Source organism: Carassius carassius, chromosome 44 (assembly GCF_963082965.1).
Source record: "Carassius carassius chromosome 44, fCarCar2.1, whole genome shotgun sequence".
NCBI classification, from domain to species: Eukaryota; Metazoa; Chordata; class Actinopteri; order Cypriniformes; family Cyprinidae; genus Carassius; species Carassius carassius.
Window position 1 is genome coordinate 24,089,544 of NC_081798.1, and position 72,089 is coordinate 24,161,632.

The window sequence follows — 72,089 nt, forward strand, 5'->3', positions numbered from 1 at the left end:
TATTAATGAGTGAATTACAGTACCTTGTAATGAGTTATTGATGTATACAATTGACCTATTTTTCATCTTCAATAATTTTAATGTAACTGTCATATAAGATATATATATATTAATCATATTCCTGATTAATTATAAAAATTCCCTATATATCATTTGAGTTAATTATAATGTATTGTACAACCCAGTGCGGCTACAGGGGTGTTTTGAACATACTATAAAATGGGGACAAAAAACAGGTGCTGTCCCCAGAAATGTCCTTATTTTACAGCACATTCAAAACATCTCACAAATACAATATGTGCTTCACATTTTTGGTAACTAAGTAGTAAAGGAGACATTACTTTATAAAGACACATGCTCTCAAGGCTCCATAGTGAGCTCATTTTAGATTAGAAAATACATATAAATTCAGGTTAAAATCCTTTTATATGATGCATATTTTGTATAACTGGAACTATTGATGAGCATTGGCGGACAGTATAATAGCCTTTATGCATGTGTTTTTAGGTTAATTTTTGTACGATTTTTGGAAGATGGAGAGACAAATCTGTACTTATTTCAGAAAGTATTGATGATAGTGATATGAGTGCATCAGACAATCAGGTTGTAGTGATAAAACAAGTTGTTGAGGACCAAGGAGGGTGAAGGCAGTAATGAAGAATAGTGTAACAAAGAGTCAGAGACGTTCGGATCCATATGCAGTACTTTATTTTCAAGAATGGTTAAACAGGCAGAGATCAGTGTCAGGTATGTCAGGGGATATCCAATATCAGCAACACAAACAAGCAGAGGTCGGGGCAGGCAGCAGAGAATCACAGTTGGTATACAAAATCCAAGATCAAACACAGAAGGAACAAACACAGGGAAAACACTCGGAAATGCAAGACAGAACTAAACAAGATTTTGCAATCATTGAGAGTCCCTTGATTTCGATTGATTTTTGATTGGTTCAGTTCCGAAAAGTTGCTGTGTTTGGTTCTGCACCTTTAATAAGTTAAAAAACTTGATCTGAATATTTATATGCCTAATAAACAGACTACCGGAGGTAGCACTGAGTAGCACACATTATCAGAACTCTGACAGTAGTTATGGATGAACAAAATATGAAACATATCAAGCTTAATATTCATATTTATATGCACTCAAGATAGGCTACACTACTTATCCTGCAATTATCTGTCATTAGTCCCGTTCCCCTACAGTTCTGATGGAGCTTACAGTAACCCTCCTTCCCATCACAATCAAATAAATCTCACTTCCTGATATTTTGTTATGTCATAATCTATTAAAACATTTTCATATTATTATACACAATTCCTTATGAAAATTAGCAATGATGTTACTATAGTAAAAGTGTATATATATATACATTTTTTTTTTTTTTTTTAATTTCTCACTGTTTTTATTACCAGTTGTAGCCTATAACCACAATTTTACTACAAATACCATAGTTAAATTATGGTTAGTGTAGCAAAATGTTGTTTTTACCATGGTTTAACTATAGTAACCAATAACCATGTTTCTTGGTTGTAACCACAGTTCATTTCACAGGGATATGGTCAAGACTACATGTTGTTAAAATGTTGTTCCAGGGTCAACAAAATATGTTGACTTAGGAACACATCTAACTTAGCAAAATCAGGACGTTTGGGCAGATATATATTATAAGCTGTGCCAACGAACACAGAGGTGAGAGATGTCTCCAAAAGACTCGGCTAATATTTCTCTGTGTCCCTTCCAGACAGCAGCGTGTGACCGCCAGCCCTCATCAGACATGGATTTCACGGACCCACACAGCACTGTGCACCGAGAGAGAGAGAGAAAGAGAGAGGAAGGCCAAGCACTGGAAACCCTTCACGTTTATCAATAAAAATCCACCCTTCGGGGAACTCACCTTGATCCTCGTGTCGTGTACTTCTTCACCCCGTCACTATATATCTTTGGTATCTACTCTGAAGGCAACTTGAGTGAAACAGCTCCATATTTCACAAAGAACATACACAAGACCTGAACCAGAAGTGGCACAACCTTTTCCAAAGAATATGAAAGCTTGTTGTACAAAATAACCCCATTACGCTTTCAACAATTGCACTTGAAGAGAGCACATACGTTGTCAAAATGAGCCTAAAATGCAAAAATATAAGCATAATTGGGAATGATGAATTTCCAAAAGCACAAACATAAAATAACATTTGAAAAAAATAATAATAATAAAAAAAAAATTGAAACATGAAATATATTCAGCGTTTGTTTTTGAACCAATTAGGGTAAATTTATTTATTTGACTTTTTACTTTTTTTTTTTTATAAAAATTTAAAAACAGAAAAAGTTATTGATTATGTTAACAATACTGTTATAAATTGCACTCGAAAGTTCATGTGTAGTTTCTGTCTGTATTTCATTTGAGGATGTCAGTATTCCCTTCCAGAGCTGCTGTTTAATACTGTCGTCCATCCACATATATCTTCCTTTTAAGGATGCTTCACAGGTTTTCAGTAGGTTTGAGGTCAGCGGATGATGGTGGCCACACCATGATTCTTTCTACTTTTATGCAACCAAGGGTCAATAGTGTTCTTTGCAGCATGGGAGGATGCATTGTCCTGCATAAAAATCATTAAATCATTTCATTTTGAAGGGTATGACTCTCCTTTTATATAATTTGTTAAAAAACCACAACGGACCTTCTATCTCACTTCCCAATATTCCCGCCCAAATCATAACTCCACCACCCCCTTGCTGACATCACAAACATGATGGCCATTCCATTCACCAACCATCCAGAACTTTGTCCATCTGGACAATCCAGCGTAGCACAGCATTCCTCAGTGAAAGGAACTGTTTGAAAATAAGTCTTCATGACTTTCTGTGTCCACTGCAAATCTTTATCTTTGTGAGCTTTGGTTAGAGGTGGCCAAATGATGCTTAATGCATGATTGCCATCCTCTGGAGAATCGAGGGGTTAGTTTCATTTGGACCAATCAGACACACAACTATTTGTTACATTTAACAAATAATATCTAATGCCTCATCATCTATCCAAAGGGTCTATGGACCCTTCCCCCAAAAGGAAACTATCACTACATCAAAAAGGACAGAACAGGCCTCTGGTTCCCTTGCAACCATAGGCACACTACTGTATCTGATAACACTAGGTTTACAATGCCAAGGAATGTTGCTAAGCCACTCTTAACTCAAGTCTCTCAAAAACAGACACATAATGCACATAAAAAGGAACTCTTCTCTAATTAATTCATAGAAGAACCTTGAATTAATTCACATATACTTTAGAGCATTGTGTATGCTGTTACTGTTCTTGTATATTGTGCTTTATGTATTTTATATGCTTTATACATGCTTATGATGGATCACTAGTTAATATAACCTCATCTATATGATGTTTGGTATCTATGAGTTTGTATTTTCATGATCCAAATGGAGTGTATATTATATGTTGATGCAACACATTAGTTTTATAAGAATCTTAAAGATTCTTCTCTTGACCCCCCCCCCCCCCCCCCAATCTAATTTCATATGCAAGACACCATACTAGGAACAAAGAGTTGTAAAACTTCCCTTCAAAAGGTACCATTCCTCATTGGCTCACTCAAATACTGAAATACTGAGGGTGTGACATCATGATCCTATATAGGTCACTGATCACCAGATCAGGGCGGTTCTTCTAGATTCAGGAATTCCAGGAGAAGATGCTGAACTAAGAGCTTTAAAAACCACACTAAACTTCTGCCAGGCTTTGGTCTTGACTATTCATTCATCAAGATCCTCTGATTTGAACTGGTCTCATCAATTCACTTCAGCAGAGACCAACTGGAGCCCCAAAGTGCATCAGGACTCTTTATCAAACAGGCGAGACTTTCAAGTATCAAGCTTAGTCTTGTTAATTGTTACATTAAGTATCATATGCACCTTTTATGCTAATAAACCATACAGAATGAGTTTTTTTTTTTTGAGAAAGTAAAAATTCACAAAGTTTCCTGTGAGGGTTAAGGTTAGGTGTAGGGTTGTTGTAGGGCCATAGAATATACAGTTTGTTCAGTATTAAAGCCATTACTCCTATGGGATGTCCCAACTTTTTACAAAAACAAACATGTGTTTGTGTGTGTGTGTGTGTGTGTGTTAGACTAGTTTAAGTGTTTATGTAGTTAATAAAGTCTTACTTGTATCACACTTGAGGTTGTTCATCGTTTACTCATAACTGAAGTCCCTAATCATGCAGATTTTAGCTAAATGCTCTGAGTAGTATTGTGTAGTAAGAAAGTTATTTTCCTTAACCAGGAAATTAACGTTCTTAGAACTGACATATACTTGACACTGAGAGGTCAAGTAAATACTTACAGCGGATCTAAATATTTATAATTTCTCATAACTAGTTATGATTGATTATTCATATTTCCCCTTTGAGCTGATTCGCAACAGGTTCTTGAGACACCAGAGACCCCAGCACACCCAAATAATTGTTTACTGCTCAACAGTAACTTTATATATATATATATATATATATATATATATATATATATATATATATATATATATATACCTGTCCACACATCCTGATTTTGCTAAGTTAGATGTGTTCCTAAGTCAACATATTTTGTTGACCCTGGAACAACATTTTAACAACATGTAGTCTTGACCATATCCCTGCACCTAAACTTAACCTTAACCATGATTAATCTCTAAAATCAGAGGAAATGATAGATGAATTACACTGATGTACAAGCACCAAACACTGACTGTAAGTGTAAACTTGACAAAAACTATAAACTGATTCTTCAAATTTGATTAGTTAATCACAGGGTTGTTCCAGGGTCAACAAAGATGTTGATCGGAACATGTCCCACTTGTTAAAATCAGATTCTGCACAACTGACCTTTTAATACTACTATTATGTCTAACCGAAACTTTCTTCTATAAGCCTTCTTCTGTGCTCTGATTTATTCACACACCTTTTGACAGCTTGATGATCACTAAACGGTTTTTGCGAAAAACCAGTTGTTTTCATGCCTTTAACAAGACATTTCACTATTTCATGCTTTTCTCCTCCAGAAGGACAACACTGTAACTTGCTTTATAATGTCGAACAACCTCTTTAAGCAGGTTTTCAATGAAAAGGACTGACAAACTGTTTAACAAACCTGAGATTAATACCAGTTATCTGAAAAGATAAATAACTAACTACAGTAGCACACGGAAACTACAATGATTAAATAAATAAATAAATAAATAAACTGTCCACTTTTTTAAATAATAAATAAGCTCTTGATATTTTTTACCTCTGATGTAAACTGTTGCTGGTTTACATTTAAGAAATCATCTTATATAACATGTCCATCATATTCTAGGGTAAACATGCAACTCCTTTAGAGTTCTGTTCCATATTCCCACTTTTTCTACAATATTTTTGCAGCTGTCTTGTTTATTTTATTAATATATATATATATATATATATATATATATATATTACAATTTATTATTATTATTTTTTGCTGCTGTGCTGTTACGGCTCATGAACACTAGTGACGTTGCAGCCAGTGCGCGTTCTCGTGGAGCTTTTCCGGTGGCGTTTCCTGTGTTTGTAAACTGACCTGAGCTGCAATAAAAGAGCGAAATTGAGCAGTACTAAGGTAAGATTTATGAGCATTAAACGTAGAGCTTCAATATAAATTATCTTTACAGCTCTTTTCTGTTTCGGAGTGATATGGGATTTTTTGCGCTTTAGAGGCCCCAACAGTTAGATATTTGATTATAGAAAGCTAAATGTTCACGAAACACGCATGATCGCGTTTAAAATAAAACCCAGCTCAGATTAAATTATTCCTGACTGATGCGAGACATGTGGTGACATGTTTAGAGGTTTTTAAATGAATGAAGCTCGACTGAATGAAAGCATTAGGTGTGTTAGCTGAGGATTGTTGTTTCGAGAGGGAGTTGGTGCGAAGAGCCGCGCGCTGGCATGCTTTTCTCATGCGTGATGTGTGTATGAGTTACCTTTCATCTGTCTCCATTTATTACAGCATGCATGAATGTATTCGGTGTTTGCTGTTAAACGCATAATTTAAGTCCTCTGTCCTCTGGCTTCGGATGTGTCTCATAAATGAGCAAGGTTGAGAGAAAAAGATCTAAAACCTCACATGCTTTACTATTTGAAGGGGCTGACACTGCTGATAATGATTTGTGCGCCCACAAATATTTTGAGTTCATTGGTGTATTGGTCAAACAGGCTCTGAGTTATGTCTTTAATTTGATTAGAATTAATTTAATTAATTTGTATGGGAGTTAACTTTGTATAGCTACTGCCAGAAACCAATATTAACATTTCTGAAGACTGAGGCTAAAGCAATGATCCAGGACAGCACTGAGCATGAATTTTGGAAAATCATTGTAACAGCGCTGCATGGATTGTTGCATTTATAAAATGGTGACAACAACAGTATAAGACACTATTTGTCAATAAACAGTGACAGTTTATATATATATATATATATATATATATATATATATATATATATATATATATATATATAATATATAATACACATTGAGTTATTCTGCTGCTAGTTAGTTACAGATACATAGCAGTTTCACACATTTTACAGGAGCTTCAAAAGTGCTTAATTTAAGCCAAAGTATACATTGGTAGTGATCTAAATATTTAGCGTATGTGTACGGGAAGATGCATAGCTTTTCAAAGTAGTCCATTTTATCACATGTGCAAAATCATATCGTCAAAGGACACAAACTTAAATTGTTGTCTTTGACTAGTGTCTGTGTTTCTTTGTTGTGCGTTAGAGTTGTTGAGATCTTTAAACTTCTCGCTCAAAATTTGAATTCCTGTGGTTGCTATTCAGTATTTTGTTGTTGTCAGTGTTCAGTCTCATCTTAGACCAAAAAATGGCCTTTGGTTAATTGATTAATTTATCTAAGTCTTTAATTAAGTCTTTTCCCCCAACAAGTCTAGTGATTATTTTATTTAATTAATCTTTGGGTTAAATTTACCAATGAATAATTACTGGATCCCAGGTTTTCCATAAAGTTCAGTTTGGTTATTTAGGGGACTGTATTAAGATGGGCATGTTACTGTGACCTTTAAGTATGACTTACTACAATGTCTAGTGCTGATTGAAATTGGAAATGCACTTGCATTATTTGCTCAGTTTTGCCAACACAAGCTTTGAGCATAAGGTTAGTGTAAATCTATATTGTTTAGGTCTATCAGCGTATAGGTAACAAATTGCAAATGGCAGGAAACGGCGTCGCCATACTAGCCATTAGCATCTGCTCTGGGGAGTCTTGGTTGAGTCTTTGTGTGAAACATGACCGATAAAGAGGCATTGAAGAATCCCAGGCACTGGCTACCAACCAAAAGTCTGACCAAATAGTCCAGATAAAAGTCTGTTTTGTAATTCTGAAGTCGAAGCCCAAGTGTGTTTAGTTTTGGGTACTCCTGTATTAGCAGTTTTTTGCGGGAGGCCGTTGACTTTAACCAAGCATGCAGAGCACCATTTTATTACATCTCCGTTTAAAGAACTCCCACACTTTTGATGATCAGGCTCAAGATCTTTGGGAAACAGTCTCATTTTCATCATGCCCAGGAGCAATAGCTGCTATCAAATTGGGATGAATGTAAACAGTGAGACACACTGAACACAAACTGACATTTTTATGTAATCAACATCATCTAAAATTTACGTCACACACAGTTTGAGTTTTAGGCTTAGCAAATTCTTTGCAATTTCTGGGTTTAAGTGCTGCCTCCAGTGGATGGATGCCTGTAATTGTTGTCACCCGACCTGATCAGTTTTACAACACTTGCTGTATTTGCTTTGTGAATGTTTCATGTTTCTACTCTTATTCATCTTGGTCACCACAAAGAAAAGACATTGCTGCCCCATGATAGAGTTCGGTGAGACTTGTGTGACACTTGGTCCAAACTGACGTCTCATCTACACATCTCGCCTGTCTCTCAACCGCTGTCCACCACCATGTCACACATACCCGGCAGCTCGGTCCGGGACCACATGAAATGGGTTAGTTCTCTACATGTTTCACACTTCAGGACATGTTTTTTATTTTCCTCTATTGGGTTATTAGATTTCGGGTTTTTGCTTTAATTCTAGCCCCAAATCCATTAGTGCTAACTGATTACCACAGAAAGTTTACACTTCCAGCAGCAACAGCTCATTCTTTGTCTTGATTTTTTTTTTTTTAAGGCAGGGCTGTTGGGTTGTGAAGCTGTGCTGTCCAGCATGGCTCTAATGCAGGCCAGTTCCATTGCTGCTCCTAAGAAAATGATGTCACCCTTGGGTCCAGCTTTAGGCCACGGTTCAGCCCAGAGGGATGCACAGGACCGTGGGATGCAAGGACACATGGTCTTACCAACGAGCATGACCTGCCCTCCACTGGTTAGGAGACACCTTCAAGTGATAGAGTTTAGAGATGCACTGATTGACCAGTGACTGGCCAATTTTCCGCATGACCGTCCGGTTATACTCGCATCCACATGTTAATTGGCATGGAATTTCTTCACTTTGAATAAAGAGGACACAAAGTTCGCAACATGTAATACATATAGGGCCACAGTAAACTGTGGGGGAACCAAAGGACTCGATTAACGCTAGTCTGGGACAAGTCGATTATTTAAGGGGGCAAATGAGAGAGATTTTTTTTTTTTGCCTGACCAGACAACTAGCCTGATTAAAACGTCATAAAAAAAATCAATAAATAATAACCAGGGAAGCACTGAAACTTGGCCACCAATAACTTTTAATGACTTGCATATTAGACACACTATTGACTGTTTTTGCTCAATTTCGATGACAAATTTATTTTTTCGCAACGTTTCTTATTTGTACATTCAAAAAACATTAATTTTAAAACATTTAAAGATAACACATTTAATAAAGTTAGGGGGAAAATTATATTTATATATTAGAGTTGGGGGAAAAAATCGATACCGTATAATATCACAATATTTTCCACTGCACAACTGCTGATTTTAATAATTAGTAAATGTTGAAATTAACATGAACTATGCGTTATAAATTCTTAGTTTGTTAACTAAAGTATTTAACTAATGTTAACTAATGAACCTTATTGTAAAGTGTTACCAATATTAAAAGAAATTCTGACCAGTTTAATTGTTACTTTCAGGAAAAGTGGTTATTTTACTGGCTTGTTTTTTTTTTTTTTTCAGTATCATTAAAGTTGAGTTAAATTTAAAAAGTCTTACAAAATAACTTCATATTATTTAATAAAATAATAAATAATCATTGCAAAGCATTTTTGGTTTTCAGCCAAGTGCATCCAGAACTTGCGGTTTCCGTTTCGGCCCAGAATTTTCATTTCAGCGCATCTGTACATCGAAACTACATGTTTTATTTAATTTCATTTAAATTGAACAGTGATTTACTTTCAGATGTCCCAAATGCTGAAAGGTCTGGAACCCTTTTTTTTTTGTACAAGTTATCAGAACAAGTTATCATTGTACAGAATATCTAAATCGCAATAATATTGTATCGTGACACAAGTATCATGATAATACCGTATCGACCCTATTATGTAGTGGGAAATGACATCTGTTTCGTTATATACAGCAGCTAATTTTCAGTTAATTGTTATTTCTGCCTCTTTTTGGTCACAAAGTACTTTATTTTAAGAGTTGTTTAATTGAGAGAAAATCTGTAACTTTTTTGACTGGGGGAATTGTAATGTTTAATCATTTCTTTTATTATGTAAATATTTTTTGCTTAAAAAAAAAAAAAGAATGGATTTTTGTGTATGTGTATATGCTGTCAATTCTAGTAAAGAAAATTGGTATCGGCAGGTCACACTTAAAAAACAATCTGAAAGAAAGTTGATAAGCCAAGAAAACTGCAATCGGTGTATCTCTAATAGATTTGTGATTAGAGTTGCAAATAAGTTATTTAGGTTAAATTGGTTATCTTGTGCCATCTAAAAAAAAAGAGAATATATATATATACACACACACACACACTGCTTTTGTTCACCTCTTTAATTGTTATAGTTTCTAGGTTTCTTTGGATGAAAGCTTCTGCTAAAATTAATAAATGTGAATATAGTTTAGTGATTCTGGCAGTGTATAATGCATGATTTTCTGTTTTTAAACTGTGATTTTGTTTAAAAAGTGTGTAAAATAAGTATATATTTAAATTGAGTAATGTTGGACATGTCCTACAATGTGACACTCTCCACTCACTGGCCACTTTATTAGGTACACCTTACTAGTACAGGGTTGGACCCCCTTTTGCCTTCAAAACTGCCTTAATTCTTCATGGCATAGATTCAACAAGGTGTTGGAAACATTCCTCAGTGATTTTGATCCATATTGCCATGATAGCATTACCCAGTTGCTGCAGATTTGTCAGCTGCACATCCATGATGCAAATCTCCCATTCCACCACATCCCAAAGCTGCTCTACTGGATTGAGATCTGGTGACCATCTGAGTAAAGTGAACTCATTGTCATGTACAAGAAACCAGTCTGAGATTATTTGAGCTTTATTTATATATTATTGGTGCTTTATCCTGCTGGAAGTAGCCATCAGAAGATAGGTACACTGTAGTCATAAAGGGATGGACATGGTTAGCAACAATGCTCAGGTAGGATGTTGTGTTTAAATGATGCTCAATTGGTACTAAGGGGCCCAAATTGTGAACCATTGAGACAAGGCAGGATGGATCCATACTTTCATGTTCTTTTTCCAAATTCTGACCCTACCATCTGAATGTCGCAGCAGAAATCCAGACTCCTCAGACCAGGCAACAATTTTCCATTCTTCTATTGTCCAAGTTTGGTGAGCCTGTGCGAAATTGTAGCCAATTCCTGTTCTTACCCGACGGGAGTGGCACCCGGTGAGGTCTTCTGCTTCAGGGTTCGACGTGTTGTGCGTTCAGAGATGGTGTTCTGCATACCTTGGTTGTAACGAGTGGTTATTTGATTTACTGTTGCCTTTCTGTCATCTCTAACCAGTCTGCCCATTCTCCTCTGACATCAACAAGGCATTTTCATCCACACAACTGCTGCTCACTGGATATTTTCTCTTTTTCGGACCATTCTCTGTAAACCCTAGAGATGGTTGTGCATCAAAATCCCAGTAGATCAGCAGTTTTTTTAAATACTCAGACCAGCCCGTCTGGCACCAACAACCATTCCATGTACAAAGTCACTTAAACCCCCTTTCTTCCCCATTCTGATGCTCGTTTGAACTTCAGCAAATCATCTTTACCACATCTAGATGCCTAAATGCATTGAGTTTCTGCCATGTGATTGGCTGATTAGCAATTAAAACAGGTGTACCTAATAAAGTGTCTGGTGAGTGTATATTTCATCTAAAACTAGCATTTTATTAATTATTTTATCTTTATTTTGTCAATAATTACACATGGGTCTTTAATAATCTCACATTGTTAAGAATACTACGTTGGATATTGTACTTTTTTTTTACTCTTCTCACACAGGACTATTTAAAATGAACTGGTAAAGGCAAAAATCAGGTTAGAAATGGAAAGAAATGCTGATCAGTTATAGCACCCAGATAGGATATAGGTTCAAAACCTAAAATGTTGTATCAACTACCCATTTATTGGTATTGCCTTCTGTTATAAAAAAAAATAAAATAAAAAAAAAACCTTGACATCTACGTATAAGCCTGTAATTGTTGGCACAAGATAAAAACTTAGATGCATTCATTCACTTTGTTGGTAAAATATTATTTCAAACGTGTTTATTTTAAGTTGTATTTTAAATGCAGAGGTGGTGTTGTAGGTTTACAAACATTTGTGATTTATATGTTTGTGTGTCTAGCTTCTGCGGAAGGAGATTGATTTTACAGCTCCCCGACTGCTGGATGAGAAGGAAATGAGACCCAATGAAGACATGCAGCTGAAGAAAAAGAACAGGAAGTCGGGAACACCCTCTAAAGTGAGAGAGCAGGACGGGCAAGCAGGGAAGGTCAGTGTGTGGGGGTGTAGTGTGTCACAGTCCTGTGAATGGGCTGCCAGTCGGCCACTTATCACGCAAAGTTTGTTTGAATACACTGCTCTCTGTGAGACATTTGAGATTTCCAGTTTTACCTGGTTGTATAAGAGGGTTACAGAGAGTATTTAAACAAAAAAAAATTGTTTCATCCGATATGACATTGCAAGCATTTAAACGGGCTGTTCCTGTTTGGTAATTGTGTGTTTGTGGTGTCGTGGGGGAGGAGATTACTGGTTTTGGTTGGGGGGTGGGGTGTTCTGTAAAGGGAGGGGAACGCTGTAGCACAATAACTGTTATTGTGTTTTCACAGCACCAGTATCTACTGTGATTTATAGGGCTTTGCGCTTCTTGTGTAGTTTGGTACTTGGCTAGTTAGTTTAAGTTTTGGTTCTTTTATGTGTGGTATTTATTGTTAGGTTTTTCATGTGTGTGTGTATGCATGTATTTTTATACTATGTTCATTTAACATAATAGTTCTCCCAGAAATTGTAATTGTCACTTTCATGTTATTCAGAACCTGTGCATTTATTTATTTTGTGAAACATACTATTTTAAAGCCCAGTTCACACCAAGAAAGATAACCATAAAGTTAAAGATATTAGCATCCGTACCAGTGGACGATATTGTATATTTAACTTTATTCTAAGCTCACACGTGTCTGCCGCTTAAAATTCTCAAGCTCGTTATAGTAGGATGGATTCTGATTGGGTGTCAATATTTGTATTGTTCATCAGCTGTAAAAAAAAAAGCTCTGAAAGTGATTCCAACTAAATAGATTTTCTGTGCCTTTATTATAATAGCTGTGGTGTGGACTGCGACTAAAATGTCTTTTATTCATTTTCCTGGTAGGCGGTTGTGGATGAAAATGGAAATTGTCCCCTTTCAAAAGTCCAGAAGAACTTTATCTGTGATCACTGCTACGGGGCTTTCAGGAGTGGGTACCACCTGAAGAGACACATTCTCATTCATACTGGTAAGAATATTACAGCGGTATTGTAAAGAGGTGTTCATACTCTATATGCTATACTTATGTACTATACAGTGCATTAAAGGGTAAGTTCAGCTAAGAACGAAAATGTGTCCTTCTACTATCCCTCGAAGCGTCCTAGGTGTATGTGACTCTCTTCTTTCAGAATAATCCAATCAGAGTTATATAAAAAAATTGTCCTTGCTCTTCCAAGCCTTTCAATGGGATAAGCGGGTGTTTGTTGTCAACAGTTTGGAAGATGTGAAATTAAGTGCACGCATCTGTAATAAAACGTCCCTCACACGGCTCCAGGGGTGAATAAAGGCCCCCCGTATGGGGGAGCTTACTTGAGCAAATGTAGGAGCTTACTTGAGCAAAGGAAACCAGTCTCCTCTTGGCTTATTTCAAAATCCTCCAACGCTTTTCTTTACAAATCCTTGTTTTGTGCTTGTAAGTCATGACCAGCATTTTGTTTTGTTCTCTCTCTGCGCTGGTCACTAACCAAGCAGCGCTGATAAACTATGACATCCGCCTGCATGTCTTCCGGTTCCCCTCAGTCAGCAGAAGTGAGGAAAAGTTTTTTTATTATGTTTGAAATCTGGATATTTATCTTACAAAAATGCATGGATTTGCTACAGTGGGCCTTTATTCACCCCTGGAGCCGTGTGAGGGACGTTTTATTATAGATGGGTGCACTTTATTTCACATCTTCTGAACTGTTGACAACAAACACCCGCTTTCCCCTATTGAAAGGCTTGGAAGAGCAAGGACAATTTTTAATATAACTCTGATTGGATTATTCTGAAAGAAGAAAGTCAAATACACCTAGGGTGCTTCAAGGGTGAGTAGAAGATGGACAAATTTTCCTTCTCGGGTGAACTAACCCTTTAATATGTGCTAAAATTCTATGCAGTTCAAGATACATTTAGGTACAAGAATTATCTACTTTTCATCCACACATATATTTATCATGTTAGATTGTGATTATTTGTTGGTGTGTTTCACTGGTTTTCACTCAAATGTCTGCCTTTATCACAGGAGAAAAGCCTTTTGCTTGTGCCGTGTGTGACATGAGATTTATTCAGCGCTACCACTTGGAGCGACACAGCCTCACTCACACTGGTACGACTTGTTCCTCTGCATTTTATAATCATAATCATTTAATATTAGTTCAAACTGAGCTGTTAAGTCAGGTCAAGCTTTAGAGCTGCTCTGATATTATGATCATAATAGAAAACAACTGCTCCACAAGTAACGTGTCATTTTATGTTGCAGCCATAGCAATAGAAAGGCCATAGTTCTGTAGTGCAGTTTTTACGCCAAGTCTTCTCCCTGTACATTTAATGTTTGCAGCTTAGTTAAATGACTATTTAATGCCTCCAGACTTGTTTTCCAGTGGTGATCGGACACATTTAATCAAACAAAGTTTCATGAACACTGCATGAATCCAAACTAATTGTTTGCATGTTACTCTGAAGTAGGCACTAAAGCAAAAATCATGTACTGTATCTTGAATCAGCTAATCCTTTGTGGGTGTGTGAAGCTTTTATTTGTTATGAGGACATTTGAGCAAGGTTTAGATTCTGTGTAGACGATGATTGAATTTGCCACTCTGTGCATTTAGGGGTGAAGCCGTATGCTTGTCCCATGTGTGATATGCGGTTTTTCCAACGTTACCACTTGGAGAGGCACAGCCTCACTCATACTGGTATGTGTCGTTACATTGGACATTATTTCTAAAACAATTCTTCAGTATATACTTTTTACACATAAGCACACTTTAAAAATGTAATAGCTAAATTTTATTTACATTTTAAATCTAATATCAAAGTCACAATTGTTACATTTTGGATTTTTTTTCCCACTATTTATTAGATGTTGTCTTTGATGTATGGTACAAAAAAAAAACTGTACGGTGCTCTCGTTATTCTTTTAAATTATATAAACCTAAAGATGGATACTTATAAACAGAGTTACAGATTATAGTGCGTCTACACAGAACAAAAACCTTTATTATTATTATTAATATTTTTTAAAGGTCTTTTCTCACCAAGTAGAATGACACAATAAACAAGTCTAAAATACGTGCAAATATATTTTTTGCACCAAAGCTATTCACACCGTTTTAACTCTCTCTCTCTTTCTCCCTCCCCCTCTCTCTCTCTCTCTCTCTATAAGCATTTCAGCAATTAGAAAGTTGACTCACTCAAAGTTAATTTGAAATGATGCTAAAAGTACAGTACTATTACTAGGCTTTAAGACTAAAATTGTCAGAAGAACTTTTAGATAAATATAAATCCATTTAAACAGGCTTCTGTTAGCAGTACTAGTTAGAAGTACTAGTTAGCAGAATTGCTGTACTTTTGAGTAAGCTGTCATATTATTTTGTGTAGAAATACAATTTGAAGACCGTTTTTTGATATTTTGTTCTGCGTTTAGGGGTCAAACCATATGCTTGCACCATGTGTGACATGAGATTTTTCCAAAGATACCACCTTCAGCGACACAGTCTCATTCATACGGGTACAAGTAATCTCTCACCCAGTTCGCTGCTGCAACTTTCTGCATTGCTTTTGTTCATTTGACTGACATTTTCGAACCATGCCGTGTTACGCTCACTCTGCAGTTCCTTTCTGCTTTGCAGAGCTTTCCTTCACATTGTCATGCACATGATCTTTGTTGTCTCTGTTGCCTTTTTAGCATGCTAGATATCGTCTGCATGACTTTTGCTTTCTCTGTGAGGCAATCACAAGTCCCTGTTGAAACTTCATACATTTAATCTTAAAAAAAATAGCTTTTCTCTTTCACCTCTATCTTTAAAAGGAGCCCTGCTGATCTTTGTTCTAACAGCAAATTTCCATGAACAAATGTATGTCATTGTGGTTGGCTTTTGTGCAGTACTGCAGAAGATCTTAAGTTCTGAAGGTGCATGCAAAGTATGGCACCCTTCAACTTATTATTGAATGACAACTTTCTTAGTTTTCCTCCCAAAATTTCATTGATTTTGAGAGGTTTGTGCCTTTATTTTAACCATGCATTCAAAATCTCAGTGTCCAACCTGGCAATCATAGTTAATGCAGATATCTCATAAACTCATTTAAAGATTTCATAGTTTTAGATTTGAAATGGCGCTAATGGTTTATCTACCAGTTGTCAGTAATATTTTCTGGACCCCACTTTATTGACTGTGATATGGCACAATATGTATCATTGCACCAATATAAATGTCAATTGCAACAGATTTTTATGTGTGTGTGTGTGTGTATTATAGAGCTGCATGATTAATCATTTCAAGATCATGATCACAATTCAAACACCGACACAATATTATTTCTAAATGATATCAAATCTCCTGTTTTTAAAATTCATCTTTGATAAAGTCATATCAGTGGGGCCAGTTGCATAAACTTAGCCTCAGAAAGGGTCTTAAGTATGAGTTTCATCAACTACCAGTTACCCAAATTTAATCACTTATTTTTTAATTTAACTTAGATTAATCTTTGCTTTTATGTAACTGAAAAATAAATGAACTTGTAAGACTAGACTTAACATTTTCTGTAATTGGCCACAACATTCAAAGCTGCTGACAGAGAGAGCATTTATCATGTTTAGGTATGGACTTTTTTTTTAACCACACTGTTTAATTTATGTCTTACAGTCATTAGGGCCCGAGCACCTATGGTGTGAGGACCCTCTTGTTCATATTATCACCTAAGTAATGGGATAAAAGTATATAGTAAGGGGGGAAATACTGATGTCTATGGTATCCCGATCAAAATAGAGCAAATCTCCTTTTAAAAGTAATTGGCCCTTCAAATAATGTTTGTCGATGAAATTGTTTTGCCAATAGGTGACGACAAGTGAATGTTAAATTTATTTGTCATTAAATCATTAATTCAAGAGATTTAAAACTCCCTGATTCATCCAGTAGTGAAACAAGTGAAGTAATTATGAGCGAGTCATTCAATCTTTCATTTAAAATTTTTCAAATTACTCAAATTATTCAGATTACTTCAACATTTTTAAAAAGACTACAGAAGTGAATTTTTTGTCGCAGCCTATAGTAAATTAAACATTTTGATTAGTTCAGAATTATGGGAGAATTGCAAATCTATTTGAAAGAAAAAAAAAATCCTGATTCCCAGATTATCCAGAATTCACTCAAATGTTAAAATGCCCATCTTTGCAAGTATAACTGAAAATGAGTTTTTTAAAGCAGTAGTTTGTGCCAAATTATCTCTTTAAAGCAGTTTATGTCATCCGTATCCTCAATTGATTGTATTAGACATATTGTTTGCAATATATAAAATTACTTTTTTTACTTAATGATTAGTCTCTTTCCTTTGGAAATATGTCAGATTATGGAAGTAAAATGGCTTGAGACATTCTTTCATGTTAACCTTCAAAATGTGTGTTCGTAGCCGTTATTGGCACTTGTGTTGTGAGTCAGTGCCCTATTAAGCTGTGCAACCATATTTCACTTGCTTTTTATGTGCTTACAAACATCTTTGCACTCTGTTCTTGTGAAGCATGCAATTTCAGCAATATCTGTCAACAATCAGATCCTATATTGACATAAATGTGTTGCATATACATGGTTTAAATCTTATGCATAATTTGCTCTGGTCATCTAGGGGTGAAGCCGTATGCTTGCTCCATGTGTGACAGGCGTTTTTTCCAACGTTACCATCTCCAGAGACACAGCCTCACACATACGGGTATGAGCCGTCTCTCCTTACCCTTTGCATTGTTCTTGACTTGACTACACCAATGCACAGCTTAGCACTGTTGCCAGCTTGTCAGGTGTTTGTCACTTGTTTTTTTGTTTGTTTTGGCAATGATTACATTTTTTTAAAACCTGTTTGAAACTTTGTTTCTACACTAACAAGATTATACACAGGGAACTGATTGTGAACATGGGTAAACCTTCAAATGTTTCTGGCTCAGTATTATTAACAGTTGGCAGCAATGCTTTAATACCTTGTACACATTGCTTTTTATAGTTAATGGCATAACAGTTTGCAAACATAGTTTGACTGCAACAAACTCGAGTTTGGGCATAGTTACAGACAATGCAATGGGGTGTTGGACATACTGAAAGTTTTTATTCATCAAAACGTAACATTCTGGTACTCTGTGTTTAGGAGTGAAGCCGTATGCTTGTTCCATGTGTGACATGAGGTTTTTTCAGCGTTACCATCTGCAGAGACACAACCTAACCCATACGGGTATGAGTCAAATGGGGCAATGCACATTTAAGCTTATCAAACACTTTAGTTTGCAACATTTACCACATGGCGATAACATTTTCCATGGTTCTCAATATGCATTTAGGCTTTTTTTGGGGTGGGTGTGAACTTTTTTTTTTTTTTTTTCAGTGCCCTCTTAGTTGCACTTATATTTATTTAAGTCAATGTCGTGATCTCTAGTGAGACAGTCTCAGGCACAGGGTGTGTGTAATGGCTGGCCCATTCTCAGTGAACTGTGCCATATCCCACGACAGAAATTCTCTATGGTTGTTTGCTTGTTTGAAGAGGTTACTGCTGAAAGTCACTGCATCCAAGAAATATTTTCCCAACTTAGCCCAAAAGTGCAGGGCCGTTAACACTCAACACAATATTTAGTTTACTACTAATGTTTTTTTTTTTTTAATATATAGTTTTTTTTATAGTTTTTTTTTTTAGCACACTTTGTTAGTTGTTAACTACTATGTGCTTACGTTAAGGTGATATGGTTAGGTTTAAAGGTGCAGAAAGTGATTTCTGAGAAACTCAGATATTTAAAGGGGTTATCAGATGCTAAATTCACTTTTATACGTTTGAACATAATTGTGTGTTGGCAGTGTGTGTACACATATACGCTACAATGATAAAAAGTCCACCCAGTGGTTTTTATTTAATCCCTAATAATAATATCCCGTTTTTCAAATCAGGCCATTCGCAAATTCTTGTCTGTGTGACGTCACACGGATGAAGGCCCCTCCCACATTTGTTGATTTGATTCATTGAATTGCAGAAGTTAATATAAGGGTTTTTTGTTGTTGTTTTATGAATCTTTGCAATCGCTTTTCCTAATAGCATGCTAGTTAGCAGGTTTCGCGGCTAAAGCAAACGGTCTCTCCGAGCATGGCTGGTCTAACCACAGAAGAGAGGGCCAGGTGAGCAGAGCTCATTAGCATTTATAGCAACATGCAACAGAGCGGGTTGATGTCTGCAGAGCTGATTTTGACAAGGTGAAAACTGTTTTACACTACTATTGAGATTTTAACCAAAGTGTGTTATAGACTTTTCATTAAGATCCTAAAGAATCTTATCAACTTGAAAATCATATCAACTTGAAAATGGGCATCTGATGACCACTTTAAAGTCAACACCCAAACAAACCCACTGCTAACAAAAAGAAACACTCCCTTCCCTAAACAAACAAACATAGTTTGAACACACAGTAAATATTAATCAAATATTTTTTTTAGCAGTGAAAGAAAAATCTATTGTAACTTGTAACCTTAATTTCCACCCCTGTCTAGTTGTTGATGAGTATGCATATTAATTAGTTGTTATCTATTATTGTCTCGTCTTTGATCTGTGGAGCACATTCTGTGGGATTTCTTCCAGGTGAAGCAATGCTTGCAGGATTGGGAAATCCCACATTCAGAGATTCCTGTAAACTACTTCCCTGGATGAAAATTTTGGCTAAAATGGTGCGGATAATTCCAGTCTCCAACAGAGACTGCAGCAGAACGCCCATATTTCAGACAAACATTGTGTTTTACTGTGAATATCAAACAAACAAACATTTATCTGCTTTGTGGTGTTGAACATGAAAAGTAATGCACAGTCTCTGTTAATTTGTTCTCTTCATAAATAAACAAATGCACAATAGTAAATTCATGATTCAAAATTTTAATGTGGACAAAACAAAATGTATTACATATTTTTTCAATAAAATATGATAAAATGATGAGGTAGTAATAGATTATAATGAATTTTTTTATGACCATGTCCAACAAAATGACATATGATGAGAATCTTAATTCAACCACTGGTCAGCAGTGTAAGTGAATAATAATTAAAGATACTGACTTTTAAGTGGCTAATTCTTAAACTGTAACCGCAACCCCAATATTAAAAACACTGATCAGCTACAACATTAAAACAACCTCCCTAATGTTGTGTAGGTCCCCCTTATTCTGCCAGAACCGCTCTGGAGCTTCAAGGCAAGGACTTCATAAGACCTCTGAACGTGACCTGTGGTCTCTGGCACCAAGACATTAGCAGCAGATCCTTTAAATACTTCAAGTTGCAAGGATGGATTAGATTGGATGGATTCTGCAAGTCCTCCATTAATCTGGTTTTTCATCCAGCACATCCCGTAGATGCTCAAATGGATTGAGATCTGGAAAATTGGGATGCCAAGGCCACACCTTTATCATGTTCCTCAAATCATTCCAATACATTTTTTGCAGTGTGGCAGGGTGCATTGTTCTGCTGAAAGAGTGCACTTCCATCCGCAAACAGCACTGCTATAAATGTGTGTCTGCAGTAATCTTTAGGTATGTGGTTTGTGTCAAAGTAACATCCACAATAATGGCAGGTTTCCATCAGAACATTGTCTAGAGCATGGGAAATGCAGAAAAAAAAAAGAGAACGTCGGGCTAGTGGTCGACCAATATTGTTTTTTACAGCCGATGCCAATACCTTAGGAAGCAGATGTGCCTATAGACGATATAAAGCTGATATAACTATTATTAACTATTATTATTATTTTATATATATTTGTATTAATATTTAAGAATTTTGAAATATAATATTTAAATTATTTAAGAAAAATATATTTAAAAAGAAAGTAAACACTCAGAGAAAATGACATGAATATGACAGTGGGCAAATGCATAAAGCACTGCATAATTTGACATCATGAGTATAAAGCATTTAATTCACACGTACCGATGGTCAACCAGAGAACACACGCACACTTCACAAGATCTCACAGCTAGATTCAACTAAGTTTGCATAGTTTGTGAAATTAAATGTTCATTAGTCATTAAACAATTTGTTTAATTGATATAAATGCATATTTGCTTAATGTTGACGGCAAACAAGAAAGTATAATAATGTTTGTCTTTCTATTACTAATAGTTTAAAAGCAATTGGTATAATACATTTTGTGTACATTAATTCCTTTGTTTAACCGTTCTGATTATTAGACAGACTTCTATCCGTATTGAACAAAACTGTCAAAGACGACAGTAAACAATAGGGAGAATGTGAGCACTGTGTGCTCAGGCGCTGTGTTTCTCAGCGCCATCAAAAATGTCCCGCCTCGAACACACTGGCGCAGCAAAAATATCAACCTTGGTGATATATCGGTCAACCACTACTCAGGGCCTTAAAGCTGCAGCAGAAATCAGTCTACACATTTACTATTTTCTGTAAAAGAATTGGCAGATAGGGGATTGTGAACAGTTCAGGCAGTATGATTTCAATTGGGGAGGATGAAATCTGTGATTTTTCCATCAGTGTCACACAAACTAACACTCTATGCCTCCACTTTAGAGACATAACACAAAGCAGATCATATGTGCAAGTCAGCACAGACAACAAAACACACATGACCCATTAGATATCTACACAGAATGCTACATTTTAAAGGGGTGGTTGATTGCTATTTCACGTTTTTAATGTTAGTGTGTAATGTTGCTGTTTGAAACAAACAAAGATATCGCCTTCTAAAATTCTGGGTGTTTAATGCCTTCTAATACGACTCATAGAACTACAGCAAGTTACTTCCTGGGTTTGTGACATCACATACCCAGATAAACCCCGCCCCTGGGAACATGCGACAAAAGGGGGCAAGGCTATGCTACACTGCTTTAGAGAAGAGGAAGAAATCTAGGGGTGCACTATCTATTCATATATGGATCGTGATTCTGTCTACTAATGACTCTAATGGATTCACAAGTTTCAAAATCAATCTTCTAAAACAGCGGTTCTCAATCCTGTTCCTCGTTCAGGCTCAAATGAATAAGCAATACAAACGACTCAATTATTTACAATACGACCGGAGTACATCCCGCTGAGGTGAGGGGTGGGAATGTTTAGAGGCGGTTTAGCCAATCACAAAACACTGGACTAGCTAACACGTATTTTTGAGGGAGGGGCTTCATAAAAGCAGGAAATGATCAGCGCAATTATAGAAGAAGGGACAGAGCGTTGTTGAATGGAGGTAAATTGTGAAAAATAATGTTTTTTTCTTTTTTTAATTAAGCATTAACACATTAGCCTGCACCACATAAACACAAATCAAGCCTAGAAAAAAAAAAAAAAAAACTGTCAACCACCCCTTTAAAGCGGTTTCAAATACTGTAAATGGTTAGACCGCCCCAGCATTATAAACAGAACTAAGAGGAAACAACGCTCGTGTCATGCAGCAGCCTTAAAACTACACATTTCTAAACTACTACAATCACTTAGTAGCAATTTCATATTAAATCTAAATGGGTATTCTGTTAAACCATTGTATATTAGTTTTTATAAATTTCTGTGTTTTTGAATTTTATTTTTGGGACACAAATGGCACTATTTCCTGAGAATGAGCCTACTATTGTGAACAGTATTTATATTACAGTTCATTATATATATATATATATATATATATATATATATATATATATATATTATTTTTTTTTTTTTTTTGCCGTTTACCTTGTGAATGTTCTGTTATCTTTACTCATGAAGTTGCTACATTGAATCTGATATCCCAAAGTCCCTTCTAACACTAGTACTCTGCATTTAGGTGTGAAGCCATTTGCTTGCACAATGTGTGATATGAGGTTTTTCCAACGCTACCATCTCCAGAGACACACCATCACCCATACGGGTATGTGTTGTCTCTGTACTATTCTCACACTGCTGGCAACCCTCTACGGACACATTGGCAATTGATTCGCCATTGGCTAGTAATTTTTTAGTTTACTCACCAGAGTGTATAATACATTTTTTTTAAAATAGCACAGTTTTTAAAATATCTGAAAGTACACTCTTAACGTCAGTCAGTCAGTCAGTCAGTCAGTCAAGCATTATAATATGATAATCAAGTATTATTTAATGATAAAACTTTAGTACCGTATTTTTCGGACTATAAGTCGCATCAGTCCAAAAATACGTCATGGCGAGGAAAAAAACATATATAAGTCGCACTGGACTATAAGTCGCATTTATTTAGAACCAAGAACCAAGAGAAAACATTACCATCTACAGCCGCGAGAGGGCGCTCTATGCTGCTCATTGGTAGACTACAGGAGCACTGAGCAGCATTTCTGGCAGCATAGAGCGCCCTCTCGCGGCTGTAGACAGTAATGTTTTTTTTTTGGTTCATTTTTCTCGGTTCATGTCAAATTAATTTTGATAAGTCGCACCTGACTATAAGTCGCAGGACCAGCCAAGCTATGAAAAAAGTGTGACTTATAGTCCGTAAAATACGGTAATTAGAATTAAAACTTGATAACCATGTATGAATGCATAATAGTAATTTTAACTGAACTTTGGACTGGTTGTGGTGCTTTTTTGGTCATTCAGTGTATCTGAAAAAACTAACAAAAAACTGATAAGATGATAATGATACGAATCTTAATAATTAGAATACTATAAAACGAACTAAGGGTTAATGAGCTGCTGGATTTATGAATATTAATCAGGTTTTGTGCGTTCGCTCTAACTGATTTGCTGAAATCAAAACATGGACGATAATAATTCAGTGCCAGGCAATGAGTGTTGTTTGCGCATTAGTTCCACCCACTAAAAGAGAAAGCAGAGGTTCTTAAAAGATGAAGAATTCCAAAGGAACGCTGTTATTTTGACAGAAAAATACAACAAAAAATATTGTTTACATGTAGCGTGTCAATTCTCTCTCTCTCTCTCTCTCTCTCTCTCTCTCTCTCTGCGTGTGTGTGAGACAATGCAACGACGAGTTGTGCGCCTTCACGCTAGAGTTTATGGTATGTCTAATAAGATGTGCTGCACATCTATTCAGATGAACTGAAAAATAGCACAGATCGCTTAAAGGAAAGTGAAACTCTGAAGCACTCACTCAAGAGAGTGTTCGGCAAGTGAAAATATATCTGTGTTAAACTTATACTTCCAATGTACCTCCAATTCATACACTGGCAAGCAAAATCTAAGAATTTATTAGCCATTGGCTAATATTAGACATTATTTAATCACCCAGAGTGAAGATTTAGTCTCATATACATGTGATTTACTCGCAGTGTAGAGGGTTGGCTGGTTTTCTTTAGCATGTAAAATAAATGAACATAATGTTCAAAATTATAAACTTTTACAATTAAATATTTTATCTTGTTTTATTAAAACCAAAAACAATTTTTATTAAAAAGGTTTTTGGAAGAGAAGCAGTGAAGTTTCCCTTAAGTACACATAGACCAATCAGTCGTGATTTTTCACCTGAAGATAGAATGGCAAATTTCCATTTTCACAGAATTATAAAACTTCTTTTAGTGTTCTATGAACTGACTGTAGATGTAAATTTTATTTTACAATGTTTTTGTGAGCTGTGTGATCCTAGCACGTGGGACTACGGATGGAAATTAGCCTTTGGCTATAATCCGGCATTTTTACATGCATGTACTCCATGTTATGTTCATTAAAATGCACTGTCCCAATCAAATAAAATAAATTATTCATGTTTGACTCATGGTGTGTTCGTTCACATCTAACGTGAAGCGAATATGCCCATCGCGTCCCTCGCTATAGATTACACGTGGGATGTTTTTCGAATTACTCATGCTATGTTTTTATTTGCGCGATTGAGGTGAAAAACATCCCACAAGTATAACCATGGTGAGGATAAATATGATCGCTGATTTGTTACTGTTGTGGAAGTCCCTAAAACGCTGGAGAGCCAAACACAGATGTGTCTGGGTTCACAGCATCACAACTCGGCGCACACAACTCGTGAAGTTGTATCATAGATTTCGGGGGGCCCGCAAACAGATTCAACCAGATGTGCCAATAAGCTCTTTGCTGATCTTTGCTCATATTATTAAATTCAAAAGTGCTTTCTATATTTGGATCAAAATAGGCTACATTTGTGAACGCACATTTTCTGAAATGTTGCGCGTCAGGTCATGCTCCCGTGCGCGTCTTACAGACTGCATCTTAAAGCCTGCATCTTAAAGCCTCTGTTAAACTTTCTGCGTCCGCGAGTCCGCTATGGACCGCTAGGTAGGCGTGACGTAAAAATCGTCATTGGAGAGTGTGTGCCGAGGCTCTGAGCAGACGACCGAGCGGACGGGTGCGCGTGGTCAGTAGGCTTCAAAAGCACAATTGCACATGTGCAGGCAGTGTGAAGAAGCTCATTGCTACTCGAACCTGTGCAATCCGTCAATAAAAGAATATAAAGACAGTCAGATGTGCAATAATTCTGGGCAATTGCAGAGCGGACCATCAGCGTACGCTTACGGAAGTATAAATTGAAGAAGTCTGCGTCCGCGCTGGCCGTGTACGCGTCTGGATTGCTCATGCGGAAAGTATAACACAGGCGTTACAATCGCAACTTCTTTGTGCTGTTACTCCTTTCAAGCTGAATCTCACAAAATTGGTCAGCTCCCGACAGCATCAGGTGTTTTATTTATGGGGAGTAGAATTATTTATTTCAATGAATGTAATAGATTATATATCATAATTTTTAGGCTATAATATTCTAAATCAGGTTGGTTTGTATTGGTGACGTAATATGTAAATTATATGCGTGCGGCCCGCGAGACTTGCACTTGGACCATAGTGCGGTCCGGTGGAAAAAAAGGTTGAGAACCACTGATATAAAGGTTGCTGTCCCATTTTATACAGGAACTGTTCATTTAAAAAAATTGAATTATATTGTTAGTTCTAATTATATTGTTAACACAAGTTCATTAAGAACTTTTTTTACTTATAAACTCCTTGAGAATTTAAAGTTAGTTTAATAGTATTTAAATTCAAGTTTAAAAAAAAAAAGGTTTTAATTGCTTAAATTATTTTTATTAATTAATAATAAGTTATCATGTTTATTCTTGTAGAAAATACGTGTTTATTCTTTAAGAAAATAAGGGAAAAAATAAGGGACAATCCGAATATTTGTTTTGCTTGACCTATTTATGTAGGCTACAATTATTCAAAAAAATTAAATAAAAAATAATAAAATAATGTCATTAAAAAATACCATTGGCCTGAGTAATTTTGACCATTATAGAATTGTGACTTTAAAGATTAGTCATTTAGGTGGTAAAAATACTGTGAAATTAATAATGGCATGGATTTTAGAGCATAACAACTGAAGGTTTATGAAACATTAGCCAATAAAGCATTTATTTTTAAACAAAGGAACTTAAAAGTTGTGAACTAAAATATTATTTCAACCATACAGCATGTGAATAAATAAAATGCATACTTTTCATAACATTTCATTATTCATAAAATGCATAACGTTTCTGGTGTTTGGATTTGTACGTCAATATAATGAGCTCCAAGTTTAAGAATAGCCCTAGACTAGTTTCTCTCTCTCTCTCTCTCTCTCTCTCTCTTTAACAGCATTAGCTCAATGAAATACATCTTCCTTCCGTTAGTATGAATGTTTTCCTGCTTGCTAAATGTTGGGCTCGTGATCAATAAGTTGTATTCGCCTCAATCTGATTCAGTAAAGTCAAACAGCAGATGGTGAAGCTGCTTCACAGAGCGGAGTCCCACGTGCTGTGAGGCGGGAACAGACGATTCCGCTTGGTCTTAAAGCCTTCCGCAAACACCCACAATCACAAATAACAACGATTTTCGTAAAATAATGATTAATTATTAATTGATGATTTGTTATTATCATTATGGTCTTGTGAAAATAATAATATGGGCTGCGAGAAAATAATGAATACAAAGAGTAGTGCTGCTAAATGCAGGCATGTTTCAGCCCAGTAACACACCGTTCTTCACAGCCAAAAAAACAGACCGAATTCAGTTTAGCTGGAGGGGGTTGGGTTTTTGGGGTTAGTTATGTGTGGCTTGTGGGGGTCGAGATAAAGGTGTGAATTGCTTTTTCATATGGACAGTGTCTTATGAGGCTTTCACTTGCTGAACTGGTTTATATAGGACTGTTGTTTTGGTTTTAGACTAAAAAATGGTCTGCCCCCACGTAAGATTTTTCTAGTTCTAGTCGTTCGTTTGTTATATTCAACTAATCAGAGGTTTATATTAAATTTACATAATCAAATCTTAATATATCATGCGCTCAAGCACATGCATTAAGTTTGAAACAAAGCACATGCAGAAGTAGCCTAATAATTGTGGAAAATGAGACATTTTAATTATTTATTAATAAACAAATGTTTTCTTGTCGGCTGCAGGATGAAATTCACAGTGCTGGCTCTCTCCAACGAGAGAAATGCAACATTCACAGATTACACAATTCGTTTTTATTTTAAAAAACATATTTTTTTAAATGCTAAGTTATGATCATAACATTTCAAACATACTGAAATACTTTATTCACGGAGTGAAGGCGGAGCGTGTTTCTGGTATCAGTGCGCGCGGAGGGGAAGTTGTTGCTGCTCACAGACTCTGCTGCGAGTGAGAGAGACGTTTCACCCGACGAAATGAAGACGACCGCGGGAGCACAAGCACAGCACATCCGCAAAAATCAACCTGCAGCAATGCTCGTTCATCGACTCACCAAGCTTTACTTTTGTAGGTCGCATGGCAGTAAATAATTCGATAATATGACCACACAGTCAATACAGATATTTAATAAAAACATTAAAACAAGCAGGGCTGTAAAATAAAACAATAAAAAACGCACGCCAGGTCTACACCAGACACGAATGGAGCGATCCAACAAAAGACAACAGAACACAGTGATCGATACACTGGACACGATCCCCATCAGTGAACTGATGCTCGTTCCGTTTATGACAAAATGTTCTGATTATTTCAGATGTGTTCAGATTATTTGACACAGTAGTGTGATGTCATCAAGTTTAGACACACTTTTAGCGCAGTGGGGCAAAGATGACAACTCTCACGTCCGGTGTAGACACACAGAAAGTGTCTGCTCTATTTACAAATAAGTTCTAAAAAAAAATAATAATAATACAACTAATAAACCAGCGGCATAATAAGATGGAAATATAAACTAGAAAATATATTAACAGGTCCTCCATCCATGACACTGACTCACTGCGGAGCTGCAGTTTTAATCTGAACAGCTCTTAAAGCTGAGTGGATGGTTAGATGCATGATTGGCTAGTATTAATAAATAAATAAATAAAAATAAAGGTCTTTCCAGCATTAAGGTAATAACATTACTGTTTTTTTTAATCATTTTTTAATCAGAATAAAAAGGTTTTTCATAGGCAATATAATCACTTTTTATTGCTGCAATATTTTGAAAGTACATTTTCAGTTGATTTACAGATTGAGGATTCTTCTGCACTGTCAAGTACAACTGCAGTCAGTTAATGATTTTGGAGATTTCTGTATTCTGCAATAATTGTTAAAATATGCATTTCCAACATCTACACTTTGTTAAAGAATTAAACCACAATGTAGTCATATTAACATGACAACTTTATCAGAATGTAAATCTAGTCTACTATCTTTGATTCTCAATTGGAATTAAGGTTGTATTATTGAGATGATGCGTATGGTTAATATTCTGCTCTGGTCATTTAGGGGTGAAGCCGTATGCTTGTTCCATGTGTGACATGCGTTTTTTCCACCGTTACCATCTGCAGAGACACAGCCTCACTCATACTGGTATGTGTCTTTCTGTCTTACCCCCTTAGATATCTGAGCTCTGCTGCCATTGTCTAACAGGAAGTTGGAAGTATGCAATTTTAATATTATTTAGTATAATAAATTACTTTCAGACAGAATAAATGGAGTTTTTATTTTTTATTTTTTATGTGCTCTAGGGTTAAAGTGCATACTGTAAGCTATCATTGACACTACAAATGTATACAATTCCATATTATCATTATTATTATTATTATTATTATTATTTATGTATGTATTATACATTAACATATTAGTTTATCCAAAAGGAAAATTCTGTCCACTTTTATACACCGTTTTACAGTCAATGCACAAAATCAGATCAAAAATAAGCTTGATATTTTTGAGTCTAAATTTGAGAAAAAGAATAATTATTCTGTACTTCTATAGTACTAGCGCGTTATCAAGAAAAAAAGAGAAAGCACTTCCCAAAAGGTAAAATGGCTAAAACTATAAGCTCGTAGTTACACTTTTAACCCAATTTTTTAGCTTAATTCCAGAAGCTGAGCAAAACTATTTTCATATTTCTAAGATGGCAGCACTGCAGTGCACTTCATGTCTAGTAGATGCTCAGTTTGTGAACTGCTCTTAGCATTAACTCACCCTACTTGGCTTTAAGACTGTAGACTGTATGTTGTTTTGTGAGTTTAGCAGCTCTCATGAGTGCTTGGTTTAAGTTGACAGGTGACAGTAAGGCTAATACATTGCTACTTTGTGCATTTAGGGGTGAAGCCTTATGCTTGCACCATGTGCGACATGCGTTTCTTCCAACGGTATCATCTACAGAGACACAGCCTCACCCATACGGGTAGGTGAAATCTCTATGTATATATCATTATGAATTGCCTCTCAAAGCAGGGCTCGCAAAATCGCTAGCCCGACAACCCGGGGCTATTGTGTATTCTAGTCCGGCTGCCAGATGTGTCGCAGCCCTGCCTGATGGGCTATCTTGAACAGTGATTCACGTTGTTCACTCGCTTGTAATGGTGACACGGATCATCGTTGGTCATTTGCATGCATTGCTAATTTAAACATTCGAGCATTTAAACCATTCAAGCACATGAAGAAGCAAAAGAGAGTTTGGGGTGCTGTTTTCTTTGCACACACACTCGAAGCAAACGCAGAGAGTGGTGTTTCAGACAGCAGGCAAACACAGAATTGATTCATCTTTACTTATCCTTTTGAATGAACGGACACATACACTTCAAAACTATCTCAACATACCTGGCTCAAGTATTGTTGTAAACACAGTCGGTTTTGTTTTTAAGTGAACATAAACAGCGGAGAAAGAAATCGCATGTGTATCGTCCATATTGGATACGTGCATTCAGACTGTAAATACCTGCTGCTGTCTGTAAGTAATGTTAATCAAACAACAAAACACAACTTTATCAAATATATTATAATATATTTAATTTATACAGTGAACACTATGTAGTGTTACTTTACACTTAATTATTACAATTCTGTACCTGAAAAAAAATTGTCTTTTTATTTTATTTGTCTACGCTGGTAATTTATTTTAATTTTTTTTCTATTTTATCATCGACGTTCACTTTTCTTTAAAAATCTTTTTTTTTTTTTGTTATGCTACTAGTATTTTTTTTCCTGTTATCAAAAAAGTAAAGTGTTCTTTAAATAATAATCAGTGTTGTTTGAATTATAAAGAACTTTTTTTTTTTTTTTTTTTTTATCATCCTAAAAAAGTATTCAATCTACGACTTAAAAATCTGTAATATGATCTGAACATTGAGTTTTGTGATCCATTGCACCCCTACTTATTTGAAGTAAATTACAATCATGGATGTTTTTAATCATGCTGATATTCCACAGGAAATTTCAGCCATTGTGTGTGTTTTTTTTTTGGCTAGTTCAATTGATTTTGGGCTACCAAAATCTGAAGAATGCCTGACTCAATGGCTACCGGGAGTTTGAGATTTTGCGAGCCCTGTGAAAGCTCTCAGTATGTATGGAGAGAGACACAATTTGTTTAAACTACAACAAACTCGAGTTTGTATTTTTCCTAATCATCAAGCATATAAATAAATAAATGCCACCTCCTGTATTTCTAAAGCAGGATTATTTGTTTTGAATTGAATTGGTCATTTGATTACAGAGGAGGGGATTATGAACAGGCATGTTTGACAACTAAATCTTTGTGGCACACAACATTTCATGTTAAATATAAAATGATTATAATGCACACATAATACGTCATCTAATTTCTTGAAGCTTTGTAATGTAATCCACATGCCACATGTACCTATAAGTTTTTTGTTTTTTTTTGGTTACTGCGGATGCACTTGGTATGAGCAGGATTTTTTATTTTAATTTCTTTTCCAAAATACTGTATTAATAGAAAAGCATACATGAACTGTTGGTGTTCTGTACATTCAGGGGTGAAGCCGTATGCTTGTTCGATGTGTGACATGAGGTTTTTTCAGCGTTACCATCTGCAGAGACACAGCCTCACTCATACGGGTATGTGTCATCTCAAACCCCTGCTTTTTTGTTGTTAATATTAGTTTTCTGCATGCTAAATGACTTTAAATTTTAAACAAAAACAATTTTATGCTTTCTTGACAAATAAACGCATAAAATGCACATTACTAAATGTTTCTAATTCACAGTTTAAATTCAAAGTCAACAACATTTATTAATTTAATGAAAGATCTCCATGTAGGTCTTACTTGGTACCTGATAGATACATAGTATATCTTTCATCAAAGGCATCATGTTACTGATTCCAGACCAGCCTTTCATGTTGCTCCATATCCACCTTTCCTAGAAACTGCTTATTTATTATTATTTTTATTTATTAATATTGAATTGCTGATAATTTATAGATATTTCCACTTTTAAATGAATCGTTCTCTAACCCACTCCTTAGGTACTGTTCAAATAAATACACTAAGAGACAAGATTAACATAATCTTACCCGAAGTGCCCTATTTTTGACTTTGCGTTCTGCCACATAGTTTAAAGGAATGGAGAGTGTTCAATATACAGATCTATTGTGAGCATTTGTGGCAGCATTTTATTACAACCGAAGATAATTTTGACTCATCTCTCTTCTACTAATAAATAAATAAATAAATAAACATTTTACTTTTAGCCACTTTACTTTTACTTTGTTGTTTGGAAAAATTATTTCCATCAACCAACCAAACACACAAACTAAATTAGACAAACATATTTTGGTCTTATAATATTGTAAGTGGTGTAATAAGTAAAATTTATTTAAATGTCAGCATGCAGAAAAAAAGAAAAAACAAGGATGCTCTACATTTTATTTAAACACCGTTAAAAAATTTTTTTTTTTTTTTTTGCTTTGAATGTTGTGTAAAGACATTCAATCACTAAAATTGACTCTGCATTTAGGGGTGAAGCCGTATGCTTGCTCGATGTGCGAAATGCGGTTTTTCCAACGTTACCACTTGGAAAGACACAGCCTCACTCATACTGGTATGTGTCCGCTCACTGTACCCCTGATTTGTACCCAGTTTTCTTGATTGGAACTAAATTTTTGTATATTTTTATGGTTGAGGTGTTTGAAAAAACAAAACAAACAAAAAAAAAAAATGATGAGATAGTTGACATTCAAATTAATGGCCAAAATGTATAATGATGATTTTTTTTTTTTTATGAGATCTCTTACTTTTGAAATATTTATTAGCTGTATCCTACATCATATAATATTTGCATCAGAGTCAAGACATTTAAAAATGTGTTCACCTGTTTAATTTACTGCTCTTGGGTGCGTTTGCAAGATTCACTTTACGTTTGCGTGTAGTATCAGGTTTCACAAAATCTGTGTAGGTGTTTCTTTGGATGTGCTTTTGTGTTTAAGTTTATTTACATTATTGTAAGTGTTAAAGCATAATAGATAAAAAAAGAAGTTTCTTTTTTAACAGTTTCAATGATCAGTTTATTTATTCTCCAAGTAGGTAGAACATAATCTCAAGTCTCGAACTAGGTTTCTGATTAAAACCAAAACCCCAGTGTGCCACTTTACAATCAAGCATTTTTTATTCCATATTTAACTCTACAAACTCGAGTTTGTATGGAGTCATATACTTTAAATAGTTCTAAGCATGAATATACTCTATTTAAGATTTCACATGGGAATCCATATGACAGTCAGTCTCAATCCTTTCACGTCAGAAACAGTGTTTCAGAATCTTTGTCAATGTTGTGTGTTGTGGCATGCTGTGAGAATAAAGATGTGGAGTCAAGACTCAATAAAGACTCTTTTTCTCTGTTAGGAGAGAAGCCGTTTGCTTGTGACATGTGTGACATGCGGTTCATTCAGAGGTACCATCTGGAGAGACACAAGCGTGTTCACAGTGGTGAAAAGCCTTACCAGTGTGAGCGCTGCCAGCAGGTAATAACACGCTTTATGACTCAGGAGTTTTTTAGATATAAGACAACTTCCATGATCATTCATTAGCCTCATTCACACCGCAATAAACCCGCAGCAACAAAGAGAGAGCTGCCGACTTCCAGCGACCGAAACTATCGGTGTCACAATGTGCCATTTCAGAAAGTTTTTTTAAACATTTTTTTATATTTAATTTTAATTTTAATATTTAACTTAATAATAAAGTTATGTATTTAAGTCAGTGAAGCACACATGATCTTTGTCCTGTCAGAAGCTGTAGTGAAATGTTGGAAAGATTAAGTTAATTCTATCAGATGGAGTTTGTAGTTTTTATAAGTTGACGTAACTTATAAGTTGTTATAAGATTTTACATTATATCAAGTAACTGCAAACACATTGCCAATTGTTCATCAGGAACAAAAAAAAAACATTTAGAGTTGTCTTGTATAATCGAAATAAAAAAAGAGTGCTCTCATGTCTAATGTACTGATAGAAGCGGACATATTCAAGCTGCAGACCCACTTTTTTTCTACACATAGTTAGCTGCAATGACAGATTTTATACGGTTCAGCTGGCTTACAATTTTCCCTCTAGAATGTAAATTTAGTAGCAAGAAAACTAATTTGATGTTAACAGCATGTAATGACATCTGCAAATGTGGTTCATGAATGTCATTTGCAACCATCAGTGTGAACGCCTATGAGCGACTGAGTTTGTAGAGACTGGTGACATGAAGCAAATGAATTGTTAGCGGTTTGAACATGGCTTTAGTCCTTACAGCTCTATGGAATTTGTTTTATTACCATTTGGACCAAAAGTAAAAATATGAGCAGTTAAGGAAATACTGCATTAAATTGAAATATTTAGTAGGGCTGCATGATAAAACCAAATGAAATCGAAATTGTGCTGCGATTGTCATGCGTATATTTCAGTGAAGTACGGTTCTGTAACCAGCTGTAAATCTCCATCCAAAAGCCAGAAGGAGCTCTTGCACTGAAACTCCAAATACACCTCGCAGAAGAAACCCAGGAAATCCCTATTGGGTAGCTGGATAAACAGAATATTTACCTGCTTTTATTGATTCAAAGTGACTGATAAACACGCATTATAATTTTCATTAAAATAAAGTATATTTATAATGCAATGCCTTTATCACAGCTTATAATATGAACCCGATTCCAAAAATGTTGTGTACAAACTGAGTAAAAAAGGAATGGAATAATTTACAAATTTCATAAATTTATAATTTATTCACAATAGAATATAGATAACATATCAAATGTTAAAAGTTAGACATTTTGAAATGTCATGCCAAATATTGGCTCATTTTGGAATTCATGAGGGCTACACATTCCAAAAAAGTTGGGACAGGTAGAAAGAAGAGGCTGGAAAAGTTAAATGTACATATAAGGAACAGCTGAAGGACCAATTTGCAACTTATTAGGTCAATTGGCAACATGATTGGGTATAAAAAGAGCCTCTCAGAGTGGCAGTGTCTCTCAGAAGTCAAGATGGGCAGAGGATCACCAATTCCCCCAATGCTGCAGCGAAAAATAGTGGCGCAATATCAGAAAGTAGTTTCTCATAGAAAAAATGCAAAGAGTTTGAAGTTATCATCATCTACAGTGCATAATATCATCCAAAGATTCAGATAATCTGGAACAATCTCTGTGCATAAAGGTCAAGGTCGGAAACCCACACTGGATGCCCGTGATCTTCGGGCTCTTAGACAGCACTGCATCACATACAGGAAGGCTCATTTAAAATGGACTGTGGCAAAATGGAAAACTGTTCTGTGGTCAAACGAATCAAAATTTGAAGTTCTTTTTGGAAAACTGGGACGCCATGTCATCCGGACTAAAGAGGACAAAGACAACCCAAGGTGTTATCAGCGCTCAGTTCAGAAGCCTGCATCTCTGATGGTATGGAGTTGCATGAGTGCATGTGGCATGGGCAGCTTACACATCTGGAAAGGCACCATCAATGCTGAAAGATATATCCAAGTTCTAGAACAACATTTGCTCCCATCCAGACGTCGTCTTTTTCAGGGAAGACCTTGCATTTTCCAACATGACAATGCCAGACCACATACTGCATCAATTACAACATCATGGCTGTGTAGAAGGAGGATCCGGGTACTGAAATGGCCAGCCTGCAGTCCAGATCTTTCACCCATAGAAAACATTTTGTGCATCATAAAGAGGAAGATGGGACAAAGAAGACCTAAGACAGTTGAGCCTGTATTAGACAAGAATGGGTCAACATTCCTATTCCTAAACTTGAGCAACTTGTCTCCTCAGTCCTCAGACATTTGCAGACTGTTATAAAAAGAAGAGGGAATGCCACACAGTGATAAACATGGCCTTGTCCCAGTTTTTTTAAGATGTGTTGATGCCATAAAATTTAAAATCAACTTATTTTTCCCTTAAAATGATACATTTTCTGTTTAAACATTTGATATGTCATCTGTGTTGTATTCTGAATAAAATATTGAAATTTGAAACTTCTTTTATTCACAATTTGTACTGTGTCCCAACTATTTTGGAATTCGTCTTTGTACTATGAAATATTTTGTGTGCCTTATTCTGTATAAGAAAGCCACATCATCTCACAGGAGGATTTATTTCAAACACTCGACTGACGTTATCAAATGAGTTTGGAGTAAAAACGTTATTAAATGTGGTATTTTCACATGCTTTAAGGTGGAGCAGCATTTACTACACCGAGCCGTAGTTCACTGCGAAGCTACACAAACAGCTTTCATCATCGTGAACGATTTCTTTGATTTCTTAGTCAAGTCCAGTCAAGTCACCTTTATTTATATAACGCTTTAAACAACATACATTGCGTCAAAGCAACTGAACAACATTCATTAGGAAAACAGTGTGTCAATAATGCACAATGATAGTTAAAGGCAGTTCATCATTGAATTCAGTGATGTCATCTCTGTTCAGTTAAATAGTGTCTGTGCATTTATTTGCAATCAAGTCAACAATTTAGCTGTAGAAGAAGTGACCCCAACTAAGCAAGCCAGAGGCGACAGCGGCAAGGAACCGAAACTCTATCGGTGACAGAATGGAGAGAAAAACCTTGGGAGAAACCAGGCTCAGTTGGGGGGCCAGTTCTCCTCTGACCAGACAAAACCAGTAGTTCAATTCCAGGCTGCAGCAAAGTCAGATTGTGCAGAAGAATCATCTGTTTCTTGTGGTCTTGTCCTGGTGCTCCTCTGAGACAAGGTCTTTACAGGGGATCTGTATCTGGGGCTCTAGTTGTCCTGGTCTCCGCTGTCTTTCAGGGCAGTAGAGGGCCTTTGTAGGTGCTGATGCACCATCTGGTCTGGATACGTACTGGATCCGGGTGACTGCAGTGACCCTCTGATTTGGATACAGACTGGATCTGGTGGCTACGGTGACCTCGGAATAAGAGAGAAACGGACTAATATTAGCGTAGATGCCATTCTTCTAATGATGTAGCAAGTACATAGGGTGTTATGGGAAGTGTTTCCGGGTTACCTAATTAATGCAGCCTAAAAATCCAAACGGATTTGGATATTAAAAGCATATTAGTATGTTATGTGTAAGCCAGGTTAAAGAGATGGGTCTTTAATCTAGATTTAAACTGCAAGAGTGTGTCTGCCTCCCGAACAATGTTAGGTAGGTTATTCCAGAGTTTAGGCGCCAAATAGGAAAAGGATCTGCCGCCCGCAGTTGATTTTGATATTCTAGGTATTATCAAATTGCCTGAGTTTTGAGAACGTAGCGGACGTAGAGGATTATAATGTAAAAGGAGCTCATTCAAATACTGAGGTGCTAAACCATTCAGGGCTTTATAAGTAATAAGCAATATTTTAAAATCTATACGATGTTAGTCACACAATAATATCGCTTTGCGATTTCTTTGTGTAACTTGTCAGTGGACCACGGCTCTGTGTAGTAAATGCTGCTCCATCTGAAAGCATGTGATGATTTACTGGGGATTACATAGCCAGCTTTACTAACAAAATGCGCATGACAATCGCATCCAATTGTGCAGCCCTAACATTTAGGCTCATTGTCAAATGATGAATGATGATGCCACTATTGCTAGGTAGGTGAGTGAGTAGTTCAGTTGGTTTGCCCTTATAACACTTATGAAACATACAAGCTCACCATTCTGTCACCATTTACTCACCCACATATTTTTCAAAACCCATAAGACTTTGGTTAATCATTTAAACTAAAGGATTAGAATATTTTTATTTAAACCTGAGCAGTTTCTGTCCCTCCATTTAAAGTCCAAGTAACCCAATCTTAAAACGACATGAGGGAAATGGAATGAAATGAATGCAAACTATATGAGGTGAATCCAGCAGGAAATGAAATAAGTAATAACTGTTTTGAAAATTAGACATTCAAGAAACCAATTTGTGACTTTGTAAATTTATATCTAAATAGAATGTAAAATGTTCAATGATATTAATGTAAGCGGTTTCCGCCACTAAATAAAAAATAAAACAAGGAGCCACTGTAGCCAAGTATAAATATAATACACTTAGAAATGAGATTAATTTATAATTTTAAATTTATGTAATTAAATGAACACAAGGAAGAATTATTGAGGTGAAGCAAAAGTGAGGTAAAGAAATAACTTCCACTAACTTCTCTGTTTTTTCACCTCAAGAACTTCTCACGGACTGACAGACTGTTGAGACACCGGCGATTGTGTCAGGGTCGTGGCGTAGCAAAAGTGGAGGCCCAGTCTTGTTCTTTCACCCAGGAGCCTCCCGCAGCCCCTCCGTCCACGTGGAGTCCTCTACATCCCGCCTCGGGCCGACTCGCTGTCTGACACCGTACTCTTGAGACGACAGCACACCCAGACCTCTCTCAGAGCCACTGGCACCGGTACTCCACCTGCTGACAAAGAGATGCGCTACAGACAGGGTGAGGGGAAATTCTCCTCTCTTGTTTCTTTATATAGAAACAAACAAGGTTCTCTTTTGATCATTGAGGGTTGTTTTATACTTTTTGATAATATATTATGGGGCTAGAAGGGGTTTTATGGTACTTTTAAGAGGTGAAGAACAAAAAACACCTAACATGGGAATTTCATTTTACTAACCAAAAAAACAAAAGGTACAACCCATCATCTATAGACTGACGCCTTTTGAGACACACTTCATTCAGATCAGCATCATTTGTGATGTATAGGCCTGCTGTAACGTGCTAAGGGTTAGTAATGTCCTACTACCATCGCGAGATCTGTTTGTAACACTGTACCCATCTGTAACCATATGGAAATGCACAGCGTGCTTCCATGTATTAATTCATTATGCGTTCACAGGCTTTTTCTCAATGATAAATGTTTGATCTGATATTGTAACTATGTATGACTTTGAAAGATGTGTATATTACTATGTGTAACAGCTGGTTTGTTCTCTGTCATTGCCATGAGCTGGTGGAAATGACACCACTAGTTGAGTTCTGCTCAGAAGTGTCCCTTTTCTGACTTGACTCACTTAATGACTGGCAAATCTCACCAGACCCGTCAAGGCCATGATTTGGGGATCATTGGTCCTCACAATCAGACATTTTGCATCAAGAAAATGGGGTCTGTTTTATGTTTTTCATTGTTACAGTATTTTTTATGAACATTTAGCACATTTCACTGATATTCTTAATAACATAATGAAAAATAGTGTTTTTGAATATACATTAAAATGATGTATTTAATTTTGTCCTAGTTGCTTTATTTGAGCAGTAGAGGAGCTATCATTATTGAGAATTAAAGAACAACTCAAAGTAGAATGGTTGGTTACATTACGTATTGAGAATTGAAGGTGTAAAATCTGACGAAATATCAGTGCTTAAAAATTAGGCTTCATTTTCTATATGCCCCACCTCCTTCCTGATTTTGGAGTGATATATGGCTGAGATATGTTTTTCTGAGATTCATTATAGAGTATTGACTACAACATTTAGACATATACATGGTGAATGACACAGTGAAAACGTTCAAAAGCTCCAGATTTCATGTACAGATTTATATGTGCAACGTATAATAAGATCTTGTGGCCTTAGGATGTGTTTGTGTATTATTTTTTTTATTTTTTTTTTTTTTTACACAATTATTTACATATTATTTTACTGAAATATTGACATGAGGACAGATAGTCTGCCTGTTGTTGTTTTTTTCAAAGTAATTTTTTCACATTATATTGCCTTGTGTTCAAACGTAGCTGTGTTGAAATATCTATTGATATAGATTTGTTGTTTTGTTGTAATATCTGAGATGGAAGTTTTAAAATCAAGGTTTCGAGTGTGATATAGCAGTGTTGTCCTATGCATTGGTTTACTCTAATGTGAATCTGCATATACAATGCCTTCAGTACACATGGGCCACTAACAGATGACAAGGACAGAGATCTGATGTTATTGTTGCACCAAATTATATTGTATCTGTCAGTTTATTAACTTCTCATTCTATTGTTAACATGATATCTACTGTTTGAGGAGAGTCTCGTCTGTATTTTCTAAGAGCTGTTGGACAATTAGGGATCGAATTGGGCATTTCCTTGCATCAGAATGCTTTCTGGTGATAGTATCTGGCAAATACAAAGAGAGTATATCTTTAGAGGGTTTGTCTGCTGTTTATTGACAAAAGATTGCCGCATTTCCATGTAATGACTGATTTTTTTCTTTGTAATGTTACGTTTATATACTGTAACTGAATTGGTTAAAACTTTTAGTTCTATAGTAACAAACTATGTATTTTTATGCTAATATAATTTTAAAACATTGGAGAGGAATGTGTGAAATGATCATCTATATACATATACAGTTGAATATTGCATATACACACACACATAATTAGTCTGTAGTTACTCGTCAAAACATCTCTCCAAATTGTTGGGAACAATATTACAGTTTGCATACTCCGATAAAAAGAAAGCAATGGGAGTTATAACTTTAAATTATTTTAGGCATTTATTTGGACTGAGAAAGAGATCATCAGAAGTAGTAAACAAAGCATCACCTTTTTTTTTTTTTCTCGTGTGATATTGCAGACATTTGATTTAACAACTTCACTGAATTCCTTAACTTCAGCTGAGGGTGATTTCCTAAAAAACTTGTATCAAAAGAAACTTTTTTTTTTCAGCTACTTCAGCAACTTTTAATTGTTTTTGTGAGGAGACGAGAGTTGCTTACTTTATGCATATATAAAATACTAAATAAAATGTGTGGGTTTCACATGAGTATTCAATTTTTTTTTTTTTTTTTTGCAGAAGTAGCACTGGAATTAAATTAAAATCGGAAAAAATTGATAATAAATAATTCACAGTTATTGGGTTCCAAACACCAATGGTTTAAGTGGATGATCAGGTGATTCAACTGAAGTGTATCTTTTCAAATATAATGCGTTTTTCCAACAATGTCCATCTTGGCTTTTTAATTATTGTTCAGGCTGATGAGAAAGTTGTTACAGCAACATACTCATGTCAAAAGGGGCAACTGACTTCCAAAGGGAATCACTCCCACTTACTGTTTGACTAAAAAAAATAAAAAAATAAATACATTTACATGGACTGCATGTTAGGATGTCATCTGTCAATTTCAAATGACGTCGATTTCAAAATGTAACATAATGCCTCCTCACTCCACCTCACTGCAGTAATAAAACACAGACTGACTTCATTAAACAAATACAATTTTGTTGTTCCTAAACAATGACAGTAAAAATCTAATCTTTTATTCTATGCACATTTATACTGGCGGCTAGCACTATTACCCTAAGGGGAGGGACAAATTCACAACATTTAACATTTTCCAACAAACAAAGTCTTAGAGAAACCTTTGATCCTAACATTCAAAATAAATTTCTACCCTCTTACAATAAAATAAATAATTTACAGTACATTGAACAGGAAAATATAACAGGAGCAACTCGGCCACATTGTCCCTGAAACAACCATTCTATATTAATTATTGGTACATTCCCAAACTTAGCAGAACAAAGCATTCCAACTATATCTCACCATCTGGGTTTATAGAATAAGGAACAGACAACACTGCACAAGGACCACATCAAGTCTAAGTTTTTTTTTTTTCTTTCAGCCAGCAGGCGAGAAAGAAAGTCTGCAAGGGCATTACTCTTGATTAGTACATGTTTGTATACTAAACTGATAAGGTTGCATAGTGTTTATACAGGAAGCAAAGTGGTAGGCAAAGGTCTGCGAGCTGGGACCAGTGGCGGAGCCAGGGTGTGGTGACCTAAGCTTGGCCACTCCACTCCACTTGGACACTTTCCATTGGGAAACCTTTCAAACGCATACTTCAACTTCGATAACAATATAAGGTGTACATTTTTTATTGTATTCAGTTGTGTTTTAGGCACTAAAATAGCCTGATACTTTATAGCCAATCATGTTGAAATAATGAAGATTTCTGTGCTGGACTTGAATTTGTGATGCCCAAAGCGCAACTCTACTATATGTCAAGAAGATAGTACCTGAACGTGTCCAGGGCCCAATTAATGGCCAAGCACTTGGTGTCAACTGTGGAGCGTTTCACCTCTCTGGGGCATCTGTCAGAGACCACATCCTCCGGAAGACCGTGCATCTGGAAGACATGGTCATTGACCACCTGTGCCATCTCCCTCTAGCCAAGATAAGATTTGGGAATGAAGTGGTCCACCGTAGAAAACTGAGCCACCACGGCGAGGGTTACAGCATTGCCAGTGGATGAAGGTAGACCATTAACAAAATCCAGGGCAATAAGTGACCAAAGAAGGGGATGTAACAGATCAACGGGAGGTTGATTAGACGACTTTTTGAATGCACACATTGCTCACCCCAACAAACTAACAGATGCCATGGCCTGACACCAAAAGCATCACAAGCCAGCAACCTCCTTACCCCAGGACAATACATTAGTTTGGAAGCGTGACCCCACTAAAGAATGGCAGTGTGGACCACAGCAGGTATGAATAGCAGAGCCACCAGGAATTCCCCAGGAACCTGGCTAGGGTCAGGTGACAGCCCCAATCACATGCCCTGAGGGCAAAATGGCATCTGGAGGAAGACCTAAAAGAACAAAGCCCAACAAGCCTACCTGGAATTCAGCCATTTGGTAGACTAAATATATTTCTGATTTCTGTGATTGGACACCGCTCTCCAAAAGCCACTGATGTAACTTATAATCATAAGGGTATTCTCAGGAAAGAACCACTCTGACACCCATTCGTAATGTGTCCTTTCCCGCCACAAACTGTCATTTATGGTCAAAATCAAACTGTCGGCGTAATCAAAAGAGTAGTGTTGTAAACAACAAAATTTGAGATGAGAGACTGGTGTAGGGGAATAACAGTTAAAACCCAAGGACAGATATGATGAATGAAGACCAGGAGTCAGAGATGTGTTCAGTTAATAATACTTAAAGAAAATAGTTTGAAGTTTCATCAGCAGAAGTCAGCTTCAGTACTCTAATTGTAGTTCGTAGGCCGCTCTGCGTACAATTCAAAATCAACAACAATTATACGCTGACAGAGGATACTAATTGTGTCAATGCATAATTCAACAAAATTCTGATTGGTTCCAAAACCTAGATAAACTCTCCAAAGACGTATATCTGATACGCTGACCACTGGCAGTTGAACGTCTGTCCTGGGACTGTCTGAGCTTCTCCCTGTACAGACAGATACTAACACAGATACACAGAAAACTTATCAGAACTTCAAGCCCGCCTAGCCCTAGTATGGTTCATTACACACACACAATGAAGTCGTCATCCTTGAGAGTAGAAGTATAGCATAAAGCAGGATTCTTTAATATCTCATAAGGGCACATAAGGTTAAACATTTCACTCTTGCCAGAAATAAACTCAAACAAGAAATAATGTAATAATGACATGTAACAAGAACCCACAGAGGGGGAGATTAAGGTGCATTCCCTACATTACTGACATGTGGTGGCTTTGATTGAGTATATAGAAGGGATGTGACCTTGACTGCTTCTGTAAAGTAAGAGACCCTTTGTTACTCAACTTTGCTTTTCTTCAGCTGATAAGTGCATCCTCCCCACCTGCATTGGGTTCTGGCTCATCAGGTGGATCAGGCACCTGGGAAGTGACAGGGGAAGGGTGTGAATAGCAAGCTTGATGTTGTCCAGGGGGTTTGGGGCATACATCCATGATCTCAATGAACCAAGCTGCCAGTGCCGCTGGAATCCATTCACTCGTTATCTGCAACCAATGGCATGATCTGTCCTCAACCTTCTGCCTTGATGAAGCGCTGCCAGTTGTCATGAAGTCTACTTACTGAAGACTGACTAACCAAAGACAATTATCATCTTAGGCTTGTGCTCATGTAAATCCTCACAGCATGACGCCTATGGCACTCAAGTCGCGAGACTGTCCAGCTCAGAGTGAGATGACATAAGCCACTCTTGATCGGTTGTGTGGGTGAGAACAACACCTCATACTGTATAATGAAAGAGTGACAATGATTAGGTTCAACAGCATATACAGGCTGATTATTGATGCATGGATTGAAAATATCTGGCAGATGGCTAGTAGTCTGGGCACTGGCAGAATGGCATCCTGGTCTGTTAAGTCAAACTGACACAATTGATCCAAGAGCTTAGTGACCCACACAACCACAGTGAGACAGGCATTGGAGAGTTTCTCCTTATGATGGCATACCATAGCTCCCTGAAGCTCAACAGCATTGTAAATCAATGATCCCTGTGCTGAGTCCATAGCTGGCCAGTGTGCAGGGATGGACAGTAGTGAAGTACATTTACTTGAGTATTGTACTTAAGTCACTTTTTGAGTATTATTTTTTTCTTCAAACTTATGACTAACTTCTCTACATCTGAAAGACAGTTATTGTACTTTAGACTCAACTACATTTCTGTCAAGGTCCTCAAAGAACAAAGTCATTTCTATGTAGCAATTTTGAAAGTCATTGGGTGAATTTTATTTATTTGTTTATTTTTTTTTGCAGCCATGGATAGAGAATCAGACTAGTAACCCGAAGGTCACGAGTTCGAGTCTCAGGTCCGGCAGGGATAGTAGGTGGGGGAGTGGATAACCAATGCTCTTTTCCACCTTCAATACCACGACTGAGGTGAGACCCTTGAGAAAGGCAAAGAACACCCCCACTGCTCCATGGGTGCCACAGCATTGGCTTCCCACTGCTCCGGGTGTGTGTTCACGGTGTGTGTGTGTGTGTTCACTACTGTGTGTGTGCCATTGGATGGGTTAAATTCAGAACACAAATTCTGGGTATGGGTCACAATACTGTTCCACATTTCACTTCACCTTTCACTTTCATAGACATAAAAAGTTAATATTGTAGTATCTATTCGAAAAAATATTGTCTGATTTTGCAAAATTGTGTTAATGAAAATATTGCCTATAAAGCCACAGAACAACTGTTGTGCATTTTCAAACAAAGCACAATAGGTGTTTGACTTGAAGCAGCACTGCCCAGACCATTCTGTGTATGATATCAAAGTATCGCAAGAGTGATGATGTCAAATAAATCTTGCTGTTTTGCTTTTTTGTTAAAGGGGTCATATGATGTGATTTAAATTTTTCCTTTCTCTTTGGAGTGTTACAAGCTCTTGGTGTATAAAGAAGATCAGTAAAGTTGCAAAGACTGAAGTCTCAAATCCAATGAGATATTCTTTTAAGACTCTGCCACCCCCCCCCCCCCAAATATTTGAGTTATGCCGCCCAAATGTTCACGCAAAGAAAGGAGTGGTTTCAGTAACTACAGTTAGGGTTGAAGCAGTCATGTCAGGGAGATACTGTGTGTATCTAGGCGAAAGCTATAGCACTTTATTTGGCCTTCCGAAAGTAGATGCATTTAGGAATATTTAAGATTACTTAAAACAGAACAGCAACGCATTTTATGGACGACCGTTTCGTGAACCTAGGAAAGGAGGTCATTCCAACATTGCTATAAAAAATCTGGAGCTTTTGAATTAGCTACTCTAAGTATGTTTTGTTATTAGTTTAAGTATTTGCTATTGTGTGTGTGTGTGAGAGAGAGAGAGAGAGAGAGAGAGACAGGGTCACTGTCTCAGAGAGAGACAGTCAGCTGTCTTAACCCTCCGTGGCTTGTGTACTGCAAACATGTACAATCTTCATCAATGTGTCTGTCACGTGACTCTGTTCCCCTTTTGGGTTTTAACAGATTGTAAAACTAAGGACATTATTAACTGTCTTTACATTTATTTTGAAAGATGAAGCTCACAGTTATGGAAAGGGGCGTTACATTTCCAACGAGTGCTTGTGGTGTTCGGCCAATAACAATGCACTGGGTCTGTTGGCCAATCAGAGCAGACTGAGCTTTTTGGAAGGAGGGACTTTGTAGTAAACGACCTATTTGAGAGAGGCGGGGCATAGAGGACCTACAATAATGTACAGTATTTAAAAAATAATGTGTTTTTTGAATATTAAAGCATGTCAACATGTTCTGTTACACCAAATACACAAAATAATGATCTTTAAAAAGGCAAGAAGAATGTTGCTGTGTATAAAAGCAGGTTCCCTTTTTTTCTTTTCTTTTATTTTTTTTACTGTCCACTTGGTTCAAATGTGGAGTGGGTAGGGGTGTTTTTTTTTTTTTTTTTGGTCAAAGTCAAAGTCACCTTTATTTATATAGCGCTTTAAACAAAATACATTGCGTCAAAGCAACTGAACAACATTCATTAGGAAAACAGTGTCAATAATGAAAAAATGATAGTAAAAGGCAGTTCATCATTGAATCAGTTATGTCATCTCTGTTCAATTAAATAGTGTCTGTGCATTTATTTGCAATCAAGTCAACGATATCGCTGTAGATGAAGGGTCCCCAACTAAGCAAGCCAGAGGCGACAGCGGCAAGGAACCGAAACTCCATCAGTGACAGAATGGAGAAAAAAACCTTGGGAGAAACCAGGCTCAGTTGGGGGGCCAGTTCTCCTCTGACCAGACGAAACCAGTAGTTCAATTCCAGGCTGCAGCAAAGTCAGATTGTGCAGAAGAATCATCTGTTTCCTGTGGTCTTGTCCTGGTGCTCCTTTGAGACAAGGTCTTTACAGGGGATCTGTATCTGGGGCTCTAGTTGTCCTGGTCTCCGCTGTCTTTAAGGGATGTAGAGGTCCTTTCTAGGTGCTGATCCAGCATCTGGTCTGGATACGTACTGGATCCGGGTGACTGCAGTGACCCTCTGATCTGGACACAGACTGTATCTGGTGGCCACGGTGACCTCGGAACAAGAGAGAAACAGACAAATATTAGCGTAGATGCCATTCTTCTAATGGCATCTATTTATTTTGGTCTACTCACTTCTATAAGTTTCTAACATTCTGAAAGCTTTTTATTCCAAAGATACTACAAGCTAGTCAGTTTACAATAGTGCTCTCATTATAACGTTAGCCTATATGACAGTAGTTATTAATGTTCTGCATTTCTGTTTTGAGCTGTGCACTGAAGATGACCAGTAGAGTGACGCATTTGATAGCAATTTTTTAAACATTGGGATTAAACTCATAATTTCATATAGAATACGCTTCATTAATATTAGGATTTACAGGCTATCTGCAAAAAGGGCCCAAATGCACATGAACATATCTGCACGGCTCTGAATAAACTACTTTTGTGGATGCGTTCTTCACACAACAACGTGCACAAACACAGCAGGTAAACTCTAAAAATTCACATTGTTTTATTATAATGGTGTTCTCATAATAATGGTATGTATATGACAGTCCCAGTCATAGTCATTAATATTCTGCATTGTTGTTTGTCCTGCTTGCACTGCACGCTGAAGAGATAATCACCATAGTACTACAATGAAGCGCTTGACTCTACCAAATGCATCTTATATCAGGTAAATAATATATCCACGATATATATAAACCGACTGAAATGTTTTGAAATCACTTTTACCCTACTTGATCGAATGACAAAGGCAGAGACTAGATTCTTTCGATCAGGTAGGGTAAAAGTGATTAGGAGTCAACCGGTAGTTCTATGTGAACTCAGACATTTGAGCTCCCCCATATAGTCAAAATGGCATAATCATATCACACCGTGAATATTCGACTTTGAGATTAGTATTCATATCAGGTTCCTCGAATCGAAGGATCGAATCGTCGACTAGCAGGGTCAACCCTAATTGCAAGTATTACATACAACAAAAAGAAAACAGTGCATTGACATAAAAAAGGAAATGTGCCAGTGTGTGATGTCAAGTTTTCTGGAAGGAATATCTGCTTTATATAAAGTCAAGCTCAAAAAGTTTAGGTGTTTAGGTTTAGGTGTCACACCCCTGAACTTTTTGTGTTGTGTTTTCATCCCTCATGTTTGATTGTCTCATTTGGTTCAGGCGTGTCTTAATAATTGTCCTTTTCATCCCATGTATTTAAGCCGTAGTCTGTGCAGTCTGTGTTTGTCTGGTCTTCTATGTCCCTTTGTGTGCTCCTGCCTGTTCTGTTCTGGATTTACCCTTGTGTGGATTTATTAAAGACTTTACATTTATCTTCATCTTCTTTGTGTTTTTATCTCACAGTAGCGTGGCATTTAGTAAAGTTTAGTTTATATAGCACATTCAATAACGACAGAGCCAATCAAAGTGCTCCACAGGCAGATTAAATTAAAAGACTAGCAGTGAAAAAAATAAGAATAGAATATGCACTATTACACAACAATAAATTCACACAAAACAAAACAAAGAAAGATCAAGCAAAGATTTAAAAGAGAAGTGGCGGAGCTTAAGTACAAAGGAAAGTTATTGCACAACTGGGATGTTGCAACCAAAAATGTTTTAATCATATCTTAGATACAGACATCAAAAGTGTATTTGATAACCTTAAAGGCCTATTAGTCTGATGGTAAGAAAGAAGATCAAATAAGTGGTGTGGAGCTAAACCATCCAGAGACTTTTAAACAAACAGTAATACCTTAAACTGAGTCGTATAGAACTGGATGCAAACTAGCCAGAACAGGAGTGATAATTTGACTCTTTCTAGTTCCTGCCAAAAGTCTGGCCAAAGTGGAGGGGTCGATTTCCAATCCCCTCCTCTTCTAGTATATAATAAATAAGAAACAAAATATATATATATATACAGTACAGACCAAAAGTTTGGACACACCTCATTCAAAGAGTTTTCTTTATTTTCATGACTATGAAAATTGTAGATTCACACTGAAGGCATCAAAACTATGAATTAACACATGTGGAATTATATATGGAATTATATACATAACAAAAAAGCGTGAAACAACTGAAAATATGTCATAGTCTAGGTTCTTCAAAGTAGCCACCTTTTGCTTTGATTACTGCTTTGCACACTCTTGGCATTCTCTTGATGAGCTTCAAGAGGTAGTCACCTGAAATGGTCTTCCAACAGTCTTGAAGGAGTTCCCCGAGAGATGCTTAGCACTTGTTGGCCCTTTTGCCTTCTGTCTGCGGTCCAGCTCACCCCTAAACCATCTCGATTGGGTTCAGGTCCGGTGACTGTGGAGGCCAGGTCATCTGGCGCAGCACCACATCACTCTCCTTCTTGGTCAAATAGCCCTTGATGCCTTCAGTGTGACTCTACAATTTTCATAGTCATGAAAATGAAGAAAACTTTGAATGAGAAGGTGTGTCCAAATTTTGGTCTGTACTGTATATATATATATATATACGTATATATATATTTTTTTATTTTTTTAAACGAGTGTACCTATTCTGGTATTTATGTTACAAGCAATGTCTGCATTTGATATCTGAGAGGTGAGAGAGGGTCTGACTATGGAGTGTGGTACTGTAAGTGTCAAGTCAAGTCACCTTTATTTATATAGCACTTTTAACAATACAGACTCCAAATGTACAGCATTAAAGGGTTAGTTCACCCAGATTGCAAATTTATGTAATTAATAACTTACCCTCATGTTGTTTCAAACCCGTAAGACCTCCGTTTATCTTTGGAACACAGTTTAAGATATTTTAGATTTAGTCCGAGAGCTCTCAGTCCCTCCATTGAATCTGTGTGTATGGTATACTGTCCATGTCCAGAAAGTTAAAAAAAACATCATCAAAGTAGTCCATGTGACATCAGAGGGTCGGTTAGAATTTTTTGAAGCTTCGAAAATACATTTTGATTTTTTTAATCATTTTGAATCATTTGTATTTTGAAAATACAAATGATTCAGTTCGATTTGGTGAACTGAATGATTCGTTCGCAAACCGGATATCCAGCTGCTTTGTTTTGAACTCTCTCTCACAACAGACACGGAAGAGAAGACAATGCTGAATAAAGTCATAGTTTTTGCTATTTTTGGACCAAAATGTATTTTCTATGCTTCAAAAAATTCTAACCGACCCTCTGATGTCACATGGACTACTTTGATGATGTTTTTCTTACCTTTCTGGACATGGACAGTATACCGTACACACAGCTTCAATGGAGGGACTGAGAGCTCTCGGACTAAATCTAAAATATCTTAAACTGTGTTCCAAAGATAAACGGAGGTTTTACGGGTTTGAAACCATCAGGGTAAGTTATTAATTACATAAATTTGCAATCTGGGTGAACTAACCCTTTAATTAGAAAAATGAAAGTGTGTCAATAATGCAAAATGACAAAAGTAAACACTAATTTTTCAGTTGAAGGTAGTTCATCATTAAATTCAGTGCTGTTATCAACCAGCTCAGTTCAGTTGAAATAGTATCCGTGCAATCAATTTGATGATATCGCCAGTAATTAAGTGTACCCAATTAAGCAAGCCATAGGCAACAGCAGCAAGGAACCAAAACTCCATCGGTGACAGAATGGAGAAAAAACCTTGGGAGAAACCAGGCTCAGATGGGGGGCCAGTTCTCCTCTGTCCAGATGAAATAGCAGATCAATTCCAGGCTGCAGCAAAGTCACATTGTGCAGAGGACTCAACTGGTTCCTGTGGTCTTGTCCCGGTGGTCATCTGAGAAAAGTTCTTTACTGGGGATCAGTCTCTTGGGCTCATCTAGTTGTCCTGGTCTCTGCTGACATTCAGGGCTGTAGAGGTCCTTTCTAGGTGCTGATCCACCATCTGGTCTGGTTACAGAAAGGATCTGGTGGCTACGGTGACCTCGGAGTAAGAGAGAAGTAGACTAATATTAGTGTATATAGCAAGTAAATCATGTGTTACGGGAAGTGTTCCCGGTTCCGGTTGTCCTTATTAATGCGGCCTAAAAATCCTTTAATGCATTTGAATATTATAGAAAAATGTTAGTGTGTTATGTGTAAACCAGGTTAAAGAGATGGGTCTTTAATCTAGTTTTAAACTGACAGAGTGTGTCTGCCTCCCGAACAATGTTAGGTAGGTTATTCCAGAGTTTGGGTTGTAAAAAGTAAAAGGATCTGCCGCCCGCAGTTGAGTTTTAAGAATGCAGTGGATGTGGAGGACTATAATGTAACAAGAGCTCATTCAAATACTGAGGTGCTAAACCATTCAGGGCTTTATAAGTAATAAGCAAGATTTTAAAATCTATACTATGTTTAATAAGTAGCCAGTGTAGTGTTGACAGAACCGGGTTAATATGGTCATACTTCCTGGTAAGAACTCTTGCTGCTGCATTTTGGACCAGCTGGAGTTTGTTTATTAAGCCTACAGAACAACCACCCAATAAAGCATTGCAATAATCTAACCTTGAGGTCATAAACGCATAGATTAACATTTCTGCATTTGAAATTGCGACCATAGGTCATAATTTAGATATATTTTTGAGATGGAAAAATTCAGTTTTAAAAATGCTAGAAACATGGCTTTCTAAAGAAAGATTGTTATCAAATAGCACACCTAGGTTCCTAACTGATGATGAAGAATTGACAGAGCAGCCATCAAGTCTTAGACAGTGTTCTGGGTTATTACATGCAGAGTTTATAGGTCCTATAATTAACATCTGTTTTTATATTGACTATGCATTCCATTAGTTTCGTCAATACCTCTTCATTCACTTCTACGTTTGATGGCGGTCTTATAAGTACAATTTGAACCATTCCGAAAACCAGTCAGTATCTGGTGTGGCCACCCTTTGTTTGTCCACTCCTCGTCAATGGCTGTGTGAAGTTGCTGGATATTGGAAGGAACTGGAAAACACTGTCATATATGCCGATCCAGAGCATCCCAAACATGCTCCATGGGTGACATGTCCAGTCAGTATGCTGACCATGGAAGAATTGGGATGTTTTCAGCTTCCAGGAATTGTGTTCAGATCCTTGCAACATGGGGCAGCGCATTATCATGCTGCAACATAAGGTGATGGTCGTGGATCAATGGCACAACAATGGACCTCAGGATCTCGTCATGGTATCTTTGTGCATTCAAAATGACATCAATAAAATGCACCTGTGTTTGTTGTCCATAACATACGCCTGCCCATACTGTACCATAACCCCACCTCCACCATGGGCCACTCGATCCACAACATTGACATTAGCAAACCTCTCACCCACACAATGCCATACATGCTGTCTGCCATCTGCCCTGTACAGTGGATTGTTGGAGAGAAAAAACCTTGGGAGAAACCAGGCTCAGTTGGGGGGCCAGTTCTCCTCTGACCAGACGAAACCAGCGGTTTAATTCCAGGCTGCAGCAAAGTCAGATTGTGCAGAAGAATAATCTGTTTCCTGTGGTCTTGTCCTGGTGGTCATCTGAGACAAGGCCTTTACAGGAGATCTGTATCCGGGGCTCTAGTTGTCCTGGTCTCTGCTGTCTTTCAGGTATGTAGAGGTCCTTTCTAGGTGCCGATCCACCATCTGGTCTGGATATGTACTGGATCCGGGTGACTGCAGTGACCCTCTGATCTGGATACATACTGGATCTGGTGGCTACGGTGACCTCGGAATAAGAGAGAAACAGACTAATATTAGCGTAGATGCCATTCTTCTAATGATTAAGCAAGTACATCGGGTATTATGGGAAGTGATCCCGGTTCCGGTTTACCTAATTAATGCAGCCTGTTAAATCCTTTAACAGATTTGGATATTAAAAGCATATTAGTATGTTATGTTTAAGCCAGGTTAAAGAGATGGGTCTTTAATCTAGATTTAAACTGCAAGAGTGTGTCTGCCTCCCGAACAATGTTAAGTAGGTTATTCCAGAGTTTAGGCGCCAAATAGGAAAAGGATCTTCCACCCGCAGTTGATTTTAATATTCTAGGTATTATCAAATTGCCTGAGTTTTGAGAACGTAGTGGACGTGGAGGATTATAATGTAACAGGAGCTCATTCAAATACTGAGGTGCTAAACCATTCAGGGCTTTATAAGTAATAAGCAATATTTTAAAACCTATACGATGTTTGATAGGGAGCCAGTGCAGTGTTGACAGGACCGGGCTAATATGGTCATACTTCCTGGTTCTAGAAAGAACTCTTGCTGCTGCATTTTGGACTAGCTGTAGTTTGTGCAGTTGCAAAAAAAAAATGCAGTTTTACAAATGCTAGAAATGTGGCTTTCTAAGGAAAGATTGCTATCAAATAGCACACCTACTGTAGGTTCCTAACTGATGATGAAGAATTGACAGAGCAGCCATCAAGTCTTAGACAGTGTTCTAGGTTATTATATGCTGAGTTTTTAGGTCCTATAATTAACACCTCTGTTTTTTCAGAAGTTAGCAGTAAGAAATTACTCGTCATCCAGTTTTTTATATTGACTATGCATTCCATTAGTTTTTCAAATTGGTGTGTTTCACCGGGCTGTGAAGAAATATAGAGCTGAGTATCACCAACATAACAGTGAAAGCTAACACCATGTTTACTGATGATATCTCCCAAGGGTAACATATAAAGCGTGAAAAGTAGTGGCCCTAGTACTGAGCCTTGAGGTACTCCATACTGCACTTGTGATCGATATGATACCTCTTCATTCACTGCTACGAATTGATGGCGGCCATATAAGTACGATTTAAACCATGCTAATGCACTTCCATTAATGCCAACAAAGTGTTCAAGTCTATGCAAAAGAATGTTGTGGTCAATTGTGTCAAACGCAGCACTAAGATCCAATAGAACTAATAGAGAGATACAACCACGATCAGATGATAAGAGCAGGTCATTTGTAACTCTAAGGAGAGCAGTCTCAGTACTATGATACGGTCTAAATCCTGTCTGGAAATCCTCACAATATACCAGTTTTCTCTATGAAGGAATATAATTGTGAGGATACTACCTTTTCTAGTATCTTGGACAGAAAAGGGAGATTCGAGATCGGTCTATAATTAACTATTTCTTTGGGGTCAAGTTGTGTTTTTTTGATGAGAGGCTTAATAACAGCCAGTTTGAAGGTTTTGGGGACATATCCTAATGACAATGAGGAATTAATAATAGTCAGAAGAGGATCTATGACTCTCTTTTAGGAGCTTAGATGGTATAGGGTCTAACATACATGTTGTTGGTTTAGATGATTTAACAAGTTTATACAATTCTTCCTCTCCTATAGTAGAGAATGATTGGAACTGTTCCTCAGGGGGTCTATAGTGCACTGTCTGATGTGATACTGTAGCTGACGGCTGAATGGTTACAATTTTATCTCTAATAGTATCGATTTTAGAAGTAAAGTTGTTCATAAAGTCATTACTGCTGTGTTGTTGGGAAATTTCAACACTTGTTGAGGCTTTATTTTTCATTAATTTAGCCACTGTATTGAATAAATACCTGGGTGTCAGGAGAAACCTGACAAGAGGCAGAGCAAAACAGCAAAATATACTGGAGGCTGAAGACAAGACAAGCCAAGACAAGACAAGGTGAGTACACAGACCAGCTCGAGCTATTGGTTAGCGTTACAACAGTCTGGCCACGAACAGAGAAACACAGGGAATTATAAAGGGAAAAAATTAGAAGAGCATTGAGAACAGGTGGCGAACAATTAAGGTTAACAATGGAGAAACAAGGAGTGCGGGGAAAACTCAAATCAAACAGGCAGACGCAGTGAGCTGTCAAACCATCCAAACACACATTCACAACCCCAAAAGGCAGGTGATTAGCCCCAAACCCTGACAGTACCCCCTCTCCCAGGAGCGTCACCTGACGCTCCAGGAAGGGGCCTACCTCTGTGAGTGTGACAAGACAAACAGAAACAACCTTTAAGGACAGGAAAAACAGACAAGATAGCCCCCTCAGATGGCTGACAACTAGCAGGAGCATCCTCCGAGGGACTCGTCAGAAGCAGCAGACAGCTGGTCTGGTATGATCTCGTGGTCGCAACCTCCAGCAGGAACAACCTCCGCGGGCTTGACAAGGCAAACAGGAACACATCTCCACAGCCATGACCCAACTGACAAAGATGACCTCAGGACATAACCGAACCCGACAGGTACATTTTACATGACCATAACTTGACAGGCAGGAACACCGTCTACGGCCTTGACCCAACTGGCAGGAATGACCTCTGTAGGTCTGACAGGGCAGACAGGAACACTTTACATGGCCCAGATGTGACCGGCAGGAACAACACTTGAGGACTTGACAAGACAGAAAAAAATCTCTATGGCCAAACAGACAAAGTAGGTAGGGGCAACCTCTGAAGGTGTGATCTCTGGTCACTTGACAACATCTGTGGAAATGACAGGAGTGATCTCTGGACACTTGACAACATCTTCTGGATACTTGACAACATCTGTGGACATGACAGGAGGGATCTCTGGACACTTGACAACATCTTCTGGACACTTGACTACATCTGTGGACATGACAGGAGGGATCTCTGGACACTTGACAACATCTTCTGAAAACTTGACAACATCTGTGGACATGACAGGAGTGACCTCTGAACACTTGACAACATCTGTGGACATGACAGGAGTGATCTCTGGGGGACTTGACAACGTCTATAAACTAAACAGGAATGACCACGGGGGACTTGACACACGACTGACAGGAACATTTTCTATGGGCTTGACAGGCATTAGGATCGCCATCGTAGACCGGCGGATTGTTGGCATGGGGTCCGGAATAGTAGGACATACCGGTGTGAAGAACAGACCCACGGCTCATCGCCTCTCACTGAAGGCTATCCACCCGTGTGAGAAGTTCGGAGACTCGGGCACTAAGAGCGGCCACATTCTGCGCGGTGGTGTTGAGCTGGATGGCAAGCTGACCCAACCAAACTCCCTGCTGTATGAGAGCCGAGCGAAGTGGATCAGATCCCGCTGAATCCATAATTGGCCAGACTGTTCTGTCAGGATGGAACAGGCTGGAGTCCGTTGCGGGTTACACTGAGCTTTATTGAAAGCAGATAAAACAAGGCAGATGAGTATCGTTCCACAGTTTAACTCGTTCGACAGCCGAGACCCAGAGAAATGAGAGCTGGAATCTTCTTGGAGTACTGCATTCGTGAGAACAAGAGGCAGAGCAAAACAGCAAAATATACTGGAGCCTGAAGACAAGACAAGCCAAGACAAGACAATGTGAGTAAACAGAACAGCTCGAGCTATTGGTAAGAGTTACAACAGTCTGGCCACGAACAGAGAAACACAGGGAATTATAAAGGGAAAAATTAGAAGAGCATTGAGAACAGGTGGCGAACAATTAAGGTTAACAATGGAGAAACAAGGAGTGCGGGGAAAACTCAAATCAAACAGGCAGACGCAGTGAGCTGTCAAACCATCCAAACACACATTCACAACCCCAAAAGGCAGGTGACTAGCCCCAAACCCTGACACTGGGGTTATGTTTGTTTTCTTCTAAAAGAGAAGAAGAAAAGTAATCGGATCTAGCAAAAGATATTGGCTATATATTTGCAAGTGTTGTTTATGAACGTGTTGTTTGTGAACAGTCTCTAGGAGAATCAACAGTTGTCCAGATGAAAAGTGCCCTCACAAGATTTATGACTCACTTATGACCCTTACGATAGTTGCTTATGAATGGAACTTAGTAACTCAAAGATATTGTTAAAGATATTTTCTTAAACAACCACATTTGTGTAAAGCAAACAAACAAACAAAAACAACAACAAAACATCATGTTTGGTTGTTGATAGAGTCATCTATACTGTTAACTCATCGGAACCTGTAAAGACTATAAATACTAGTTGTTCTGTATCCTGTTAGTTTAAGACTTAATTCCCCTACAGTGGCATCTGGAGGCAAGATAAAAAAAGAATGAGTGACCCCTAAATACAATGAGTTGCAATAGTCTAGTTAGATTAATTAGATGCACGAATAACCGTTTCTAAATGGAAGGAAAGATTTAAAGTGGTCCTATTATGCTTTTTCACTTTTTCAACTTTAGTTAGTCTGTAATGTTGATGTTTGAGCATAAAAAAGATCTGCAAAGTTACAAAGCTCAAATTCCACTTCAAAAGGAGATTTTATTTAACAGAAATCACTTTTCAAAAACTACAATAAACGACTTGTTTGGACTACAATGCTTTTTTCCGGGATTTGTGATATCACAAAGATCGACGAAACCTGTGCTGACCAGCTGGCCCCCATCTTTTCACAGGTCTTCAACAGATCTCTGGAGTTGTGTGAAGTGCCTTCCTGCTTCAAACGCTCAACCATAATCCCCATTCCAAAGAAACCCAAGATAACAGGACTTAACGACTACAGACCTGTGGCTCTAACGTCTGTCGTCATGAAGTCGTTTGAAAAACTGGTTCTGGCTTATCTGAAGGACATCACTGGACCCTTACTAGACCCCCTGCAGTTTGCGTACCGAGCAAACAGGTCCGTGGATGATGCAATCAACATGGCATTGCACTTCATCCTGCAACATCTGGACAAAACAGGGACTTATGTGAGGATCCTGTTTGTGGACTTTAGTTCGGCTTTCAACACCATCATCCCAACAACCCTCCAGACCAAACTGACCCAGCTCTCTGTTCCTAGCTCTATCTGTCAGTGGATCACCAGCTTTCTGACAGATAGGCAACAGTTAGTGAGACTGGGGAAATTCATGTCAAACAGCTGCTCCACCAACAATGGTGCCCCTCAGCTCTTCTCCCTGTACACCAACGACTGCACCTCTAAAGACCCCTCTGTCAAGCTCCTGAAGTTTGCAGACGACACTACAGTCATTGGCCTCATCCAGGACGGTGACGAGTCTGCTTACAGACAGGAGGTTGAGCAGCTGGCTGTCTGGTGCAGTCTTAACAACCTGGAGCTGAACACGCTCAAAACAGTGGAGATGACTGTGGACTTTAGGAGAAACCCCCCTGCACTTTCCCCACTCACCATCATGAACAGCACTGTGACTGCAGTGGAGTCATTCAGATTCCTGGGAACCACCATCTCTCAGGACCTGAAGTGGGACAATCACATTGGCTCCATTGTGAAAAAAGCCCAACAAAGGTTGTACTTCCTTCGCCAGCTGAGGAAGTTTAACCTGCCACAGGAGCTGCTGAAACAGTTCTACTCAGCCGTCATTGAGTCTGTCCTGTGCACTTCAATAACTGTCTGGTTTGGTTCAGCTACAAAATCAGATATCAGAAGACTACAGAGAACTGTTCGGACTGCTGAAAGGATTATTGGTGCTCCCCTGCCCACCCTCCAAGAACTGTACACATCCAGAGTGAGGAAAAGGACTCAGAAAATCACTCTGGATCCCTCACATCCAAGTCACCCCATCTTTGAACTTTTGCCATCTGGCCGGCGCCTCAGAGCCGCAAATACAAGAACAGCAAGGCACAAGAATAGTTTCTTCCCCCAGGCAATCTACCTCATGAACAGTTAAATGTTTCCCACTTAAACTTATGCAAAAATGTGCAATATCCTTATATTTATTTGTTACCCCTCCATCCTAGAACATTCCTGCATCTCACTCAATCCTATTCCATTATCATTTATAGCACAATTGTTTATACACTTATTTATTTGCCAATTTGTAAATCTCCTGTAAATTTTTTTTTTTTTTTTTGTCTGTGTGTTGTTGTCTCTGTTTACTGGAAGCTTATGTTACTAAAACAAATTCCTTGTATGCGCAAGCATACTTGGCAATAAAGCTCTTTCTGATTCTGATTCTGATTCTGATTCTGAATGGGACGAGACCTGGTTGAGTTGCACTAGAGAAGGCAGTGAGTGTTATCACTGTGTGTGAGACACACTAGCTTTCCCAAGGCAGATGAACTTAGAGTGATTACAATCATCTGGGTTTAAATCACGCTGAAATTAATTTGATTTTGACGCAATATTTACACTGAAGTTTGCAGGCGTCTAGGTTAAGGGGCATGTTCTAGTTCTAGTACACCCCCAAAACAAAATCAAGACTATGTAAAAGAGCATAATAGGACCCCTTAAATTTTGGTAATCAACTTAAGCTGAAAAAAGACATTTACTTTTAATATTTTAGCAGATGCTTTTATCCAAAACGATATTCATATTAGGAGAAAAATAGAAGCAAACCAATGAGAACCTAACAGTATACAACTGCTGTGAGAAGTCTCAGTTAGTCTAGCACAGCACACATAGCAATGTGTTTATATATACTGTGTATATACTGTATATATATATATATATATATATATAAATAAATTAAACCAAAACGATTAGAATAGATAACTGTTAGTGTTATTTGGTCAGGTGCTGGCAGAAAAAAAAAAAGAAAGTGTCTTTAAACTTTATTTTTTTAATGCTTGAATTGATATAGGCAGGTCACTCCACCAGCTGAGAACAGTCCAGGAAAAGGTCTGTGAGGGCAATTTTGTGCCTCTTTGGGATGGCACCATGAGGCATCATTCACTTGCAGAATGCAAGCTTCAGGAGGGTGCGTAAGTCTGAACTAGCAGGTTTAGATATGTTGGTGTAGTGCCAGTGGTCGTCTTGTAGGCAAACATCAGTACCTTGAATTTGATGCGAGCGGCTACTGGCAGCTAGTGCAAGCTGATCAAGAGAGGTGTGATGTAACAACTGAGTTTATTTGTTTATCAAATTTAAGTACCAGGTCAAAAATGACAGCCAAATTTCTGGCATGAGTGCCTACAGTGTTAGTTACAGGTACCAAGGTTTTAGAGAGGATGTTGGAGTTATTTAACTGAAGAAAAAATTCCACCATCCAACTTTTAACTTTACTCAAACTATCAAACAATGACTGGAGAGATACAGTATATTCTCATCTGAGGAGGAGGTGAAGTTTTCAATTGGTACAGAAAAAATTCTCACCTTAAGACAGATTGAGAAGCAATTTAAAACTGGTCCCTTAATGCCAACATACTGCTCAAGATATGTCGATAAAGTTGAGCGATCAATTGTGTCAAAGGCTGCCCTTAGATACAAAAGAACTAAAACAACAGATTTTTGAGCTGACAACTAGTAACAGATCATTTAATACTTTCAAAAGATTCTGTAATGTACTGAGATATAAACCAAATTTGAAACTTGTCAAACAATTTTTATTATTCTTTAAAAAGTAGGATAGCTGAGTTTGGGTGAGGCAAGAAGAAGAAACAGACAGGCAATGGTCAATACCGGGTAATTTGTTTGCATCCAAATCCTAATGGGAGAGGAGAGAAAAGAGGTGAAATGACATGGAGGTCACGACCAAGTGAGCTGCTGTTCACCTGGGCAGATCGGCAGACATAGTCAGTGACAGGCAACCATGGATGTTAGTTTCACCAAAACACAAATCGCCTTATTATAGCACCACCTAGTGTTGAAAAGATGTGTGTCTGGGTATGTTTAGGACCATCCTGTCAAGTTTGTTATCTCTGTGATTTACAGTGTATAATATACATTCACTTTTAGGGAACAAGAAGAAGAAGAAGAAGAAGAAGAAGAAAATCAGTACAAATGCAAGGTTTCCAGCACCTTTTTTAGAACCATTTTCAAAAAAACACTTAAAATTGTCTACTTTCATTAGGTACAAATGCTTTTGTATTTACAGACTTACTAATATCTGACAATGATGCCAATAGAAAAAGGCATAGAAAAAGTCACTGGAACATACGTCAGAATAAAATGAGGGAAGTGACCAGCCTCAGAGAGGAGGAGGCGCTTGTGTAATTTACATGCTTTGCACACTGCATTTTATACATATTCTCTTCCCTGTGATGTGACACTGAAATTAGACCTCTATTAACACCTCTGTGTTTGCCTCTCTTTATACAATTTTTTATGGCTGTATCAGAACCAGTGTACTGCTTAGGTGTCCTATCAAGACCAGGAACATAATTCACCTCAAAGAGACCCAACAGCAAATCATAGTATGCCAATATATTTCCCTGTCAGAACTCAGCCAATAGGTGGTGACCATTAGATCATGCATATCATGCTGGTGGCCAATGGCATGGCAAAGGCAGTATGTCTAAAGCGGAGCATCTTAAATTGCTGCTGCATTGCTGCTTGGAATCTGGGGTAAACATTCATAAAGCAGTAAAAAAAAAAAGGTTCAGAAATGTGAAACAGCCATTGCAGGTGGGTTTTCTTTTTTCAACCTCTGTGTAGTAGTTTGAGCAACACATTTAGATGGTTTAGGATACAACGTTAGGATTAGGAAACATCCATAGAAACAAAAGACAAAAACTGACGTTTTTAGGCAAACAAAAGGAACTTAAGGAAGTCATCTGTAATGTTGTCATTGTCATGTGACCTACAGCAACATCTGTGTCATTCCCCTGTCATTCACAACTCCTAGCTGTCCATCAGATGCACACTTCAGAATCTATGCAGAAGTAGAAGGTTGTCTGTGTATGTTTCACTTATTGTTTCATGAATGCTGCCAATTAGGATAAATACTTGATTTACATTTGATTATTTACACAATAATAAAATAAATATAATAACTGCAATCAAGAGCTTGTGATAACTGGCAATGAGTCTTTCACATTGCCCACTCTTCTTTGCAGAATTGTTTTAATTCAGCCACATTTGAGGGTTTTTGAGCATGAACGGACTGTTTAAGGTCATGTCACAGCATCTCAATCAGATTTAAGTCTGGACTTTGACTTGGCCGCTTCAAAACATAAATTAAATTATGAGGTGACTTGCTGGTGTGTTTGGGATCATTGTCCTGCTGCAGAACCCAAGTGTGCTTGAGCTTGAGATCACAAACTGATGGCCGGACATTCCCCTTCAGGATTTTCTGATTACACCAGATGTACACACACTTTCCAAAAGGTTCAACTTTTATCTCATCAGTCCACAGAATATTTATCTAAAAGTTTTGGGGAAAATCAAGATATGTTTTGGCAAATGTGAGACGAGCCTTAGTCTTCTTTTTGGTCAGCAGGGCTTTTGCCTTATAACTCTCCCATCAATGCCGTTTTTGCCCAGTATCTTTCTTATTGTTGAATCATGAACACTGCCCTTAATTGAGACAAGTGAGGGCTACAGTTATTTAGATCTTGTTCTGTGTTCTTTTATGACCTCCTGGATGAGTCATCGTTGCTCTCTTGAAGTAATTTTGGTAGGCCAGCCACTCCTGGGAAGGTTCACCACTGTTCCAAGTTTTCTTTATTTGTGAATAATGGCACTGACCATAGTTTACTGGAGTCCCAATGCCTTAGAAATGGCTTTATAACCCTTTCCAGACTGATATAAACTATTTTGTTTCTCATCTGTTCTTGAATTTCTTTAGATCGCGAACTTGATTTGTTGCTCTTTAAGCATGCTTTGCTTTGCCAGACATCTTCTATTTAAGTGTTTTCTTGATTCAACAGGTCTGTCTGTAATCAGGCCTGGGTTTGGCTAGCGAAATTTAACTGGGCTTTAAAAAATAGTGTGGTTAATCAAAACGGCATTTTGTATTTACTTCCATTACGTTTAAAATTTATCTGATGATATGAATATTTTAAGTGTGACAAATATGCAAAAAAATTAAATAAATAAAAATAAATAAATAAATACATAAATAAACATTGGGAAGGGTCAAAACCTTTTTAACTGCACTGCAGTCTGTCTCAGTTTGTTTTGTTTCTTCATGTTATTCCAGACAGACTGATGAGATCAGATCTCTGTGTGGAGCACTGACTGCTGTCAGACTCCTTGTGCAAACAATAATGTCACTAATAAAACTAATGGAAAAAGGAATATTTTGAAATGTAAACTGATATTTCCAACTGACACTACAGCAAAAGATAGAAATAACTGGCTTAAAACCATGGTTCAAGACACAGTGGTATATCAATAGCTGACAAATTAGCAAAAAACTGTGTTGAATCATAATGACAAAAGATATATTGCCCTTGGAAAAAAATTAAGACAGAAATAATTACATTTATTAATTAAAAGTGAAATTTCCAAATATTGACAAAAGATTTGGGATGCATACATTAAAGGCAGAGGATATTAGAATACTCACTGACAAAATCAATTAAGACTGTTAAAAAAAAAGGAAGTTATGTTTAGGGTTAACAAGACACAATAACACAACACATTTCTAATGAATCTGTTAATGTGTTAATGCAGATTAATGTGATGCAAGGAAATGTAAAGCATGTACTAAAAAAACTAGGAAATTTTGTGAAGAAAATATTTTCATGTATATATTAACGAAACAGTAAGGGAATTGGCTAATAAATAATCATTTTGAGGTTGTTAGGGCATCAAATTGTTATTTATTTATTTATCTAACTATTTACTTGCATTATACTGTCCTTATTAGGAGAAAATAAGAACACTCTTACACACTCCAACACAGTAGGTGGCGGTATTCACTTTGAACGCTGTTGTTTAACCCCGCGATGAGAACAGAGCGTCGCGCGCTGTAGCGGTTGCGCAGTCGATGCGAGCTCGTGCGAGGTCTGCTGTCAGTCACCGGGAGACCGCCATGTCCAAAGAGGTAAAAACCCCCAAAAATATTGTGGTTTTAGCATATATATTGCGATATAACGGTTATGCATTTTGTGATAGTCATGAAGTCAAGTGTAAAAGAGTGAGATAATTTAATTACCGAAATTATTTTTTGGTAAAAGCGCCAATTTCCTTGCGGCCTCGTCTAATGTCTTTGTTCGCAGCCGATGTTCGTGTAGATACATGAGTTAAAACGCAATTCCTTTGTTTTGAATTGGTTCAACGCTTCATTATGCTATCACTTGTGCTTTCCTTGGATCAGTGTTTATTGGAGTAAATGTGTTTTTCCATCGGCTTTTAAAAATATATAACGTTAGATACATTTTATTCGTTGCGGTGCTGTAGGCCGCACTACTGCAGATGCGCTCCTGCATCAGCGAGCGATTTTATCCACACAATATGGAAAGTGCTAAATAGCATTGGCAGTTTTGATGTTGATAAATTAAAAAGGTAGTTCAGATTGCATCCTTTGCTTTAAAGAAACTTGTTTTTCAGTGCTCCTTTGGTTTGTGTTTTTGCAATACGGTTGCAGGGAAAAAGCCTAACGTTAGATAGCTCGTTTTAAAAATGCTGTTTCTGTTTTTAATAGGTAGTCGGTTTCTGTTTATGTAACGTTGCCATTTAATTAAATTATTAATTTTTTTCTCACAGCAACAGACCCCCCGTGAGCCTGAGCAGCTCCGAAAGCTCTTTATCGGGGGCCTCAGTTTTGAGACAACAGATGAGAGTCTAAGGGCCCACTTCGAGCAATGGGGGACTCTTACAGACTGTGTGGTGAGTACATCTGCGTGCATTCACATGCTAATGAACGAGAGCAGGCTCTGAGACCAGCTGCTTACGTCTTTTCTTTACTCCTGTCTACTCACAGGTGATGAGGGACCCCAACACAAAGAGGTCGAGGGGTTTTGGGTTTGTGACCTATAGTTCGGTGAATGAGGTAGATGCGGCGATGGATGCTCGTCCGCACAAAGTGGATGGAAGAGCTGTTGAACCCAAGAGGGCAGTGTCTAGAGAAGTAGGTGTTCATTCTGAGAAACCTTACAGTCTGTGTTCCTGTGTATAAATCAAATTAAATAACAATTTTTGTTATTTGTTATACTGATGTTTGTGAACGAATTACACACACATGTTGTATATTGCAATAATTGCTCGTACAATGTTTTCAGGACTCGAGCAGACCAGGTGCTCACTCCACTGTTAAAAAAATGTTTGTGGGTGGAATCAAAGAAGACACGGATGAGGAACATCTGCGCGAGTATTTCAGCCAGTTTGGTAAAATTGACGAGGTGAACATCATGACTGAGAAGAACAGTGATAAGAGGAGGGGCTTCGCCTTCATAACATTTGATGACCATGATGCTGTTGACAGGATTGTCAGTAAGTGTCTGCCACTCTTTTGTGTCCACAATCTATAGCAGTTTTAGCCCACAATTACAAGTTGGCATTTGAATCAGCAAAAAAAAACACCAATATATTTATATTTAATTATTAGTAGATGTGATACACTCGTATTATTTCAAAATTGACAAATAATTTGTGACCAATATTTTATATGTAGATTGATTTTTTCCTCTCCAAACAGTTTCTTAAGTGCATTCTCTCATCACTGCTGCAGCTTCAATATGATGTATCACAACATTACGGAGACAGAGGCGTTAGAAGTCAGAAGGCACTTAATTTATGATTTGCTGTCCGACTGAACCAAAGAAATAAAAGCTAATATCTTAACCATATAAAAAATACATTTCAGTGCATCGTATTGCAATTAATAGCATTTTGTTGAAATCGGATCGCACTGCATCATAATGGGGTGAATTGCATCACATAGCTGCTTCATATATATTTTTTATGTATCATATCGTTGGCTATGCTTCGCTATGTGTATCGCATTGGCTTCACTTAAGGAGATGCACATCCCTAATATATATATATATATATATATATATATATAAATATATATATATATATATATATATATATATATATATTATTAGGGATTTGCAGCTCTAACCTGTTAACATGGGAGCCGAATTAAAAACGGACACGCCACGCAGCTGAGACGCTTAAGCCATGCATCCAGTGTGTCGCCGGCCTTAGAATCAGCTGCAGGGTGGGATTTGCGTTGAACGTGGAGACTTCCGCCAATATGTTCGTTTGGAAACACGAAAATTTACTTATGTTCTGCGCACAAAATATTGCATTACGTCATTCGGTACACATGTGCACCATACCGAAAGCCCTGTACCGAAATGGTCCGGTACGAATACACGTACCGTTACACCCCTTATATATATATATATATATATACATTTTATTCATTTAGCAGACGCTTTTATCCAAAGCGACTTACAGATGAGGACAGTGGAAGCAATCAAAAACAACAAAAAGAGCAATGATATATAAGTGCTATATCAAGTCTCAGTTAGGTTAACACAGTACACCTAGCATGGGATTTTAAATAATATAATCTAAAGAAAACAGATAGAATAAAAAAAAGAATAGAGCAAGCTAGTGTTAGAGGTCTTTACACATACAGACACACACATACAATTGCATAATTAATGAAAAGAAAATAGAATATAAAAATATTAGAAAGGTAGTTAGATTTTTTTAAAGAATAGAATTAGAATAGTGAGTGTTAAAGTTAGAGGGTCAAATAAAGATGGAAGAGATGTGTGTTAAGCCGATTCTTGAAGATGGCTAAGGACTCAGCTGCTCGGATTGAGTTGGGGAGGTCATTCCACCAGGAGGGAACATTTAATTTAAAAGTCCGTAAAAGTGACTCTGTGCTTCTTTGGGATGGCACAATCAAGCGACGTTCACTTGCAGAACGCAAGCTTCTAGAGGGCACATAAGTCTGAAGTAACAAGCAGGATAAGTACTGAAGATTTGGATTCCGCTCTTGCCAGTCTTAGGGCTTCAACATCTGAGAGCAAGGCAGTCTCAGTTGAATGTCCACTTCTGAAGCCAGATTGGTTGCTGTCAAGGAGGTTGTTGTGTGTGAGAAATGTAGAGACTTGGTTGAACACAGCTCGTTCAAGTGTTTTTGCAATGAAAGGGAGAAGGGAAACTGGTCTGTAGTTCTCTAAAAGAGATGGATTGAGGTTGTGTTTTGTAAGTAGTAGAGTTATACATGCCTGTCTAAATGATGAGGGAAAAACACCAGTGTGGAGGGATGTGTTGTTGATGTGAGTGAGTGCAGGTACAACTGCAGGAGAAATGGCTTGAAGGAGATGAGATGGAATAGGATCAAGCGGGCAAGTTGTAGGGTGATTAGAAAGGATGAGTTTTGAGACTTCTGCCTCAGAGAGTGAAGAGAATGATGTAAATGAGTGTAAGTTTGCTGGTGATATGAGCTTGACTGATTGTGGTGTGGAAAATTGTGCACTAATGTGTTTAATTTTATTAATGAAAAACGTTGCAAAGTCGTCAGATATTAGAGATGAAGCAGGAGGGGGAGGACAAAGAAGTGAGGAAAATGTTTTAAAAAGCATGTGAGAGTTAGACGAATTGTTAATTTTGTTATGGTAGTATGTCATTTTAGCAGTGGAGACATTAGCAGAGAAAGGAGATAGGAGTGACTGATACACATTAAGGTCAGTAGTATTTCTGAATTTGCGCCACACCCTTTCAGCAGCTCTAAGCTTAGAACGGTGTTCGCGTAGAACATCAGATAACCAAAGGGCAGAAGGGGTGTTACGGGCTGGCCTGGAAGATAAGGGGCAAACAGTGTCTAAACAAGATGTAAGAGTGGAGCAGAAAGTATCAGTAGCACTGTTAGCATCCAAAGATGCAAACAGTTTAGGGGAAGGAAGTGAAGATGAAACCATTGCAGCAAGCCGGGAGGGTGAAAGTGTGCGTAGGTTACGTCGAAAGATGACATGTGGAGGGGTAAGTGAAGTGTCAGGGACCATGTTGAGGTTAAGAGTGAAGAGGAAGTGATCCGACATGTGCAGTGGAGTAACCACAACATGATCAGTAGAGCAGTGTCATGTATAAATAAGGTCCAGTTGGTTGCCTGATTTGTGAGTAGCAGTAGTTGACACTCGGTTGAGATCAAAAGAGGCAAGCAGAGAGTGGAAATAAGCAGACAGAGGTTTATCTAGGTGGATGTTGAAATCTCCAAGCATAACTAGGGGAGTACCATCCTCAGAAAAGGTTGAGAGCAACACATCTAATTCATCCAAAAAGTTACCCAGTGGTCCTGGGGGTCGATAGACAACTACAAAATGTATTTTAAAAGGGTAGGTAACAGTAACTGAATGAGATTCAAAGGAGCTGTTGATACCCAAAGATGGTAAAGGATTAAATTTCCAATCATTAGAGATGAGCAGACCAGTACCTCCACCTCTTCCAGTCAAACGGGGGGAGTGGGAAAATGAGAAATTATTGGAGAGTGTTGCAGGTGTAGCAGTGTCCTCTGGTTTGATCCAGGTCTCTGTTAGGGCCTTGTGATTAAGCTTTGAATGACTAATAATAGAAGTAATGAAATCGGCTTTGTTTACAGCAGACTGGCAATTCCAGAGACCAATAGAAAAAGAAAGTAGTGTATTAGCAGATATAGGCAAGTGTGCAGGTTGTTAAGATTGCGCTGTCTACATTGTGTGATATGTGGTTTGCGAGTGGTAGTGATAGTAGGGATCTGGAAACACATAGTAAGATTTGGTTATAAACAAAAAAACAACTGAAACAGAAATGAAACAAGAAGGAAAAAGATTAATCGAAACAATACTTATATTCTCTGCCGATGTCCCTACCCGGTATGTATATGTATATATATGTATATATATATTTGGGTAGCACTTTATTTTACAGTCCTGTTCCTCATGTACATACTATGTACTTATTATAGTAATTACTATAACTATGTAATAAATAGGTACTAACCCTGAACCTACCCCTAAACCTAACCCTACCCCATGTAGTTACCTTGTGTTACCAGAACTTTCTTAGATAAATACACTGTAAGTACACTATAAATACATGTTAGTACACGTACTGTAAAATAAAGTGCAACCTATATTTGTATATGTATGTGTGTGTGTGTGTCTTTTAACACAGTCTTCATTTGTTCCATTTAACCCACAGTACAGAAATACCACACAGTTAACGGACACAACTGTGAAGTCAGGAAAGCTCTCTCCAGAGAGGAAATGAACAGGGTGTCAGTGAATCAACGAGGTAAGAATTGCAATGTTTTCAACTGACATTATGGCATTTAAAATACAATTCTCAAACGTAACTGTGGCGCGTGTGGCTGTGCTGCGCAGTCAGAGAAATGCTTCCATCGGCGCTTCTGCAAAACAAACTTGTTTAAAATTATTTAAACTAAATTAAAAATTCAAAATTATTATTATTTTTATTTAATATGGACATAGCAATAACATTGGACAAACCAGATGCATTGTTTAAAGTGTTATAGCACATGTGCTAATTTGTTGATCACATGAAACATTTTTATCTGAGTATTATGACCAGTACTTAGTTTGATCTTGCTGGATCCTGTTCCGGTAAATGTCAGATTTGGTATTTTTGCGTCCCGGTAGGCCTACTTGTTTTAAAAAATCCGGCATTTACAGTGCATTAGATTGTGACAGTGCGTGTGTGCATACGAGGACAGAACCAGCGTGAGTTTGAAATATATAATATTTTTTTTCTTCTGCTCAACAAAAAAAGAGATGTTTTGAAGAATATGGGGAACCAAACTGTTTTTGGTCTCAAAATTTTTTTTTTTTTTTTCAATATTATGGAAGTCAACTGTTGTGTTCAACAGAAGAAATAAATTCATACATGATGAATACATTCAGATTTGTAGTATTACTACACCATTTAATCTGCGTTACAAATCATGTAAATAGCTTTCTTCTTGTCTTCAACACTATCGTCGTCGTCTTGCTTGCGAAATCTAAAATGCTTCCATACCTCTGACTTTTTATGTGAAGGTGGCGTCAATGTCGTCAAAGAACCTGAAACCACCATTTTAAGCACCGATTGAATGAATGACGGGTTCGCCTCTCGCACCTTGGTAACATCTCGCAAGGCAAATAAGAGGGTGACATCTAGTGGAGAAGACTAGTAATTAGATTAACGGTAATCTTGCGTTCAATGTTTGCAGAAATAAATATGGAAAAAAAATCGATTCGTGGCCTTTGAGAATCGATTTTGAATCGACCACATTTAAAAAAAAAATATTATTATTTTTTTTTTTTTACCCAGCCCTAATGTTAAACTATTATTTATAATGTAAACTACCAGGCTGGTACTTTACACACATTTTCATATAGACGGAAAAGATCATCCTCTTCACATGAGCAAAAACATCCTTAGCATAACAGCATAGTGGACTGGTATACTAAGGTCTATTTAAACTGACCAGTTTAACCTTTTATATGTTTGGTTGACTGTATTTTATTCTGATAATTAACAGACTGCGATGTAAGTTTGAATTGTTAGAAAACATGCGGGGGGTTGTGCATGAGGCGCCAGCGCGATTGAACAGCTGAGATGTGTATACAAAAAAAAAAAAAACCTTTTGGTGTAAAATATAATCCGCAAAATGTTTACTTTTATTTGTGCACACTCACAATTAAAAACAGAATATTTGTGCTCTTGTAGAATAAAGCAAACAAACAGAATGCACGTTCTCATCCTTTCCGTGAGCTTGTTTATAGAGCGCCGTCTTAATAAAGTCAGGTATATTAGTTTTTTTTTTAAGTTTTTTTTTATGAAAACTAACTGTTAATTTTATTTTAGGCCTATTACTTAGGCTATGCATTTTCTTTTAAAGAATCCCATTTTTCATCAGTTCCTTAAAGCATCCCATTTTTTCATGAATTAAGAGTTCGTTAAATTTATTTTGTTCCCTCAATTCAGTTAAATCATGGGTTATTTAAGGAACAAAATTAATGAAACATGAACCGTTTCCACAAATTAATAAGTCGTAGAAATGAATTAAGAAGTTGTAGGAATAGCCTAGTGTCCCGCAGCCCTGCAAAGCGCACGATATGAAATAATTATCTGGTGAAATGACTTGGTTACTTATTTCTATTGCTTTCCATATTGAAGAACTTTGTGTTGTTTCTATTTTAATGTACTTTTAAAGTTTAAATCACATTAAAAGCTTAATTTGTACATTATGAATTATGATGCATTTATATACGGTCACCGTCACTCACAGTGTTTTGTGCACGAGCCGCACGCAGCCCAACATTAAAAAGGTTAAACTGACCATCGATAGCTTTAATTGATTGCATCTCTTATCGAAAATTAATCGATTTATCGTTGACATCCCAAAAAAAAAAAAATATATATATATATATAGATGGATGGATAAAATCGGCTAAAAAATATATCTGTCTGGCTCTAGTAAGAATTACACACTAGAAAAGGAATGCAATAACACAGACCTCAGGGAAAAAATGTGCCACAGCATCATTTTTATTTTAGCTGTCTTGATATGCATAGCTCTTTGATGATATGTTCAAAAGTTTTTCATTAACTTTTTCATTAAATTCATCTTACAGGTGGGCGAGGAGGAGGAGGAGGAGGAGGAGGTGGTGGAGGTGGTGGTGGTGGTGGTGGAAACTTTGGCAGAGGTGGAGGATACGGAGGTACAATTGCACGTTCTCATTTCTGTTTCATAGTTTGTAGTGGTCTATCGCAGAGATTCTAGAAGTCTGTACCTTACAAAACATAAAATGTACAAATTATGCAGACATCCTCAAATGTGCATAATTGTATCAAACCCAAAGTGGTTAAATTAATCCTACTTCATTTCACTTTGTACTATGCATATTGCATCATGGAAAAATGGAAAGTATTAAATTATTATTTGGGATGTAATAACACACTGACCCACCTTTTTGGGAACTACTGGTCCACAGTGTTCCTTGTGAATTATTCATTTCGCAATGTTTTTCCTTTTGTAGGTGGATATGGAGGAGGAAGAGGTGGTTACGGTGGAGGCGATGGATATAATGGCTATGGAGGGAATGGTATATGAAGATTTTTAGAATGATTCACATTAGGGCTGAAACGAGTAACTCGATTACAAAAAATGATCGAGACAAATTCCTCTGCCTCGAAGCCTCTTTTAATTTATTTTAAATCTCACGTCAGGTTCTTTCGCAATGATTGTTTTAATGTGACACAACACATTTACGTCACCCACAAAGCGGAAGGAGACACAAGCACTGCGTCCGAAGTAGTGTTGGGTGATATGGTCATTTTTCAAATCGTCATATCGTCAGCCCGTGAGATCGACGATACACAATATTATCGAGCATGGGTGGAGCAAGAGAGAGACTCTTTGTTCTTGTCATAGCATAACTATTTGGTGTTTTAAACCGCGCAGGTGCGCAAGAGAGAGCCTATGGAGTCTCCAATAAAAAAAAAAATTACTTTCAAACATACTGACTGATTTAACTAACATTAAATATAAAAATACTGTATTTAAAACAGCTAGTTCATACATAGTCGGACGCAACTGTCATATCGCATGTCCGCATCTGCGCAGGGAAGTTATCAGTCTAAATGTTCTGCAAAATCAGTCAACAGTGAAAATCAATAGCAGATTTAATTTAAAGTCCAACAGTTTAACACTAATATTTGGCATAAACGAACATTTAAATATATAGTATTTAAAACAGGTAAGTTGATATATTTGTAGTAAAGTTGAATTGAACTGATGCATCAGTCATACAGCGCTCCGGACCGCGCGCCTCATGACGAGTCTGACTCACCGCCACAGAAACAAGAATGAGATGCATTCTAACATAACTGTGGCATTAAACTCAGTTAGTGAGGGCTCGTTTAATATATTGCACATACAGTATATAGGCCATTTAGATTACTTGTTAAAGTGCAATGAAATGCCTTATATCTGCAGACGATGTACGTCTGTTTGTGGATGGAGACTTTGTAACGGCCAAAACTATGTATTTTGCATGCATCACATTATAGTGCGGTGTGCATGAAAATAATAACAAGGCGGCAGATTGAACTTATTATCCATAGTGGTTCTCACGTAGTCCTTCTACGTCATCACCACATAGTGTGTTTTATAAGTTAAGTGATCAGTCTTTAAGAAAAGGACTACGTGAGAACCATGCACTATGGATGATAAATTCGCTCTGCCGCCTTGTTAATTATTTTGTCTTTACTTTATTTGTGACACCAAGAAAGAGTTAATCTCTCATGTATGAG

The 72,089-nt window shown here is 37.3% G+C and overlaps 2 protein-coding genes across 24 annotated transcripts in view; both read left to right on the forward strand.

The window, feature by feature from the left end:
- Nucleotides 1–5,514: 5,514 nt before the first annotated feature.
- On the forward strand, nt 5,515–40,168 carry LOC132126883 (gastrula zinc finger protein XlCGF46.1-like). 21 transcript variants are annotated; one of them, XM_059538458.1, is made up of 17 exons: nt 5,515–5,642; nt 7,891–8,045; nt 8,229–8,420; nt 11,843–11,989; nt 12,866–12,989; nt 14,022–14,105; nt 14,608–14,691; nt 15,423–15,506; nt 17,618–17,701; nt 18,128–18,211; nt 22,779–22,862; nt 28,691–28,774; nt 29,517–29,600; nt 31,190–31,273; nt 32,174–32,257; nt 33,058–33,176; nt 37,833–40,168. In XM_059538458.1, the coding sequence occupies exons 2-17, from the start codon at nt 8,001–8,003 to the stop codon at nt 37,995–37,997; spliced, it is 1,632 nt and encodes a 543-aa protein (XP_059394441.1). In that variant the 5' UTR covers nt 5,515–5,642; nt 7,891–8,000; the 3' UTR covers nt 37,998–40,168. The 21 variants fall into 21 exon arrangements, with proteins under 21 accessions (XP_059394441.1, XP_059394447.1, XP_059394443.1 ...); XM_059538464.1 differs by lacking the exon at nt 32,174–32,257; XM_059538460.1 differs by lacking the exon at nt 29,517–29,600.
- A 22,553-nt stretch (nt 40,169–62,721) lies between these two features.
- The window catches only part of LOC132126717 (heterogeneous nuclear ribonucleoprotein A1-like), a 13,661-nt gene continuing 4,293 nt past the window's right edge, over nt 62,722–72,089 (forward strand). Inside the window, exons 1-7 of one of the 3 annotated variants that reach the window (XM_059538167.1) lie at nt 62,722–62,874; nt 63,537–63,659; nt 63,754–63,900; nt 64,052–64,262; nt 67,974–68,066; nt 70,409–70,495; nt 70,814–70,879. In XM_059538167.1, coding sequence (XP_059394150.1) covers nt 62,818–62,874; nt 63,537–63,659; nt 63,754–63,900; nt 64,052–64,262; nt 67,974–68,066; nt 70,409–70,495; nt 70,814–70,879 — 784 coding nt within the window. In that variant the 5' untranslated portion in view covers nt 62,722–62,817. The remainder of the gene's footprint in view (nt 62,875–63,536; nt 63,660–63,753; nt 63,901–64,051; nt 64,263–67,973; nt 68,067–70,408; nt 70,496–70,813; nt 70,880–72,089) is intronic. The other 2 variants (XM_059538168.1, XM_059538169.1) reach the window with 2 other exon arrangements.

Coding starts and splice junctions, on each gene's coding strand:
- LOC132126883 (XM_059538458.1), top strand. CDS start 8,001: ATGTCACACATACCCGGCAGCTCGGTCCGGGACCACATGAAATGG. Junction 15,507..17,617: donor ACACAGTCTCATTCATACGG/GTACAAGTAATC, acceptor CTGGTCATCTAG/GGGTGAAGCCGTATGCTTGC. Junction 29,601..31,189: donor ACACAGCCTCACCCATACGG/GTAGGTGAAATC, acceptor CTGTACATTCAG/GGGTGAAGCCGTATGCTTGT.